Raw genomic sequence first — 61,796 nt, 5'->3', positions numbered from 1 at the left:
TTTGACTATTTTAGGGCTAAAATTTTCGACTATAATTTCCAAAGAATGCCCGTGTTTTACTGGTCGAGTGTAATCAGGTGTCTCTGTAAGTTCTGGAAATTCATTAAGTAAGTTTTTACATTTATCCTCAAAGTGTGAAATAAATTCGTTATCAGTTACTTTTAAATTGTGTGAGGTAACTACAACCGATTTTGGCAATTCGTTAGCCGTATATAATTTAACTACACGATTGGTCTTATTTTGATACAACTTAGAGTTTTCTAACGAAATAGATAGTTTATAAGTTTTCAAAAAGTCAATTCCTATGATGCCGTATTCTCTATTTTCTTGAGTGACCCAAAAATTATGTTCGATATCTTTTAAATTACCAAATTTTAAAATGACCTTAACACTACCTAAGGGATGTATAGGAGTATTACTTATTCCCTGTATGGTCTTACTTTGCGGTCGAAAATAGTGATTAATACCATTTGTTAGATTTTTTGGAAGAATACTGATTTCACAACCCGTATCGACCAAAAATAATGCTTCGGAATTATTATCTACTATAAATGGTAAACGTTGTGGTAATTTTTCAAAGCTAACGTGTGAAGCTTTTTTTATTTCAAATTTCCAAACATCATCACTTTTCAAATTATTCGTAGTAGACGTTTTACTGTTTAATAAATTAGTATTTGCAAGCGGTTTTTCATTATTATTTTGATATGGTTTAGATTTTTTTGTAAGCCTTTTGGCATCATTAAAGTAAGGTTTATATATAGGATTATTATTTTTGTTTGTAAGTTGGTTATGATATTTACGATGAGTTACATTAGCTACTTTAGTTGGGCTATTTATAGTGTTGTTAAGAGGATTATTGTTGTACCCATCGTCTCTTCCTCTTATTGACGGGACGACGGGGACCCGTTTCCCTGTTGTCGATTCTGATTGTTTGTGCGAGTATAAGGACGTGGATACGAATTAGAATCGTTTCGGTCTCTGTTTTCATTATATCGGTAGTTTTGATAAGATTGATTCGAGTTGTTATTGTTCGCATAGTTTCTATTTCGGTTTTGGTGATTGTAGTTATTGTTTGTATTATTATGCCTTTGGTAAGATTCTTGTTGAGGCTCAGCGCGAAATCTACCTTGATAGTTTTTTCTAAAGCTATAATGATTTTGAACGGGTTTGTGTAGCCTATTGTAATTTACTTGACTAGTTTGTAATGCGCTTTCTTTATGGGCATTCCATATAGCTTGACTTTTACGTCTAAAAACATCAAGGTCCGCGTCGTAATACTCTTTAATTTTACTTTTTATTGCGGAGGGCATTAAGTACGCGAGAAAAAACTTTATTCTGTCGTCTTCTGGGCATTTGGCCCATTTTGTGGCCGTTGAAAAGATTTGATTAAATGTAGTTTTGGTTTCCCAGGTCGGAATTTTGTCTAAGATTTCGGTTAATTCGTTATCACGGTGTAAACAGAAGTTTTTAAGTGAGTTATAATTTCTTTCGCCTCTTTCAATAATTTTATAATAATCTGAAATATCTTCTCTTGGCCAAAACCCTATTAGATAATTGTATTTTTCTGAGTCGCTTATGACGTTTTCATCGTACAGTTCCTCCTCGAAATAGTTTATGGTGTCTCGCGGGTTTCTTACAACGGTTAATCTTTTAAATTTTTTACTTAGTCTTTGTGCTCTAAGTGTATCGTTAAAATTATTGTTAGTATTATTTTGGCTGTTTTCATAATTATCGAAAAAATGTTCGCTTTTATGTTGCAAATCGCGATCGTAATAATCTGGCATCTGTTGTACTTTGTTTTGATTTAACCTAATATCTAGTTTTTTAATATCATTTTGTAATTTTACTAATTCCTCCTGCGCTTCTAACTTTTGGACCTCTAATAATTTTTGGTTGTACAATGATCGTGTAAGCGCAAGATCTTCCTGGGGATTAGTTGACGAAATAAAATTTTCCCCCTCACTTATAACCTTATGTGAGTCTAAATTATTAGGACTTATGTTAGACTTTGCGCGAGTTTCTTCTGTTACGTTTTCGTTAATACTGCGCTGCGAAAATTCCGGGTTATTATCGGACGGTGCATGGGCGTGGTCTCCATTGAAATTGTAACCTGTATTAGAGTCCTCCATGTTAGACGATTTGTCCTTTTTGTCCTTGGACCGCAAAACTCGTTGAAGGGAAAGTTTCTTCGACTTGGAAGTTTTCCCGCGCGTTTGAGGCATTTATATTATTACTAAACTTCTGCTATTTTATACAACTTCAGTGTGATTAAGTAATTGTGCTTTAATAAGTATAAAGTGCAGTGACAAGATATAAAACACACTAACACGTTACAGATATCCGTTTGAAAGTCGTAGCAGCTTTGATCGTAGTAAACCTTTCCTGCGGCTTATAGTTGAGTTCCGCGCTGTTTCAAGGGCATAACAAAAAGCGAGCCTGTTTCTTAAACAACCGCTTATATATACATTCGGAAAGAACACATATTCTCTCAATATTGGCTTTTTTATGGGAAAATGATTATTGTTATGCAACTTTAAATGATTTTTTATGAGAAAGCTTATCGCAGTTTTATTGTTTACGAAGATTCCGATGAGAAAGCTTAACGCAGTTTTGTTTTTTAATGATATTTTGTTATGCAACTTTAAATGATTTTTATGAGAAAGCTTATCGCACTTTTTATTGTTTACGAAAATTCCGATGAGAAAGCTTATCGCAGTTTTTATTGTTTACGAAAATTTCGATATTAATTCACACGGTTTAAAATTATAAAATAAATGCTTTGGTATTATGACAAGCTTACACTTTGTGGGATATATTTTATACCTTTGTACTAACTTTGCGCTAATAAATGCTATTTCTGAGAACGGTATAATTTATGCGCATAAGTTTTGAAACAATTGTTATAACAGTGTTTATTCTATACTATTATAGTTATTCAGCTAAATTACTACTAATATTTTTTTTTATTTGTAAAGCTGTTTATTTTTCTAGAAGTAGAAATTAAACTTTTCAAAAACTTTTTATTGTACGTTTTCAGGGAACAGGCCAAATATGCACGAAGACATTTTTGCACGAAGACATTTTTGCAAAAAATGTCAATTTTGCCTGAGGGGTTATTTTCAACAGCAATAGTAATTAATAAAATATTAAATAACTAATAAATATTATTTATAGAAAAAAACTAGAAAAAAAAAGATATAAACACAAATTAAACATAAAGAAAAATAAAAAGAAGAAATAAAGTTAGCGACCGAGGGTAAGGGTAGGGGTGACAGTGGTAGTAAAAATAAATAAAAAGTAAAAAATAACAAAAAAAAAAATTCAACCCGTGCAAAAGTAATCCTTTGTGCAAAAGTGTCTTTGGACATAAGTGATCCCTCGCGCAAAATTGCAACTTGCAAAAGTGTCTTCGTGAAAAAGTGTCCCTTTGTGCATATTTGACTCTTACCTTAATCTTGATACTGCTCTGAGTTTCAACTATTCTGTTTAAATACAGAGCTGCTTTTAATTCAAATGTTACGAAATATAATCAAAATTATATATGTTTTTTAATCTTGAAAACGTATTGCGATTTTAAAAATTGTTTAAAGTAATTTAACAAAAAATAAATATACAAGTTGCGCACTAAGCTGTAGCGAATAAAAAAATAAGTTTTTACATATTATTGCTACAAAAATGCTTGTTTAAAAACTTCTTATAAAACATTACTAAATTAAATGTACAATACAGACTTAACTGTAGCACAAGCATAGTAAGTATTGTAGTTACATAACAATTAACATACTAAAAGCAATGTTTTCAACAAAAAATATTAGTAACTATGTAAACTGTAATATTTTAATTGAATTTAGTTTTTAAAGTGTTTTTAGGTTTTGTTAGAAACGAGCTTAAACTTAGCTTCGATTGCTTTTTTTTAATCTAAACTTAAAAATTTGTTTTTCCCATTTCTTTTTAAAGCTAACTATAAGTTTTTACTATTCAAAAGAACGTTAATTTGCCTTTCTTTTCATAACAGTTACAATCGAAATGCAATTTGACTTTAGGGCCCTTAAAAAGTTATGAGTTTTTAGCATGTTTTTACTCTCGGAGTCTTTAGTAATTTATTCTTTTAACACACTTATTTATCTTTGCTTTCAACGCTTCTACGTTTTTTTTAAATTTATCATTTTTATATAAGATATGCCCCATTTAAACCTTCTACAAGACTTAAACTTTTGATCTTTTTTGATGTTTTGGAACTTTAGTGCAAATATAGAATAAATTATATATTATTTTTTATAATAACTATTGCTGTATTCTTTAGTTACTGTAAACTGTTATAATTAGACTTATCAAGTTTGTAAAAACTAATAAATATTTTATACTTATTTCTAGTTTAACCAAAAAAATTTTTTTTTATGGATACAGCTTTATTTTACTATTCTTTTTTGAATATTGCAGCTTTATATATATATTTATTGTTATTTATTTTTATTTGTTTTTAATATTATAGCTTTAATTTGTTTTTGCTTATTTTTAATAAGTTGATATTAGAGTTTTAAATTTTTAAACATATTTAAAAAAACAAATTTCTTTATTAATTTTTTTTCTCTACTTTAATTTATATAAAAGGTTAGATTATTTGCTTAAGTTGCTGATAAATTTTAAATATAAAACGTCTCAGATAGGAACTTTACCTTGTGACGTTGAGTTCAATATATATTTTATGTGTATATAATGTTAGTTATATATGTGTGTATAAAAATTATTTTATTTTCAGAAAAATATTTAAATTTGTAAAGTTTAATAGTTTTTTTTTCATAAAGTTTTTCGTTTTAGAGTTTAAATTTTGTCTGTAAAGTTTTTTTTTCATTTGTAGCCCATAATAATTTTGATTAAGTTGGGTATGCAACTCGATGACCAAGAGGTCTTTATGCTTATCAAGGTCATTGAACCAAAAAATTTTTAAGCAATTTTTCGTTTTTGCTCAATAAATCACTATTTTTTTATATCTGCAAAATAAAACTAGATTACAACTGCTCAAGTGAAATGAAACTCTAAATTTTAATTAATATAGTTTAAAGATCAGATTTTTTTGTTTTAAATAAAAAATAAACGACCTCAATTTAATTTTCAAATACAATACATCAACTTTTGTCAAGAAAAATTATAATAAAATGGGTACAAAATTAAACGTAACAAAAATACTACATAACAATAAAAAAATAACCAATTAATTAAACACAAGTTTAGTCAACAAAAGTACACTTAAAATTAATACAAAATGATTTAAATTAAATAAGTCTAGAGTATTTTTGTTTATTTTTACACAATTTAGGCTTGCTTTTATGTACTGCAATGTTTCAAGTGTGATTAATTCTATGATATTTGAACACTTTGTCAAAAACTAAATATAGAAACTATAAAACTATTTTCTTAAATAGGATCGTTCACTAAAAGCTCAACTATAGACTATCGTTTCATAGCATTTTGAATTGCTACGCTTTTTTTTAAAGTTTTTTATAATAAATAAATAAAAAATCTAATTACATTTTTTTTAATATTTAGTACATTTATAAAACAACACAAAGTACAACAAAATAAAACGCAATTTTTTGGTTACTATAACAATTGACTTTGTCCCTAAAAACCAATTGATAATGTCACAACTTTATGCCCTGCTTATCAATTAAAAATCAAACAGTTAATTTTTTTGCTATAAAGTCATAAATAATTTCTTTACAACAAATTAAATTTATTTTATTTGCTAAAAAATTTTAGAAGTTAAAGAAAATTTAAATACTTTCTTGCAGAATTTTGATATTTGTTTTGTGTTACATTTACAGAAGTTTATTCAAAACCAGTATTCAGTGTTCAAAATACTTTATATGTGGCAAACTGATGTGAGATTTTAAACATATTTTTTAATTACTTTGACGAAAATAAAGCCGTTAATTGCAAATTTGAAATATAAATTTTTCTAGCTTGATTTAGGTAAAACAATCAATTTTCTTCTTTTTATTCATCTGTTACTTTAAGATTTTATTATATTTCAAAGAACACACCTTTACTTTTATAGGTAAAACAAACATTTACTGAAGTTTGTTTTTAAATAGGGCTTTGTATAAAAGAAGGGTTAGTAAAAGAATACTATACAAAAGTCTTTTTAAATAACTTAATTAATCCATTTTATCTCGTGTTTAAGAATTTTTTTCTCTCAATTTAAACTTTGGTTTTATGATGTGTGTAATTCAAGTTTTCTTAGTTTTTACTACACTGTTGACTATACAACTTTATGGATGGAGCATAAAAGTAAATATTTTTTTTTTGTTTTTTCATTGCGGTACTTATTGAATATCATAAATAAAAAGTTTGTTTACTAGAGACTAGACCAGGGGTCGGCAGGCAGTTGGTGCTTGCGGGCCAAATTTCAAGTTTCCAAAATAATCGCGAGCCGCAGTTTTAGTTTTAGTGGCATTAAAATAATCGTTTGGTTTTAGTTTTAGTCAAACTGAGGAAAATTTTACTTTTATTAAGTTTACTATTTTAAATGACTTTTAGCTACACAAAAAATGCTTATTTAATTATACATATTTATTGGAATTTAATTTGCATTCACTAGTACAGTTAAGTCTTAAAATACTTTGTACTATCTTAATCACTTAATTAAGTTGATTATTATTTTACTTGGAACCTAAATCTCTATAAAAACCTAGCTTGAAAAACATTTGTTGGTCACTTTATAGACTTTTTATAGTATGAACTACTTTTTTATATTTTTAAAAAGCATTACCTTTTGAAAACAGTTTTTGCGTCTTAAATATTTCGCACTCTTTAAAAATTTCGGTAACTGGTTATATAAATAAAGCGGGTGCACGACTATTCAAATTCAGACAATTCAAATTCTTAAAATAAATTAAAAGGGCCACAACTAAAAAAGCAATGTATATTTTCAAGTATAAAAAAAAATGTATAGGTCCTATTAATATCTAGAAGCCATTTTTTTATTTTTTAAAATATTAGATAATTTTTTAGATATGGTTTAAATCAAGTAAAAAACATAGTTATTTGAGTAATATTAAATTATCTTAAAAAATATTAAAGATTTTTAAAAAAATAAAAATTGGCTTGTAGATATTAATAACATATACATGTGCATTTTTAATTTTTTTCAAATTTATATTTATTTTTGAGACATACTCTTTTAAATATTTTTTTAAGAATTTGAATTGTCGGAATTTGAGTTGTCCGAGTTTGAATTGTCATGTAAGCAAATAAAGCTAATACCAATTAGTATCGTAAAAAAACTAAAAAGTATTTTATAACATAATTAATGCTCAAATACTTTAGTAAAATAGTTTATTAGTAGTTTATTTTACATGATAGTCTTTTACATGGCTGCAATTTTAAAAGCGAAAATTTCTGAGTTATATCAAAGCAGCCTAAGTTTACTAAAATTTGAAAATGCTAAAAGTTTGATGTTAATCAAGCTTAAATATATAACTAAAATATCATCATTATAAAGAAGTACATTATATTTAAGTAAACTAGAATAAATTACAATTAATAAACTACACTACGGTCAGAAAAACTATTCTGAGAATTCGAAGATTTATCAAAAGTGTTTGAAATAAAAGTTTCACACACCTGAGCTTTTAATAATGTCTTAAACAGGTCTAACCTAGTCTGATTTTTTCAGTTTTTTAAACTAGCCTGTTTGTTTAAAAACCTTTTTAAAATTAGTTTTACAAAATAAAGAAATAACGAAGTTTATTAACAGTGAATTAATTATATAGCAAAAAAAAAATTGTTATAGTTTAGCTTGAATGGACAATTAAGTTTCTTAAATACTTTTAACAAAAGTATAAACGTTTATTATACCATTAATGAAGCATAAAAACTTATCCTTATAGAGTATCATAGCAATTCTTTATCTGAAATTAGTATATTGTATTTAAAAAGAGTAAATGTAAACGTAAAAAACGTTAGTTAGAAGTTATTCCAAGAAACGAAAAAAGAAATTGCTTAAGTCAGTTTCAACAAAGCACATGATTATGTTCAGTAACTACAGACTGATCAGAAAATATTCTTAAGGAAACTTATAATGTAGCAAAAGTAATTACCGTGTATTACAATAATTCCTATGATAATTTCTGTGTAAGGTTTTACATACAATAAAAGAACATTTTACTACGAAACCATATAAATTTTGTTACCTACAAGGGATGTTAAAGATAGGAAAATTAAACTACTTAGTCATTATACTTAAAACTTCTATTATAACCTATGTAATAAAAATGTTTTTTTTGTGTCATATAAACATAACTTATGTCAAAAAAAAGTGTACTATCTTCTACCCTTAGAAAGAATTTAAACCGTTCTAATGTTGCCAAAGGTTTTTTAGAGGTTTTTTCTAGGTTTTTAAAATTACAAATTTTTGGATCTATTTTAGTATAAAATTAAGTTTAAGAAAATAACTGTCTTGAAGAGTATAGCAAAATTAAAAAGAGACTCTTAAGGTGCTTTAAACGTTTTAAATAAAAACAATGATGATAAAAAAAAGTATATTTATATGATCTTTTTATGTAAAATCGAAATTTTATTACTTTATATGTAAAATTTGTTTGAAATTTTAAGTTTTTTAAAAATTTCCGAAATTTAAGGTTTTTCCTGATTTTTTAGCATATATTGTCTAACTCCAAGCTTTTTAAGAATTCAAGGTTTTTTGGCAACACTGACTGTTCACACTTATATGTACACAATTAATATAATAATATTTTAAATTAGCAGCTGCAAGACTTAAAATTCAACTTATATTATAGTTCAAACCAATAATACTGTGGATTGAATAAATGATATATCATAAGTTTATTTTGCCTCTCTTGAAAGCAAAAAAGCCAGAGCGAGTGATCAAAAATTAGTCGAGAGTTTTAGAATAAAAAAAAGAAATTCAAACCAAAAACTTAAAAATGCCTAAATTGGCATGATGTTTGAAAAGTATTCAAACTGCCTGACTTAGTCTGAGTGTGTGGAAACGTTTACTTGTTTATCTGCTTAAATTTGAATTAATTTGTTTAATTATACATATTGTTTTTTTAACGATAAAAAAACGCTCAAAAAGTTTGGTCTAAGGACCTGGTGTACAGGGGAACCTTGCGGTAATCGAGTCGTACACCACGACTATACAAACTTAATAAATTAATCATCCTTAAATCTAGTTTGTATTAAATAGGCAGAAAACAACACCTGTGTATATTAGTATGTGAAGTATAGACACGTGTTTATTTTAACAAAATATGTTGTTTGAAAAATGAAAATGTATACCTATCTACAACTGTTTAAATTAGTTATATATATTGTTTTAAACGTGTCTGTATACACTAAGATATTACATATATAAACAATAATAATAATAGAAAAATGTTCTTAATCTAACTAAGTGTTAAATAAAATAATGGTTCAAAAAATGAGCATCTTTGTACACTGGTGTGCCTAAGAAATAGTTTAAAGTGCACAGAAAACTTCTGAAAAATCAAAATATGCCGAAACCAAAATAAAATAAACTTTATATTCTTATTATTATGTTATTTCAAATGTTTTCTGCACACTCAAATTGAACTTATAGTGATAAAACATCTTAAAAAAATTAATGTTTTAATTATATGTTAAACAAAATACCAAAATTGTAAAGAAACTACATTTCAATTAATAGTTGTGCAGTACTTTTTTTACAAAACTGAAATATTTGCATTTATTTTATTTATTAAGTAAGTATTTTATCAATATCTTACTAAATCCAAGCAATCTTTAAACTTTAATTAAACTATAATTATTTAATTACATTTGTTGTAATTCACATTCTTATTAACTGTTTTTTTTCCTTTTATCAATTTTTTATCTAGGAAATGGCCAAGGCAAATGATAGTGTAATATACATAATTTTGTTTTGGGGCCAAATCGTAAAACATATTAACATTATTTATAAAATAACTATTTAAGAGTTTAAATAACATGCAAACTAAGGGAAATCAAAAAAAAAAAATAAAAAAAAAATTATTTTTGGTTATAAAGCAATTTTAATAGAAAAAACAAAAAAAAAAACCCTTTATTTTCGGAGGGACCCCATGAAATAATTCAAACCCCAAACCAAAATTTTTTTTTTCTTAAATTAAAGACGAAGGTGCGTTCTCTAAGATAAAAAAAAAATTTAGATAGCTTTTAAGATAAGGAAAATAATTGACATTAAAGTTTTATGTTTTTTGAAAAAATTATAAATTTGCCTATAAAATTAACTTAATGCTCGTAAAATATTACTGGTATTTTTATAATGAATGACTTTTTCCAGAACTGTTTTTAAGACAGGAATAAACATTTTTCCCCAATGGTGTGAGGCAGTCCTTGTTTAGCAACTATGAGAGACATATAATAAGAAGCTAATTGTCCATCTTTAATACTTTGTGTAAATTTCTTGAACATGTTTGTGATTTTACACTGTTTTGTTTTCTTATCTCGACGTTTTCTGAAAAACTCTACATTCTTATCTACATGTTCTGAATTAAATCTATATATACGTAAAAAAAAATAATTTTTTTTGTTTAAGTTTTACCTCAAGGTCAAATATTTAATGGCAAGCTAAAAATAGTAAATAGCAAGATAGAAAGTAAAAATTAAACTGCCCAAAGTTCTAAAATCGCCTCCCTTTCGCCCCTTTACTAAAATTCGCCCCCCCCCCCCCGACTTATTAAAATCGCCCCCAAGAGGGCGATATCGCCCACTTTGAGAAACCCTGTTCTAGACGATCGAAAAGTAGAAAAAAAAAGATTTAGGACTTTTTTACAAAGCTTGTTCTATTAGTGTGAAGCTAAAGAACTTGTTCTTATCTATATTTGAAACAAGAGTAACTTTTGACTGTCTAAAGCTCAATTTAGCTATGTATTTATCTTTCAAGCATTAAGAATAAGTGAAGTATTACAGTTTAAACGCATAATTTTCAATGTATCTAAAATGCATACTGTGTAAGAGTTCTGGATAGCATCAACAAACTAACAGGTGCTAGTAACATTTTCCACACAAACAGTCAACTCTGTTTACGTATGTAGTGAAATATCATATACTTACATTTAAAATAACGGATAAATGAGCTTAATTTTTTTGTTATATTGGTCGGAAAAAGTATCAAAAGTTTTTGCGCGTATAGAATTTCAAAATTACTTATAAAATTCTATCTACAATAAAAGTTATGTTAGTTGGGTAGAAGCAGTTTTACACTATTTTGCATGGATTGTTGTACTATAATGTGTTTAAAAAAAAATAATAAGTTGAATAAAAACCTGTAAAACCATTGAGTCAACTTAAGAACATTTTATTTTAGATAATTCACAAAACAAGATACAAAGTTTTGTTTATAAGCTTGAATTAAAAAAAAATTATGAAAGCAAAACCGGTTGATTTAAAGTTTAAATCAAAATGTCTATCTATTTAATAAGTTATATCTTTACAGCTTTGACCAAAACTCCAATTTAAAGGACGGTTAAACTTATTTTTTGAAGCTATTTTATTTACAACCGCAAAGTTTACAGAAAATAAAACTATGGCCATTTTAAAATATGTTCTACTCGACTAAAATAGTTTTGTCTTTAGCTGGTAACCTAAAGGCTGAAGATAAAAATTAATTTAAATCTAGGGGGGGGGGACAAGTTTTTTGAAAATTTAAAATTATTTAAAGTTTTTCTTTAGCTTTAAGCATATTGTTATGGTAAAAATGATAAGGTTATATATATAAAATATATGCAGTTTAAACTATCTTAAGTTTTTTATAACAATTTCGTCTTCTATTTTATATGAAATTAATATTTGCTACAATGTAATTTGAAAACATTTTTAAACATCTTTGTTGCCTTTTGTTCTTTTAGGACTGACGCTTTTCAAAAGATAAACTTTTTATAGTATACAAACTAATCAACAAAAAAATAACCTAAAACCTTTAATTACTTCTATAAACTTAGTTTAGTATTTAATTATTTTTTTAAGGTTTAAAAATTATGTATAACCAACAATAAACCGAAGTACAAAGATTTATTTTCAAATACGTTCTCAAAAATGATGTTACTTATTACTGGAAAAACTGTTATCAATTGTATATTTGTATGTATAGAATAGACAGTACTGTTTATTGAACGACGAAAAAAGTTCTCAAAAAACTTCGTGTAAGGATTTGGTCTTGAAGTACGAAAAAACTTTTTGGTTATCAAATCATGCTCATTAGATACAGTTTTGTCCAGGGCAGTGTCTAGGACTATGTACGAATATTGTTTTTGTTTCTTACTAGTGCTTTAAAAAATTGAAATTTGTTCTAAATATTTATTTCCTTTTTTGTTTTAAAAAAAAAAAAAACTTTTTGTTATTTTTAATAATTCTGCTTAAGCCACAAGGGTATATTTATATGACTGGTTATGTTTATGCCTTAATTATGTGGTTTTCAAGTACTTATAAACTGATTGGTTTACTTACGAGTAGCTTAGAAGTACTAAATTTCAAATGTTGGTGTTACTTAAGGTAACTTATTTCCTAAGTTATAAATAATACACATTTTATCTCAATGCAGTTATTTCATTTTAAATAATAATAATCAGTTCTGAAGAAAGAAAATATTAATTCACAACACAAATAAAATCTATAAAAGTATTAATAATCGTAAAGTTGTATAAAATACTAACAATGTAGAAATTTTAATGCTCGCCATTTGATATTCTCGATTCACAAAACTAGATGTTGAAACGTCGACGCCAATCGATCACCGTAACTTGTAAACTGCAAGCAGAAACGAGAACTTAACTTGTTGAAACTTCTTGCAGTACATATAACAACTAATGCGTATTTGAAAGACAAACGCCGATATATACGCGTCGGAATGAAACTAACTCTTTTGAATAAACAATGTTGTTTTGGGAAATTGAGAAAATTGTTTTGAGAAAGCTTATCATTGATTTAATTTTTCAAAAAACTCTATATTTATTCACACGCTTTAAAATCATAGAATGAAATGTTGATTTCGTTACACTGCAATTATTTTATTTTATGTAAGTTCTATCAAAAAACTAATTTGATTTTTTTTTTAATTATTTATACTTATTGTTTATTCAACGACAAAAAATCACTCAAAAAGATTGTTCTATAGATATGGTGTACGGTCGAAATCTTTCGGTCATTAAGTCATACATCACGGATACAGTTTAATTTCTTTATATTAGCTTATTGTATTTAAACTTTTGATTGTTATGGAGCTTGCACCATTAATCACTTGAAAAATATAATAAAATATGAGCAAACATTTCAGTTACGTTCTTTTAAAAAACAAAATTCACGTAAAACTTTAAACAATTTATGCTTTAAAGTTATAATTTTAAAAAGTCTGGAAGTGTCTGAAAAAAAAGACTGTAAAGTGCTGTCTTTTATTTAAAATCTTGAAAGGATCTGCTTTTAGTAATTTTCTTAATTACTTTTGTTTAAGTAAAGTCTTAATAGTTTTATTGAAACGCAGTTGTGGGTTTATTGAAACTTAAAGACAAAACACTGATAAAAAGACTCAAAACAAATATTTATGTGATTTTGCACTTGCTTAGAAATTAAAAAAAATGTATCATCTACTAAGCCCTGCAATTAAATATTGACGACAAAATATGACTAACAACAATACAATACAAATAATATATATACATATTATTACACTAAGTATTAATTTACCTTACACTACTACATTTGACTCGAATGGACTTATGCTATGCTGAATAGAATTTAAAAAACTTACCATTAAAATAATCTTTAAATGACAAAAATTGCTGTACAAAATCAGTTTAATATAATCTGCAAGTATCTTATTAAAAATACCAGAATTAAGTTCTAATTAGTAATATAAAAACTATTAAAACAATTAAACTGTATAACTCTATAGCAATAACTAGCTGTTAAAAACATTTTAATCCTATTTTGATTGTGAAGTCTTCAAGATTAATTTAATATTTACATTTACAATATTCAAAATATATGTTTAATATTTTTTGCAGCAGTGTAGATGTTCCATTTTTAGTAAGTGCTTCAAGTATTCTCATAGTTATAAATATTTTATTCTTGATGTTTAATTTAAAACAGACATCCATAAGAAGACTAAAAATAGCTTTACTACTTTTTATTGATATCCTCTTGAATTATATTTAAACATCTTATTTCGAAATTTTATTTTACTTGTATAATCTTAAAAACTTTTTAAAATTGTTTTAAATCCTAACTTTTAAAAAGATACGCATGAAAAGACTAAAAACAGCTTTAATACTTTTTATGAGTATTCTTTTGAATTTGATCAAAATATCTAATTTTGAACTTATATTTTACTTTGAAAACTTAAACTGTTTTAGATGTTAAATTTATAAAGTATACTCGTAAAAATACTAAAGATAACTATAAAATCTTATATGGTAAGTTTTTAGTTGTGATTTAAATGTCTATAATTAAACTCTTTTGTCTTAAAATAAATTTAAAAGTTTTCTAAAAATGTTTTAAAATTTTTTAAAGCTACCCACAAAATAACAAACACAACTTTAGTCTTTTTATAGTACTTGCTAAATTTAAATTCAAAAAGGTTGCTAAAAACATTTATTTTACTATTAAACTTAAAATAATGCTTACACTTTTTTGTGTAAGAATTAAAAAGTCACCCATAAAAAGAATAAAAATTAACATAGGTACATTTAACACTTGACATATTAACCCTAACTTAAATTTCTCTTAATTATTGTAAATATTAACACTTGTTGTATATATATATAATAAGTTTTATTATCAATCAAAAACTAGCTAAGTTTAAAAAAAAGTTTTTAAAATATATTATTATAACTGCAATATATAATTCAAATATTATTTTAAAAACGAGATTAAAAAGGAATAATAACTTTATTTGTTTTATAAGCACAACTTTGTTGACTAAGCTAGGGTGTCCCAGATTATTAAAAAAACATTAAAAATAATATCAATTGAAAACGTTATATGTGATATTTAATTAGCTAAAATAAATTGTTTTTATACAAAGCAAAGTCTTTCAATATTAAAAAGACTGTTAAATTCTTTAGAAATAAAACTTTTATTATCAAAAGCTGTCTTAGACTATAAAAATCAATTTAAATTAATAAAATATGATTGCCTGGTAACAATTGTCCAAAATTGAATTAAATGTTGAGGTAAAAAACTCTACAACTAGAGTTTTATAAAAATTACTTTGTTTATGCAAATCATCGTCTTTTACTTTAAAACTGTTATTATTAATATAATTCAGAGGCTTGAAGTGTAAAAAAATAACGACTTATAATAAAAAAAATAATTCTGAGATTTCCTTAAGACGTAATTTGTTTGCAATAGTTTAAACAAACAGTGCAATTTTACAAAAACTTGTAGTAAAAATTTATTTAAACAATTTTATCTAAAATTACTTAAATAATTCTTGTTACATAAATTCAATTTACAGAAATGTCTAACAGTAAATTAAGTAAACAATTTATAAAAAAAGTATTACTTTTTCTATAAGGTAAATTTAATATTTCTTTTTCTCTCTAAGTTGTTTTGAAATAAAAATAAATGCTTGGTCGAAAAGTGTTACAACTAAAATTACATAAAAAATAACCTTGATTATGCATATACTTTTAACTTTAGAAACTATCAATCTAAAAATGATAACAATTTTTAATAATTAAAAATTTTTCTGTCCTTTTCTTTAGGTGTTTTTTTATTGATGAATAGTAAAAATATCAATAAGTTAAATAGTTAAACAGAAATAGCTCGATTAGTATTTATGTTTTAACAAAAGTACACACTCAATTATTAGTAAAAATAATTAATTGATCAAACGATGCTAGTCTAATTAACAACATGAATTTTGTAAGTTATTTATTTAAGAAAACTTTATTTCAATTTAAACAAAAATTGCATTGAAATTACAGTCAAAGTTCTGAATTTTCAGTTGATTCTTATTTTATCTAAAATACTTAACTACCTGAAAGTGGCAAACTTTCTTCAACTTGATTATCTAATACAAAAAGCAATTTAAAGTTATATTGTATCTTTTAAACTTTTTTTTAGACTTTATACTTTTGTAAGAAAATAGAAAGAAAAATGTTATTAAAAAAATACATTAGATAAGTTGTAAGTATCACATGACCTAATCCGGGTTTATTTTACTATCTAGCATTTAGCTGTTTCTTTTTTTGGCCTATACAAAATATTTTTTGAAGATTAAAAAAGTGATAAAGTATAACTTTTATCATTCAATGTCCTAAAATTTTTTGATGTATTAAATCTACTACTATTTGATACTTCTGACAATTTAACTAACAGTTGTATATATTTATAATAAAACATAAAAAAATTTAAAAGGCCTAGCCAAAATCTTTTGAACGTTGGAAAAGCGTTGTAATAATACTTGAACAACAAGCTATAAAACTTGGCTAACACACAGATGTTTAAACATTTTTTGTCATGTAAATCTAAACAAACTATTTCAAATTTAACTTCTGTTAGAGTTTAGAAGACCTGGTCACAGCTTTTTTAAATTATAACAGCATTGATTAAGTAAAAAAATAGCTTTTATACATATAAAAATTTAAGTTAAGCTAAAAGATATCTTTTTAAACGTTTTTACCGCATTTGAAACAATTAATATACCATAAACAATTTTCTAATAAATATTTTTTATTTAGATTTACGTTGTAAATATTTAAAACTTGATTTGATTGCTTCTACATCAGCGGTCTTTAATCTTTTTTTTATGTTTTACCCCTTTTTAGAAAATTTTTAACAAATTCACCTCTTTTTAAAAAAAAAAAACAAAAATACACCCAGTCTACAAAATAGTATTTAATTTAGAAGAAAAATCTAAATACTTAGAACTTAAGCTTAAAAAGTATAAAAATCGTTAAACTTTATAAGTTTATTCAACTTAAAAAAACTACAATTAAATACCAGCTTATAAGTAATATGAAAATTTATAAACATTAATTTACTTAACTTGTAATAAAGATAATTTACCCCTAAAACAAATTTACCTTAGGTTAAGCACTGCTGTTCTACATTGTTTGCTATAGTTAGAGAACGAAAAAATTATATAAGTATTTTGATAACGTTATCTAAAAAAATAGTTAAACAGTTTAGCAAAATTTTCCAAAAATAAACTACTTCAACTATGACACCCATAAAAAGACCTACCGTTAAAGAACAGTTTAATCTTATGAATCAGTATTACTTGACGTTTCATATGAGTGCTTTATATTATGATTTGTTATTTTATTTTGTATTTTTTAAATCATATTTGTACTTGATAAATACAAATATTGTATAATTTTGTAATGCTATTTGAATTTTCTCCTTTAAGTTATTTTTTTGGCGGCTTTTTGCTGCAGTTATTTTGTCATGGTTTCGATCTTGTTTAAACGAATTTAGTTCGCTTTTATATTACTTTATGAGCTTAGTCTAAACGAACACTTAGTTTTCAGCTTCTTTGATTCATGTATTTTAGTCTTTTAAAAGAACTGATAATTCGATTTATTGGTTTTATGTTGTACAGTATTTTATCATCTTTTAGTTTCGCAATTTCATTGTAAATAAAATTAATCACCACAGACTCGAATTACGTTTAACAGTAGTATAAGACATAATTAACTTATTTAATAAACCTTTAGTAAATGGTAAGTAAATTATATTAGTCTACTTAACAAATATAGTTAGCTAGGGGCATCTCTTATATAAGTTAAAGAGCACGTTGCGTTATAAACAAGGCCTCTTTCAAACAAGATCTTATCAATTATAAACCTTGTATAAGTAGAACACTCCTCGTTAGCATCACTTTTATAACAGTCGGATTTAGTATTATATACTGTATCTATCATTAACCATTATTCTACAATATTATTTTGTATTATTTCTTATTTTTTATAAACACACATAAACATGTACTAGTATAATAAAAAAAGAGTACTGTTTAAATTTGTTACTACCTTACATTATATTCTTAATTTATTTATATATATATAAATACTAGTTATTATTTAAATTTATTAGTCGTTAAAACGAACTGTGCACTGTTTAATTATTCAATTTAACATAACTAATTTATATATAGAACTGAAAGGTGAAATGAACATCGTCAACGTGGTATTTAATCGAGCTCTTCCATTGGTCCAGAGGTATCACCGGCTTCTGTTGATTGTTGGGAACCTGCTTCTAGGCAACAATCTGTTAAATAAAACTCATCATTAACTTACAGATTATTAGATTAAATAAGATATATTAGTATGAAAAATTATCTCAACATTACTGTCAGAAGTAGGTGCACGACAATTCAAATTCCGGCAGTTTAAATTCTTTAAATTTTTCATAAATGGCCATGACTTACAAAAGAAAATTTGTAAAAAAAAAACGTATGTAGGTATAACCAATACCTACTCACTTTTTTTTGTTAAGTTTTGAATGTTTTTAGAGGTATGGTTAATAAGTTTTGAAATATACTTAATTTTAGTGGTTTTTAAATGTCTCTTTTAATAGTTTTTTTAATATCATAATTTTATTTAATAGATGTACAACCACTTTTTTTATTTAAAAAAAATACTTAACAATTTTTTTCTTTTTAGAGATATGGCTTATTAATCATTTTTCAAGAATATGAGTTGTCATGTAATCGTGAGAAGTCGTATCATAATTTATGTCAAAATCATATTATTATAACATATATTAAAGTGATTTTTTTGAATAAAAGCAATGTCAACTGAAGCTGAAATCCGTAATCTGGTTGAATTTACTAAAATAGAGAAAGTGTTTTAAAAATTTTGTAAATTTACCCTGACTTTTCAAGATTTTGACCAATTTAGCTTGTCTTTTACCTTCCTCTTAGGTACGCTTTTTAAGTAGGCGCTTCCAGTTGTCTACGCATTCTGAGTACAAATATTTTGACAAGTACGCATTTTAGTACGCACTTCTTATTCAGTACACATTTTTGAACAAAAATAAAAACTCTCTGTCAGGTTTCTTTTTTATTTAGACTAGTAATTCTTAGCTAAAAAACTTTTATTGAGTAGCTGCTGTGTTCAGAATGTGTACTTCAGCGACAAACAGTATTAATAAATTATTGGAATGTAAATAAAAATAATTTAAAATTAATAACTAAAAAAAAATGCCCTGAACTAGGTATACTTTTTTCTAACTGCTTCCTCTTTGCAAATAATCTCTTAGTGTCGCAAATGTGAAGTAAACTACTGGCAAAGAATTTTCAATTAAAACCCTTAAACTAATTCATAATAAATTCTGCAAAACGAGAAATTTAAACATTTGTAATTAACTTTTTGAAAACTTAAAAAAAATATATACCATGATGTATATTGAAAATTTGGACATGATCTTAAAAAAATACTTAATAAACTTTATAAAAACTAACGAAAATAAAGTAAACAACACATGTAATGAAATAGTAACTAAAATTAATAAACAAGCTTTTGAAAACTTTTTTAATATAAACTTTAAATTAAAGCATAGGGAGGTTAATCACTTTTTTCACAATTTAATCTTACTTTATAGAGTTTTAACTAAGCTACAAGAGGATTTTTAAAGATATAAAAAACTCAAAATAATTTTTGAGATATAACAAGTCAAATTCTGAGGCTATAACAGGCTTATTATGGGAGGCGCAAACTAAAATTGCAAAAAAAAGACTATTCACTATAAATCTATCTTCTTCTACGTTTTTCGAGATAAAAACCTCAAACTTTCAGGAAAGTTTCATTTTAATATTTAGAAAAATCTGTCGACAAAAATTTTTAAGAAACTAAAATAGAAAAATTTCATATAAAAAATAAACAAAAAAACTGTTTTTTTTTTGTCATAAAACTTTTTTTTAATTTTTTTTTTAAATGTTGTTCCGACAGAATTTTCTAAATATTGCAAGGAACATTTCCTGAAAGTTTGATCTAGTTATCTCAAAAAAAGTAGGAGATATATTTTTAGTGATTTCTAGTTATCGGCCGTTTTAGTTGGCGCCTTCCATAAGGAACCTATAATAGTCTCCGACTCTGACCGGGTATACCTCAAAAATTACTTATCTAAATTTATTGTAGCTGAGTTAAAACTAGTGATGTACCGGACTCACTATCCGGGTCCGGATCCGGCTGGATATTGCCATTTTTGTCTGATATCCGGATCCGGCCAGATCCTAACAGAGATCGGGCCGATTCGGATCTAGTTAGTAAAAAAGATCATACAGAAAAGTATTTTTTCAAGAACAAACCCTTTGTAAAAAAAAAAGAGTCATTTTCGTCAGTTAAAATTAAACACTTACCGTGATTGGCTCATTTTGAACACGTGACTAATTTACATTTGTTTACGTTTAAACTATGAAATAAACATTTTAGAAATGCAACTCTTTACCTATGTTGTAAAATAAAAAACTTTACTACCAAATTGTTAGGCTAGTTTTAAGATTTTTTGAAAAACTCAGGCTAGTTTTCTTTTAGATTTTGAATGAGTTTAAGCTGATCCAGTTTTCAATACTTTCTGATTTTCTAGTTAATTTTGTTCAAGAACTTGATTTTAATTGATTTTAGATTGGTAAGGCTATAGGAGGGGTCCTCCTTGATTTTTATAAATTGATCTTATTTAATAGATTTTCATCTTAGCTACCAGATATTGTTTCTGTGATGTACTTTATCTTTCTATCAATTTTCCTTATACTAAATTTAAAGTTATTCATAGTTTTTTAGCTTTTATAGAAATAAAATTTTGAAACTATAAATGTAAGCTCTACTTTTTATGTGGAAACTAGTGATGTACCGGACTCACTATCCGGGTCCGGATCCGGCTGGATATTGCCATTTTTGTCTGTTATCCGGATCCGGCCGGATCTTGATATAAAAAAAAATTCCCGATCCGGTTCCGGCCGGATTCTAATTTGAAAAAAAAGTCCGGATCCGGGTCCGGTACATCTTTAGTTAAAACTCAATAAAATAAAACTAAATTTTGAAAAAGGTGAGTTACCCCCCACACCCTTAAAATGCTATTTATGAAATCATGATGCATAAAAATAAAACTCTAACTAAAATACAATAAAAACAACTACAACAAAGTAAACCATACAACTGTTTTATAAAATACTTCCTCTTTATATTTGTTATGAAATCTTTAAAATACAAAAATAAATAACATTGTCTGCTTTTACTTATTGTTAAAAATTAAATAACAAGGAAAAGTAATATAAATAGGTAAACTATACACATAAACTTGTTACATAAAATACAAACTATGTACTTACAGAGATCTAAATAACTTAATTTAGCAAAAAACAGTCTGATTCTAAAATTATGTAAAAAAGACTTATATGTATATATCAAAGTTATACTATGGAGGTGTCCTAGCCACAGATCATCAATACTAAAAAGATTACATACAACAACTACTTGTTCAAATAGGGTAATACTTGAACATGTTTCTAGAAAATTTTTGCAATTTTAGTCTAATTTTAAAGAATTTTTTTATAAAAATTTACTATCTTAAGACTTTGAAGATTTTAAATTTTGTAAATTAGAACTGAAAAAAAAAACTAACTTAGCCTAACTTTTTCCAATTTTTTCAAAAAAACTTACTTAGCCTGACCCGTGGCGACCCTGTAGAACAGCTTCTTAGAACAGATTCTTATCCTGGGTCAAACTTATCACAACTTATATCAATTGATGCTTATTAATTTTATTATGAGTTTAAGAGTTAATACTTAACTGTATTTTTTTAACTTAAAAAACCCTTTAAACTTAATATTTTTTTATACTCAAATATCCTAAAATTCAAAAAAAAATTTTTTTTTCTCTTAATCACACACTATTTTGGATATTGGGGGTAAATTTGGTAACAATGTTCCAAAACGGGATAAAACATGAAAAAAATGTTAAGAACCGCTGCTGTAGAAGTACTTAGAGAAGATAGAATGAGAAAACATTAGCTAAAAACCTTGTATCATGTTGGTATGATTGCTGAAAACAAAATTAGGCCTTTTATAGTGAAATTAATTGACCAAAATGAAAGACAAAGACTACTAATTTAAAAAATATTATTTAGAGCATGGAATAAAATTAAACGTCTACATAAATCCAGATCGAACTGCTAAAGGGCTTAAAACTTTTTAAAAGTTAAGGGAAAATTAAAAGTAAGCAAGTAATAGAAGAAAAAACAATTTGAATGCGAAACATGTAATAAAAAAAATAAAGTAATTGAAACAACAAGTAAGCCCTTTCGTTACCACACCCAGGAAATCTGGGATCAAGAAAAAAAACTGTAAGTCAACGTTCTAAAATATTTCTAAACATAGTATTTTATTTGGTAACCTTAGTAAACATAATAACAAGTTATTCTACCAATTAACAATTTCTAAAAACTCTAACAATCATTACAGAATTGGATATACAAACATAAAATATGTTTTAAATAAAATTAATTTTATAGAGAATTATTTCAACTTAAAAGATATTATTAACTTACTTTGACTGAAACATGGTTGACTTTCTGACTTGATTTCATTTAATACCAAGGGCATAGGGTAGTAGAAGACTTTTTTTTTAACTTAGTCTATTTTTATTAGGCTATTTGCTTAGTATTTTACATAAGTAAAAAAAAACTACCAGTACTCTATATTTATTTTTAAAATTTGAAGTAATTTTTGAGATATAAGCGATTAAAGTAAAAACATTCAATAAGTCCTTATGTGAGGTGCAAACTTAAAGGGCAAAAATAACTGTTTTACCAAAAATCTATCATTTCCTTCAGTTTTTGAGTAATTACTTGAAAATTGTTTCAAGGTCATCTAAAATGTATTTTTGAAGTTTTTTCTATTTTTCTATATAAACAAAAATACATTTTTTAATAATTTTGGTCATATATTAATTTAATAATTTTTTTCAAAAATCTGCTTCCTACAAGTTGTTTGAAATATTGAAAATTAAATTTTCTGAAAATTTGAACTAAATTACTTTAAAATTAAAAAGGATATAGATTTTTAGTGAAGTTTTCAAAATTTCGAGAAAATTGGCCTTGAAATTTTTGATTCCCTGGGGTTGTATTGCATTTTTTTTTTTACAAAACTGGTTATATCTTAAAAGATAATCGAAGTTTTATTGTTCTTTCCAAAGTATTTTATAGTATATTTTCTAAGATACAAAATATAATTCAATGTTAATATTAAAAAATAATATTTTTAATCCATATATAAATAATCCTACAATAGTAATGTGTATAATATACTTAAGATTATACTAAGAAAGTTTCAGAAATATTTTTAATAAATTTTTTTTTTTTTGCTTTTTTACTTATGGTCCTTCCATGGGGTGCCTATTGAGCTTTATCAGGTGTACCTTGATATCTCAAAAACTAATTTAAATTTTACAAAGCGGTAAAAGCAACTGCTAGCCAAGTTAAAAATCTTTAAATAAGATTATCATGTAAAAAGTTTTTCTTATCCCTCTATGCCCTTAATTCAAACTTCAATTAAACGCTTTATTCTTTTTTTTTTCTAAAAATAGCAAAAGTGATAATATCCATCTCATTAAAAAAAAAACTTTATCTTTACAAAAAATTAAGAAAAATAAATAACTATCTAAAGACTATAAAAACAAGTTAAAAAAATATCAATAAGCCGTACAAAAAATTTTGAACATTAAAAAAGAACCCAAACTTTAAAAATGTTTTATCGTTACATAAACACTTGTTTTATCGTTACATAAAATTTAAACACTTCATTAGCACTTTGACAGAGATATGATGACAATGGTAACATAAAACAGTAAAGTAAGATTTTAAAAGAGCATCACACTAAAAAAGAAATTTTCAAAAAGTAAATACAAAGAATAAAAACCACCAAAGTTTTAAAACAGCCCAAAAAAAATTGGAAGTAAAGTAGATTTTTTTTACAACTTATGATGACATCAACAATTCAATTAACCACCTAAAAGATAAAACTGTTAGTACGCTAAAAAAATTCCACCTTATTTTATTAAGTATGCTAGTCCACCATTTACACTACAATTATCATTGATTCAAGTTGTTTCATAGCATTATCTGATGTACCAAAGAAGTGGAAAAAATCATTTTTGTTATTTCAGAACATAAGAAAGGTATCAAACACAACGCAACAACAAACTATAGGTCAATATCCTTAACTAGTGGTGTTTCTCGAGTTAAAGTGGTAAAGTCGAGTTCCTGACCTTTTACTAAAATTATTCTGACTTTTCTAAATCAAACTCTTAATTTAAACTTATTTTAAAATACATAATGTAATACTTGAAACTATATAAAGCTTTTAATTTAATTTTAATACAGGTTAAAATAAGTTTTTTGCTGATATCAGTCATCAAACTGTGAGCTGCTGTATCTGCCCTGGTATCCATTTTCTTCTTATTCGAGCGCGTGGTGATTTGTTGTAAAGACAACGGTTTATAATTATCCTTATTCTTATTATGATGTTTCGACATATATGATTTTAATAAAGTAGGTTTAAGCTAAAATATATTTCTTTTTTAGTTGTGAAATTTATTTACAAAATTATAAGAGAAATAAGTGCATGCAAAAACTACAACACGTGATTAAAAAATAATACAATAGTCACAAGACTAACAGTTTCTTCGAATTTATACTAACTATCACCCAACAATCGTAGTGAATTTCCGAACTCTTAGTCCCTTATGCGTCGATAGCAACTATTGATTTAATATCTTGAGTGATAGATTCTCTACGACGTTACTTCCCACAGTTTAACAATGTTTAGTGACGGATGGTTTTTAGAACTCACTCTTTTAAGAAAACGCGCTGATTTTATATTAATTCAAAGGAAGTTTTACTCCTTATATAAAAATATGTTTGTTTTTTTATAAAAATATGTTTGTTTTTTTAATACTGGAAGCACGTCACAAAGTCTGCGTAAAACAGTCCACAACATTCGCTTTTTAAATAAATTTATCGAGTGTTCACCACGACAAAACTTCCATTACATAACTTGAACCATCTGTGTATGATTGACGTATTTGCAACAAACAGCTCTATCAGCAAAATACTTGTATTATTACCTTACAAACACAGCTTGTTTGAAAAAGACATAAATTTTTAGCATTTCCTAATATAAATTAACTAAATAAACGAAACGACATACAAAAAATATTTTCGATAAAAACCTTAAATTAATGTGAACTTTACAATTAAAATCTTAAAACAAAAACGAACTTTTACAATTAAAACCTTAAAACAATAATTATCTTAATTAAAGACTGTTGTTTTTTATATCAGGGTTGCCACTCGTTTTTTCAAATTTCTTCCAGGTTTTTATAAGTAAACATTTTTTGGTCTATTTTTAGTTTAAAGTTAAATTTAAGGTAAGAAACTGTGCTAAATAGTATAAAAAGATACTGTAAAGCTACTTGAAATGTGTTTTTAAAAAAAAAAATTTTTGGTAATGAGATAAATTTTTCATCCTCATGATAAATTTTTTGAGTCAAACCGAAACTTTACTTTGAAGATGTTAAAGTTCTTAAAAATTCCAGGTTTTTTGATCAAAATTTCAGGTTTTTTTTCTAAATTCCTTAAATTCTAGTTTTTTCCAGGTGTTTTTGACTAAATTTTGAAATTCCAGGTTTTTCCAGGATTCCAGGTAAAGTGGCAACCCTGTTTATATGTACTAAAATTTATTTTCTCTGTTTGTTTATTAGCACTTTAACCTATTCATCTAATGAAGATATGGTTTCCTTCATCTGGTCACCTCTCTCTTATAACTTATTTCAAAAATTCAAAAAAATTTGAAAAAACTACATAGAGGTAATCTATTCACATCAACTTGTTACATAAAATACTAAACTAACTACTTAATTATAAAGAATTCTTATTATTTACTTTAAATCAAAAAACACTTTCATTCCAAAATTATGCTAGATAAACTTTTTTGTGTATATCACAGTTTCCTTATGGAAGTGTCCTTGCAACAGATCATCAGTACTAAAAAACTTATACAAAACTAGTGATGTACCGGACTCACTATCCGAGTACGTATCCGGCCGGATATTGCCATTTTTGTCTGATATCCGGATTCGGCCGGATCCTAACAGAGATCCGGCCGATTCGGATCTAGTTAGTAAAAAAGAGCATACAGAAATGTATTTTTTCTAAAACAAACCCTGTGTAAATTAAAAAGAGTCATTTTCGTCAGAAAATACGTTCGAAAATTAAACACCTACCGTGATTGGCTCATTTTGTACACGTGACTAACTTAAATTTGTTTAAATTAACAATTTTCGCAACCAGAATATCACCTGATTTTAGCTAATATCAGGGTTGTCACTCTTTCATTTAAAAAAACTAACCTGAGTTATTATAAACTTTTCCGAGTCAGAATGAGGTTTTAAAAACCCAAAAAAATAATTACTTTAAGCTAATAATCAGTAGAACAGCTAGCAAAGAGGTTGAACATTTTAAGTAATGTTTACAACTAAGGCTATAGGGGAGTCCACCTTGATTTTTACAAGTTGATCTTATTTGTTAATCTTAGCTACCAGATACATTTTACAGCTCAACAAAATTCAAAGTAGTTTTCGAGATACAAGGGGTCAAAGCCGGCCAGCTCAATAGCTTCCTTACAGAAGGTGCAAACTAAAAAGGCGAAAAAAAAACATTTTATTAAAAACCTATCTCCTCCTACAGTTTTTAAGTAATCTTATTAAAATTTTCAGTCTACTTTTTACTAAATTTTAAATAATTTAAGTGTAGGAAATTTTTTTATGTTGAGAAAAAGTCCCCTTTTTTCAAAAAAAGGTGTTTTTTTAAATTTTACACCTAAAATTTGTTAATTTCAACTATTTGAAATTCCAACACTCAAAAGCTTTTAAACTATGTAAAGATTTTTTTTTTAATTTGAGGTACATAGCTTAAAAAACCTAGTAAGAAATAAATTTCTAGTTGAATGCTTAATTCCGCGTTTTTAGCTTGCGCCTTCCATTAGGTCCCTATGGAACTCTCCGGCTTTGACCGCTTATATCTCAAAAACTACTTTGAATTTTGTAAAGCTATAAAAAGCATCTAGTATCTAAAATAGTATTCTATTAAATAAGATCAACTTGTAAAAAAAAGTGTTTAACCCCCCTGTAGCCTTAATTGTAAACATTACTTTAAATGTTCAACCTTGTGGCTAGCTGTTCTACTGATTATTAGCTTAAAGTAATTATTTTTTGGTTTTTCAAAACCTCATTCTGACTCAAGAAAGTTTATAATCACTCAGGTTAGTTTTTTGAATCAAAGAGTGGCAACCCTGATATTAGCTAAAATTAGGTGATATTCTGGTTGCGAAAAATCATGGAAAGTTTATTAGTTTAGCAAAAAAGATATTTTAGTGTTTATTATTGTTCTTTTAATTTGAAGGATTTTTACTGTTCTTTCAATTTTAAGTTTTTCTTTTGTTCTTTCAATTTTAATTAAATTTAAATGTAAATATTGTTCAAAAAATTAGCAAACATACCAGCTACTATTTTTAACTGTTAATCTAAACTAGACCTTAATTACATATCATAAACTTTCTTATTATTTAATTATTTTACCAGCACATTAATATTTTTTAGTCTAAATTTTTTTTAAACTTTAAGTTTTCAAAATTCAAAAGTATATAGTTAGATATAAGACATAATAAACAAACTTCACACAATTATACTTAGTTAAAAGTTAGTTATATTAAATTCGCAATCGCACATAGTAGTTTTTATACTACTTACATTACAAATAACTTAGAGTATTATGAATCCGGTTCCGGATCCGGCCGGATTTTAGTTTGAAAAAATATCTGGGTCCGGTTCCGGATCCGGTACATCACTATAAAAAACTGCTTGTTTTTGTAGGGTAGTTGTTCAATATTTTAATAGAAAAGTTTTGCAGTTTTATAAAGGATATTTTATTAATTTATATCAGGTGAAGGCATTAGAAATTAAATAATTTTGTAGATTTCTAGAAAAATTTTGCAATTTTAGTCTGACTTTAAAAGATTTTTAATTAAACTTTTTACATTCGAAGGCTTTGGAATTTAAGGAATTTCGTAAATTTAAACTGACAAAACCTGACTTTTTTTTAAACTTTGTCAAATTTCCTGACATTTTTCAAAAATTCCCATTTTTTCCTGACTTTTGTCATTTTTTTAAGTTTTTCCTGACTTTTCCTGATTTCCTGACCTTGTGGCAAACTTGCTTATGTTCTTGGTTAGTAACTTATTTTAAACACGAATCTATTAAATATTCATCTATACTATTCAAAAACCATTTGACATAGTGTCACACAAAAGATTTTTAAAACTTTTAACTCAGTATTGGTTACATGAAAGCTTAAAGATTTTGCTCAATAAGTTATTAAATAGTAGACTACAAAGAGTACTCATGAATGATACGCTACCAGATCATTTTATGATTTACAATGGAGTACCACAAAGTGATGTAATTGTTCTTTTTTTTTAAATGTGTCTTAATGATATCTAATACAGCATTTTAAGTGAAATACGTCTGCTTGCAGATGATGCAGAAATTTTTAATAAGTTAACATTTCATTACAATTGATTTTATAGATAATAATTACATAAGGCTATAAACTGGAAAGCTTCATTTAAATCCTTACAAATATGATATTCTAACCATTAAACCGAACCTTTTAATCAATAACACTAAGATAACAACTGTCTTTGATAACAACTTTCCTGGGTCTATCATTGCACAATAAACAATATTTGTTGAATATCGTAAGCAAAATTTTCAATAATATGGTTCTGAACCAAGTGTACTCATAAAGTAATCATTTTTTTAAACTTTATCCAAGAATATTCCTAATAATTTACAGTGTTACCAAAAAACTACAAAAAAATTTTAGAAGATATGTATAGACAATTCTAGTACCTTCAATAAAGTATGGCATTCCACCGCCAGCTGCTTCATCCTGGCACAACTTGGTCATGATCGGGTTGGCAACTCCCTCCAGTTCCTTCTTCTGGTGCTCGTACTCATCCTTTTCGGCGGTCTGGTTGTTGTCGAGCCACTCCAACACTTCCTTGGCCTTGTTCACAACGGCGTTCTTGTCCTCGTCGCTGATCTCGTCCTTATCGTCTTCGACGGACTGTTTGACATTCAGGGCGTACAACTCGAGCTCGTTCTTGGCCTGCACGCGCTCTCTCTGTTTGTCGTCCTCGGCCTTGTACTTCTCGCCGTCGTTGATCATCTTTTCGATGTCCTCCTTGCTGAGACGACCTGGAGAAAGACAAACTTTTACCATACTTAACTTTTAATATAAATGAATTATATTTATTGGTCATAAGGTTAAATCATATTTGTTTGTAATAAGTTATGTTTTTCAGGAGAACGAAAGTTGAACTTTAATTAATACATAAAAATTTTGCTTCACCCAAACTACCTTTTTCGTAGGTGATAATGATCTTGTTTTCTTTTCCTGTCGAAATGTTGCAAGCGGTGACATTCAAGATTGCGTTTGCGTCAATGTCGAAGGTGACTTTGATCTGTGGAACACCGCGGGGTGCTGGTGCAATTCCGCTGAGCTCGAATTTACCTAACAACTTATTGTCCTTAGCCATGGCACGTTCACCTTCATAAACCTGGATTAAGAAAAAAAACAAGTTAATTGAAATTATGAAAGTTTAAAAGAATTTTAGCAATTTATTTCTCATTACCATATTGGAAATTGTCAACAACAACATGTTTCTGAACCCTTTGCATCCATGATAGTAATATATTTTAAGACTTTACTATTAATAAAAATATTTATTCAAAAAATCACTTGAATAAGGACTCCAGTTTGGTTTTCGACGTAGGTAGTAAATATCCTTGATATTTTAGTCGGTACACAGTTGTTCTTGTAGATCAAAGTGTTCATGACACCTCCGGCGGTCTCAATACCGAGAGAGAGCGGTGTGGGGTCCAAAAAAGGTACATCTTGACTTTCTTCATTCTCATAAATAAATGTTTCATCAGTGTGGATTTCCTTTTTGATAATTAATTTTAACAATAACTAATAAAGAACACTTTGTTGATACCTAATATGATTTTTTTCTATATAAAATATCTTTTTTTTTTTTAATTTTTAATATACATTAAAATTTTTGTTTAAAAAAACAAATATAAATTACACGATAAAGTTGGCAGCTATCACACAAAAAATTTAGGTTATGATCTACGTCTAGGACAATCCTCGAATTTCTTCCTTTGCACTCCTTACAAGTGGTATATTTTTCTATGAACAAAACAAGAAAAAAAAGAATTTTTTAAAATTCATATAAGTTACTTAAGAAAAGTTAAACTAAAATACAGATAAATAATACAATTTATATTAACTAATATTAGTCAAATCCAAACTTAAATCCTCAAATTACCAAAACCACCAAAACAAAAAGAAACCAACACGAACAAGAAAAACAACTTACTTCAACCCACCCTACTGCCAGTCAGTAGGATCCAATATAGCTAAAGCTTTGCTGCAACTAATAGATAAACATTTTAAAGAATCTCACAAATTAAACAAAATGTTAATAGAAATAACTGTAAAATTCCATATTGCTGCATGAGCATTATTAAGAAATTAATCTAAAAACATAATTGAAAATACCTAAACACAAAAAACTTAAAAAAAAAGAAAAACTTTGCAACTGTCGAACAAAATATAAATTTCTTTTAAATAACAAATGCTTAGTTGAAAATGTCATATATAAAGCATCAATAAGATCAGAAAACAGTACAAAAAACTATTTGGGATCAACGGGTTGAACTTTTTAAAAAAAGATGTTACAACCATATCAGTAATTTTAAAAACTACAAAAAAACGGCACAGAAATATCGAAATACATCTGGAAATTTAAAAATAACAACATTGATTATAAAATAGACTTGGAAATAATCCACCATATTGGCAAAGCCAAAAAGCCACAAAGTATTTGCAGTACTTGCATACTAGAAAAGGTCGCGATTACCAAAACCAACTGAAGGGATAATTTAAATAAACGGTACGAACTCTTTTATTCCTGCCCGCACTTACAAAAAATCCACTTCAAAACTTAAGTCGTAAGTTGTTTGTAATATAGGTTTTATGCATGCTCTTAAAAAGTTTCAATGTAGCTACTTTTTTCTTAAAAATATTTTTTTTATAAAAACCATTCAAGAAAAAATTCAAATTTTCATAGCTAACACAAGTATTAAACTACTCAACTTTCGGATAGTTACGTCACAATAAAATTTAGCTACATTAAAATACTGCTAATTACTTATTTTTTTAAGCAATGTTTATTTTGAAAACTAACCAGAAGAAAAAAGAAGCCTACATAAAGGTTCTTATTATTATTTTTATTTCGATTTTCAAACTTAACTAAAAATTAAACTTTACCATAAATTCAATCATATTTTTTTTTTAAGTAAAAGTTTGAAGTAAAACTCTGTTTTTACTCAATTGTTTAATAACTATGTACTTTCTATGACTGTTACATATCTTTTTAGATTAATTTATTTAAGCACTGACGAGGTCTTTGACCAAAACTTAATTTTCATAATACAGTTTAAAAGAATATATTTATTAATTAATTTTAGTTCAGTTCATATTAGCACTTACTTAAGTACTTCCTTGTGATTCGCTGAACATCATCTATTTCGTATCTTCCATGGAGACCAAGCGATCCGCACAAGAACACACCTGTAGTGTTCATCGTTTTTGTAAGGTATGTCAATATTTCCGAACTTCCTAGGGCCTTAAGAATTGTTTCAAAGCCATTGAAGAAAGTTTGGATGGTTGTATTTGTTTCCAACTCTTCAACACAGATACTCGATTTGATACTAACTTCTGTTTAAGAAAGAAAAAATATTTTAAACCCCCATTTCTCCTGTCTTTTTTTATTTTTTTAGTTTTCCTGATTTCCTGACCATGTTGCAACCCTGTTAATATCCTCTGTTTTGAATATTTAGGTATAGATGTGATTAATAAAAAGACTAAACTAAGATTTTTGTATATCTACCTTCCTCCACTGGCTGCAAAATGCGCCCCAACTGTTAAAATGTAATTAAACTGATTAAGTTGTTTTTGCCGAATAGCTATTTTTTTGTTCTTGGAGATTTCAATCTGCCAACATAAATTGGAAAAGTCCTAGTACAAACTTTAATCCCATAAATTGTTTCTTGATTTCTGCACAGATAATTTTTCAACTCGTAAAGTAATTGAAAAACCTACAAATAAAAATATAAACATACTCGATCTATTAATTTGCAACCATTTTGGTTTAGATAAAATAACATCTCTATAAACTAATTTCCCATTAACAACCACGTGTGACAACAACTTGATCTCATTTAACATTAAAACTGGAAGTAAAAAAATACTTAATTCTAAAGTAGTTTCGTATAATTTTTAGAAGGATGATTTTAAAAATATTAACAAATACTTGTAAAACATTGATTGGACTTTATTATTCAATAAATAAAAAAAGCTCCAACACTTTTATGACCAAATTATCGACTTAATTCAAACTTCATTTAAACTCTTTATTCCACCTTATCCTAAAAATAACAATTGCAAAAAATACTTATCTAACATTAAAAAATTATTAAAAAAAAACTTATTCTTTACAAAAAAATAAGAAAAATAAATCATTCTCCGAAGATTATAAAAGTAAATCAAAAGAATATGAATTAGCTCTTAAAAATTACAATTTATAATATGAAAAAAACTTCTGCACTAACCCAAATTTAAAAAAGTTTTATAGCTACGTTTAATCTAAAGTTAAATTAAATACTTCATTGCCTACCCTATTTGATGACCATAAAGACAAAACAGTAAATTCAGATTTTGAAAGAGCCTCACTTTTCAATAAAAATTTTCAAAATGTATTTAAACAAGATCAAAACCATCAAAGTTTCAAACAACTCCGAAAAATGCAGTAAAATAAAAAGTTTTTTTATAAGTTATAAAGACATTAACGCATCGACTAAGCACTCAAAAAATAAAATCATCAGAACGCCAGAAAAAACTCAACCTTATCTTATTAAGCATTCTATTCTATCATTAGTTTTTCCTTTATTATTAATTTTTAATTGCTCACTAGCATTATCAGAAGTACCAAAACAATAGAAAACATCTTATGTAATTCCAGTATATAAAAAAGGTAACAAACACGACGCAGCAAGATATAGACCAATATCCTTAACAAGTACGTTTTCCCGAATTTTTGAACACATTATTTCTTAAAAAATATTTAATCACCTCTTCGACTTTAATTTATTAACACCAAAACAATTTGGCTTTGTTCCCCACCGATCATCAGGAATTCAACTATTGACATGTTTATATACATGGTTAATAACTACTTGAACAATGAATCAGTCACAGTGGTCTATGCTGACATCAAAAAAGCTTTTGACTCTGTGTCACACAATAAATTTTAAAAAAATTTGACTTAATATGGTTTTGTTGATAACTTAGTGAATTGGTTAAACGAATTTTTAAATAATAGGTCACAAAGTGTACTCATTAACAACACATTATCAGATCCTCTGAAAATTCACAGTGGAGTACCACAAGGTGGATTCATTGGTCTTCTTCTTTTTTTTTGAAATACATCAACGATATTATTTTAAATACTCACATTTAAAGCGAAATAAGTCTATTTGCAGATGACGCAAAAGTAAGCAAGTCAGAAACTTCTTTACAATTAACATTAGATAATATTTACGAATGGCTAAAAACAAGAAAACTTGATTTAAATACAAAAAAATACCAAGTTCTATCTATCAATAAAAATAAAGCCTTCTCTATAAGCCTTTTAATTAATAAAACTAAAATACCAGCAGTAAATTTTTTTTAAATACTTAGGAATATATATATCTGAAAATCTAAAATGGACTAAATATGTAAAATATTTATATAAAATTGCTCAAAATTCATCTTATCAAATACAAAAGTTTTAAGACCAGTTCTGCTAGTATTCTTACTAAGTTACTTAAAATCTACGTTCGCCCTAAACTCGAATACAATACCCCAATATGGTCCCCCTATTTAAAAAAAGATTTTATTATTATTGAGTCTGTGCAGAAAAACTTTACCCGTTTTGTTTGTAACAGATGCAACATTTCAAATACCTCATACAAAGATAGATTGGTAAAGCTCGGATTGGAGTCTCTAAAAAATAGAAGATGGCAGTTTGATTTGATGACACTTTTTTTAAATGTTAATGGTAAATATAAAGAATTTTTCAATCAGTTTTTTTGTTTTTTCTCTGACCAATTATAATTTTAGAGGAAATGATAAAAAATAAAATGCAAATATAATTTCAATAACAGTCAGTGGCAAAATTCTTTTTTCTACAGAACAACAAATATGTGGAACAAGTTAGCACAGGATGTGGTTTCGTGTGGAAGGGTGGAACATTTTCGATTAAAACTAAAAAAACTAGATTTAAATATTATAAACACCAGTAAATACAGTGATTATCAATTGAAAATTCATTTAATGAAGGCTTGAAGTAAATTTTACTTTCTTATTTTAAATTAATAGTATCTTTAAGAATAATTTTTCTTCCCTACGCCTTTCCCCTACATATTATAAATTGTTATATATAATTTTTGTAAGTGTGTAATCTTTTATAGTCAACACATAAGTTTTTATATGGAGATTTTTTTGTTTTGTTTTTTGTGCATACTAAGTTGTATTTGATCATACAAGACTATTTGTTTGTAATTTTTTACTATGTTATGTTTAGTTTTTTATCTTTCATTGAATGTAATTTGTTTGTTTCTTTTTTCATGTGTATTGTTTAAGCAGCTCAGGTTTTAAAACTTTAATAATATTAATAAAACTCACTAAAAAGTTCATTCATCAGATCTTCTAATTCTTTTAACTTTAGTCTTCTGTTGATTATTAAGTCTGGGCCACAGCAAAGTCCATTGGATGCCAATTTATCAAGAACAATTCCACAAATTTTCCAATACGGCTGGGAAATTTTTGTTTTCAAATTTTCAAAGTTTTTTATTTTTGTTATAAATTCACTACGATGAATTTCATAGTGCCAACATGTCATCTGGCTAAGAATATCATTGTAGTGATTCAATCCAAAGTGTTTATAATTTTCAACCCTTTGTTGTAAGGATTGAATCTGTTCCTTCACTATGACGCAATCTTTAATGTAGAGGATGCCTGCTTCATCCTGGCACAACTTGATCATGATCGGGTTGGCAACTCCCTCCAGCTCCTTCTTCTGGTGCTCGTACTCATCCTTTTCGGCGGTCTGGTTGTTGTCGAGCCACTCCAACACTTCCTTGGCCTTGTTCACAACGGCGTTCTTGTCCTCGTCGCTGATCTTGTCCTTATCGTCTTCGACGGACTGTTTGACATTCAGGGCGTACAACTCGAGCTCGTTCTTGGCCTGCACGCGCTCTCTCTGTTTGTCGTCCTCGGCCTTGTACTTCTCGCCGTCGTTGATCATCTTTTCGATGTCCTCCTTGCTGAGACGACCTGGAGAAAGACAAACTTTTACCATACTTAACTTTTAATATAAATGAATTATATTTATTAGTCATAAGGTTAAATCATATTTGTTTGTAATAAGTTATGTTTTTCAGGAGAACGAAAGTTAAACTTCGATTAATACATTAAAAAAAACATCAAATATTAGTTTAAACCACCTTTGTAGGATACGTTGTACAATCCAATTCTTATCCTGTTCGTATTTTCTGATGCTAATTCGCGGGTTGTGATTATAAGGTCACCTATTGCACTAAAGTCGAAGATTATTTCGATCTGTGCTCTTGTGCCAGGGGTTGTTTCTAGTCCAAAACACCTGAACGAGCACAATAAGTTATTGTCCTTGGCCATGGCACGTTCACCTTCAAAAACCTAGAAAAATTTGGTTGAAAATAAATGGTTATTTAGACTAAAATTTCAATACTTAATAACAATAAAATATTTTAACTCGGCACTTTTAATGGTAGTTATTAAATTTTAAAATTAATTTAATCAAAACTTTATAATAAATATGTCACCTTTAGTTGCACTCCTTTTTGATTGTCCAAAAAACTTTTGCAAATTGTTGAATTTTTACATGGTATGGAGGAACTTCGCTTTATGATGGTTTTCATTAAACCTCCAGCAGTTTCAATTCCAAGTGAGAGCGGAGCGACGTGCAATGGAGGTATACCCTGCACTTCCTCGCTGGTGTCTCCGCTGAGGATGGCGGCCTGGACAGCAGCACCGTAGGCAACGGCCTCGTCGGGGTTGATGGACTTGTTGAGCTCCATGTCGTTAAAGAATTCTTTCAATAGCTTCTGGATCTTCGGGATGCGGGTGGAGCCTCCAACAAGTACAATATCGTCTATCTCGTTCTTTTTAATTTTAGCTTTATCCAATGCCTGCTTGACTGGGTCAAGGGTGGCTCGGAAGAGGTCTCGGCAGAGTTCTTCAAAACGAGCTCGAGTGATGTTGGTTTTGAAGTCCACTCCCTCGTAGAGAGATTCAATCTCGATTCTGGCCTGGGCGGACGAGGAAATTGCTCTCTTGGCCTGTTCGCAGGCGGTGCGAAGACGAAGAAGAGCCCTCTTGTTGGAGGTGATGTCCTTGTTGTTTCGGCGTTTGAACTCCTGGATGAAGTGGTCGACGAGCCTGTTGTCGAAATCTTCACCTGGTTTTATGAATAATTTTGGTTAAATTACATAAGGAAGTTTAAAAAGGTATAGATTTCTTAAGCTACAGTTATAATGGGAATTGTTAACAAAACTTTTGTTTTGCATCCATGTTAATAATCATACTTTAACTCAAAACAAAGTTTAAAGTTTAATAATTAATTGAAGTATATACTCATAATTAGTATCTTATACTTATAATACAAAACAAATATATTCAGTTACTTACCTCCAAGATGTTTATTTCCAGCAGTATACTTATCTTCAAAAATACCATCTTTAATTGATAAGATGGTAACATTTAAGGAGCCTCCACCCAGATTGAAGATGAGCATGTTTTCTCTGTCATTGTATGTCTTTTTACAACATGCTGCAATAGCTGCTGCCTGATTACCGTGTAATACTTGTTTGACATTCAATCCGCATTCTTTTCCGCATAAAGAAATCCCTTCGCGCTGGTGGTTATTATAGTAATCAGGGACAGTGACGACTGCGTCGGTCACGGTCTTACCTAAGTAAGCTTCGGCGGTCTGCTTCATCTTGAGAAGAATCTTTGAGCTAAGCTCTAGAGGGAAGAATTTTTTTTCCGCATTCTGTAGAGAAAACAATTTAGAATAACAAGATATTTAATTAACATTTTAAAATGTTTGAATTTTTCTTGCGCAGAAAGATATTTTGGTGTAAAGATATAATGAAAATATTGATTTTTTCATGATACTTCACTATAGATATACATACAGTCACGTCTCGCGAATCTAAACACATTGTGTTCACAGCAAAAGTGCGTAACTAATCGAGAAAACGTAACTAAACGAGAGGTAGCAGCTATACCTACTATATTGGCTGTTTTATTATATTTGATTTAAAAATACTATTTTGTAAATTTGTCAATTGCTTTAGACTTTTTTTTTTTGTTTTTTGCAGTGTGAGGTCACGACTTGGTCAAGTTTATAATACTTGAATCAATTGTGTATGTTATTCCTAAAGGGTAAATTTAAAAATATTTTAACTTCTGATTTTTTTGTTTAGAGTATATATATACTTACTATTAAAGGTTTTATAAAAAGTTCTGGTCGATAGTGCTCGACAAACTAAATTTGAGCTAATTTTCTAATAGCTTAAAACATTTTTCTAAAATGCATAAATTAACAACTACAGCGTATTATTTCAAATTCAGCAAACTGTACAATAAACTGTATTATTACTACGTCACAATTATTATAAAAATTTTCAAAATCTAAATTTCTGTTTACTATTATAATAAACTGTAGCTTACTGAGGAGTACATGAAACTTTATATTTCATATATGAAACAGCTGTATAAATTATAGTTTTTATATAGTTAGATAAATATATACTTACTATCTTTTATTTTACTAATGCATAGTTAATTGTTTTGTGCTTATAAAATAAGATAATCACTTAAAATATAAAATCGATTTAACAAAATATCAGTTTTATTGTTAAGTGCGTCCATTAAAACTAATTTTAACAAATACTTGAACTATAAAGTTATGTATACAAGCTAAAATTTTCTTCAAAAATTGCATACCTTATATGAAACTCTTAAGTTGTGGTTTTTAGAAAACTTTTGCTGATTTTGCATCAAAACTACAATAATAAAGTTTTTTCTGTATTTTTGAGAATTCTAAAATGCGTAACTAAACGAGAGTGTGTAACAAACAAGTGCGTAGATTCGCGAGAGGTGACTTTACATAAGTTGAAAAGCTATATGAGCTAAAATGATCTATACTAAATAGCTTAATTACTAAAAATTTATTTACCAATTGTTACTCAACTAACACTGTTTTACCTTTAAGGACCTTCAGATTTTAAAGTAAAACTAAAAAAAGGAGATATACATAAAACCTTACTTACTTTGTGTCTCACTTGAACTTTAGGATTTGAATTGGCATTCACCACCTTGAATGTCCATTGTTTCATGTCAGCTTGAACATCAAGGTCACTGAATTTGCGACCGACTAAACGATTGGTACCTAGAATGTTAAAATTGTGTAACTACCAAGTCTTATATTTAAACAGTTAAAAGTATATATTAATTTCAGTAGGTGATATATATTTTCACATATTGTTTCTCAAAGTAAACAATATTTATATATTGAAAACAACGCTCAAATCTATCTACGACACAGTCAACATTTGTTTGTGATTTTTCTACGCATCATCAAGTAATTAAAATAATCAAATGATTGTTTATAAAATTTTACTTACTTTTAATGCACATAAAATTTTAAACACTTTCAGGTTCAAAACTCTTTGTCAATAAGCTTTTAGAACTAAAACACATTTCTGCAACTTAACTAAAATTAGAGAAAAAAATTATTCTGAAGTAGTAAATCAAAACTTGATTTACTAAAGTAGTAAAGAATTAATTTATTAAAAGGTAGAAGGTTTTTAGTATAATATATTAATTATTTTGTATGTAAAAGGAAATTTAAACAAATGAAATCGAAAGTAAAAGTTTTTTCGATATAGACCTTAAAATAAAAACTATTTTTAGTAAGCAACTATTTGATGTAAATTGTTGTAAATAAACATTTGTTCTTATCGATGAAATACAGGTAAAAAACCTTTCTAAAACAAAACTTTAAAAAAGTTTAAATTCCTATCTTAATAAGAAACTGTTCGTTACAAACTTCTTATCTTAAAGTAATAGTATTTTCGATGAATATTAAATATATTTTTTGAAACAAAATTCAAAATAAAATAAGCTTAAACATTTTAACAAAAAACATTTTTTGTAAACTGTTAGATATAAAGAGAAAATATCAAATTAACAAACGATAAAAATCTTTAATTGTAACAAAATTAATTTATTTTTTTTTCAACACATTTCAAAAGAAACAGCACTTTATATCAAACTTAAAGAACTAAACATATTTTTGCAACAAACTATTAAAACAAATGTAATACTACAATCAAATTTCAAAAAAGGTAGAGCAAGACTTACTTCTAATTAAACAAAAAAACTTAAAGACTAAAATACAACAAGTTGTTATTAAGAACTATGAATCGCAATTCAAAAAGAAAACAAACTACCAGAAGGTACAGTAGGTAAATTAAGTTATGCACATTTACAAAACAAACATAAGAAAAGCTATAAAATTTAACTTTTTATTCAACAAACAAAAAATTCAAATCATTAACTTAAATATAAAATTAAACAAGCAGCTAAAAACCAAAAAAGTTAGGAAAGATATAAATATCTAAAAGAAAAATCAAATAAATTTTAAATAAAGTATTTTAGAACAAACAATATCAATAAGTGTTAAAAATCATAGAAAAATAACCAATAAGTGTTAAGTTTTACTAACACATGGTTTAAACTTTGTACCTACTGTTTAGTGGTATACAAATCTAAAAGATAATGACTGGTTAAGACTTATGGTTAATATTGATGGCAAACATCTTAAACAGTAATGATAACGAAACAACTTCAAAGAGCAGATTAATTAACCAACAAAATTAAAAACACAATTGACCTTTAAATGTCTTAGTTGACAATAAAATTTCAATCCAAAACTTAGAACTGCATTATATGATTTTAATAGAAACGTGCAAAATATCTAAATCAGGGATTCCCAAAGTGGGCAATTTTAGTAAGTCGGGAGAAATAACTATAAAAGCGATTTTAAATTTTGGGCAGTCATAAAATTTAGAAACTTTCACTAGATATTCTTAAGTATCAGATGAAGAGCAAAAAAAGTCTTAGGTGTTTTTAAATAGAAGTTTTTTGAGTAGTCTTGTTGGAGGGAGCAATAGCATTTTTTATTTTTTTACGGGGGGCAATTTGAAAAATATTAAGAAACCCTGATCTAAATAGTGAATGGTAAATCAGACAAAGACGGAAAGCTGATTGTTTTAAATTATGATGGTTATAAAATTATAATAAATCACAAACTTGAAACATTTAGATATCGCTGGATTAAACTCCAATAACAAATAAATTTTAATTAAAAAGACACTTTATGATTAATTTACACGAACTCAATTGAATAGATGAGAATATTCTAGAACACACAGTCGGGATAACAATTAAAAACGGAATCTACACTGAACCAATACGAGGGATATGGTTGGTTATATATACGCGGGCCTGGCGATTACTGACTAAAACGCGTTATTATAATGATATCCCTGGATAGTTATACTGTAATGCTATTGGCATTTTCGCAGTCGAAAGTAGCTTTCTTTCTTTTCTCTCAAAGTATTTACCTTAAAAGAGCTCGAGTTACGCTCGAATGGCTGGTTAGTCGTTTGCTTTAGTCGCGTAAGCTTGAGTTGCTTGGAGTTGTGTTGCGCTAACAGCCGCCGTGATGTATTTATGATATGTTTTTTCATGGAGCTATGTATTTCCGACTGTTTTAGTACAGTTGTTGGATTTTTGTCGTATTATTATTCATTTTAAATACATAGCTGTTTGTTCTGATATTCGATTTATTTATGCTAGTAGTTTAAGCATTCCAACAATCTTACTACTTAATTAAGCTAAGTTTAAATACTAGTATAAGTTTAATTTGCGTTTGACAAATCGTCTTAGCTAAATAACTTAGCTAAGTCAATTCTAAACATTAACTTAAGTAACCGTCACCGATATTGTTATAAGCGCGTTAAGTCAGTTAAGAGCCAGGCCCACGTATAACTGAGTAACAACATTGTGTGACCGGTTCATGGTGACACGGGCACTGCGCACGCAACCGTAATTAAGTCCGTAACGTTCTTTTTAATTTCTACGTTTTGTAGATAGTGACCGAAAATTAGTTGATCATTTTATTAAGACTTTAAAGTTAGGATACATCAGAGTCTGATTAGTTATTATGGACATAGATTATTCTAGGTCTAGTAGCAGCCAATTTGTTATTGACTGGAATGAATTTAAAATAGATAAATATAAGCTATTTATTTCTGATTTACCCGCGTATCGTCCTCTCAAACCAGTAGCCTACAGAAAACTTAATTGTAAGTACTACAAATTACTGCAAACTCTAGATACAGACATCTACCAACTGGTATATGGGAAGAGCGCGTAGCTAACCGCTTAATGGCTATCGAACGGGGACGTGACCAAGCCTTCCTAGCAGGCTCGAGAGATTTCCATTGGAAAGGATATAGGCGAATAAGAGTAGTCGAATCAGCCCACAGACATCTCAAAAATATTATAGAATACTGTAACAAAATTATGATTTTAATCTTAAAATTGATTTGTAAAGAGCTGAGATTAACAAAGACAAAGTAGGCACGATGTACTTGAGAAAACACAGTACGAGTCAGGGTTCGTGCGCGATTTTTTTTTTCATTTAGCCTGACTGAGACCAATTTAGCCTGACACTTTTTCAAAGTAAGGAAAATCCCCTTTAGAAGTCAATTTAGGTATTGGGGGTCTTGATTAGTACGTTTATAGTTACTGACTTCAACCAGCTTTATCTCAAAAATATTTTTAGCTATAAAAATCTGCAAAAAGCAACTCATAGCTTAGTTACCACTCAATAAAATAAGACAAATTGTGAAAAGGGTGATTTACCCCCGTATGCCCTTAACATAACAAAATCAGTGATAAGTCTTAAAATAGTTGTTATATCTAATCTATTACCAGTGTAAAAATTTAATATTACTAATACAATTAATTGGTCAATTTAAATAACACTAATTGGAAACATTATAATCAGAAGATTTATAATAAAACGACGTGCATTGTTGTGTTTTATTAAAATTTAAAATGAAACGCTTATATGAGTATTAAATAAGTAAAAAATGTTTTTTCTAGTATTTTGACTAATACTTAAAAGTGATACATAAATATAAATCCTAAACTCTAAATAAATACAGTGATTGTTGATGTCATATCAGATATAAAAAGCTTAAACTTAAATAAAAAATCTTTAACATTTGTTCTTGTAAAGAAAAATGAGTTGTACCTAAAATTTGTACTCCCACAAAACTTAGTACTTATATCTTAAAGCTAAGTTTTAGTGTTGTGTATATCTCTAATAACTTTAAACAAACAGTAAAATATATGAATAAACTGCTAACAGTTTTAGTTTAAAAAGTATTTGGTATAAAGCCTTTAAATTATAAATTCACATCTCAATGTGATCTTAAAAAGACTTCTCAATTTTTTTTAATCAAAAATTTTCAAGCATTTAAACTGAGAAAAACTGATATTCTCAAATTTTTAAATAAAAAACTGATTTAGCCTGACGTTTTTCAACTTATTTCAAAAAAACTGTTTTAGTCTGACTTAGCCTGACGCGCACGAACCCTGCGAGTTTAAGGTATGGTTCGAGTATCTAGTTTTAAGCAATACACAGTACTATGACGTATTAAGGGAAACCTTTAGGGAGCTTGAAATAATAGAGAGTGTCTTGAAATTCCTCTCCTCATTAAGTCTTATCGAAGAATTCTCGCATATGGAAGTTGCAATTAGCGCATTCAAAAATTTTTGTAGGTACAACTGCATCAACAAGCTAAACCATAGTGCGAAAATCAAATTCGTCTTATTTTCTAGTATATTACCTTCTAAAGAGATGTGTATATTTTTTAGTATAATTACAATTGAGTACAGAAATCCAAGTATCTTAAAGTTATTTTGACGTGACACCGATAGAAGAATTTGTGAGAAGTGTAGGCGCGAAACAGAGAAAAAAATACGCGAATTAGAAGTCGAATTAGCCGCACTCGAATGTAAGCACACTGTCAGAATAGCTGGTAGGAAAGCAAAACGCAATCACGCAATACTGAGTTATGATGTCACAAGTACGGCGTATAAAAATCAGAAGTCGGTTAGTTTTGGTCGTAAACAAAACAGCAAGCGAGATGCCGCTACGGCAGGACAAAACTACTTTAGTCAAACGAAAAACACATACGTCTATTGTGGAAATTGACAAGAGTTCTTCTTCAGTTAGATCGACAAGACTACAAACATAAGCACAAGATCAGAGACTCACGTGAGGCCAGGAGAAGGATCAGAGGATGCCGTAGGGCCAATAGATGGATCAGAGACTGAGGTGAGGCCAGGAGACGGATCAGAGACTGACTTGAGGCTAGGAGACGGATCAGAGGATGCCGTAGGACCAACAGACAGATCAGAGGATGCCGAAGGTATCAACAGACAGATCACAGACTGAGTTGAGGTCAGGAGACGGATCAGAGGATGTTGTAGGGCCAAAAGACAGATCAGAGACTATCATAGGGTCAGGAGCCAGTGCACCCTAAAATAGTTGTGCACCCTACACCATCATAAGTACATACAATCAGTAAAATAAACCGTAACAACCAAAGAAAACTAACTAAAAACAGTGTTGGTGGGGTCCATTTCAACCTGGATCTTGGCCGCATCACCGTAAAGAACTTCAGGGTATGTGAAGCTGATGAAAGATGGAGTTTTGTAGTGTCCTTCATCATTTTCAACGATGCTAACCTGTGTATTTATAATGAGAGTTGTAAATATACAAGTTAATATTTAACTAGGGAGGGTACTAATAATGATTTTGCAAATCTAACCTCAAAAAACTTAATTTTTTTAATGTTAAATATAAAATACTCACTTTTCCATGTTGGAATACACCAATGCATGAGTATGATGTACCTAAATCAATTCCTACAGCAGGCGAATTAGACATGTTTTATTTAATTTCTGCCAAATTTTTATTAGATAATTAATAGGCACAATGTCTAAAAACAAGAAGAGCTATCTTGATGAGTATTCATTACAAGTTTTCTCAATAAAATAATTCATTTATCATATAAATTTTCTTTAATAAATTTATACTCTTAAAGATCTATTAATTAGGGTAAGTAAGTAAATAAGCAGTAACATAAAACCTTAAATTTTTGTCAAAAAAACATTGTTTAAAGCTTTGATCTTATATCATATTGTTTTTACTAAGCTACAAAATGCTTTTTACAGTTTTAAAAAATTCAAAAAAACTTTTGAGATATAGCCCGTAGAGGCAACAATAGGTTTCTTATGGGAGGCGCAAACTAAATTGGCAAAAATAGACTATTTCACTAAAATCTATCTTCTACTACGTTTTTTGAGATAACTACCTCAAAATTTCAGGAAATGTTCCTTGATATATTTAGAAAATTTTTTTGGAAAGAATTTTAAAAAATAAAATTAAAAACTTTAGATAAAAAATAAACAAAAAAAAAATTTTTTGTTTTTTTTTGTTATAAAATTTAGATTTTTTATTTTTTTTAAATTTATTTCTGGCAGAATTTTTTAAATATTGCAAGAACAATTCCTGAAAACTTGAGGTATTTATCTCAAAAAACTTAGGAGGAGATAGATTTTTAGTAATTTCTGGTTATTTGCCGTTTTAGTTTGCGCCTCCCATAAGGATCTTATTGTTACCTCCAACTTTGACACACTGTATCTCAGAAATTATATTGAATTTTTAAAATCTGTAAAAAGCATATTGTAGCTTAGTTAAAACTCTATAAAATAAGATCAAATTTAAATAAATGTTTTTACCTCCCTCCATGCCCTTAATACTTAAAAGAATTCTTTTTTTTTTACTGTATTAAGCATTTTAATGTCTATTGACTAAAATATACATACATTTAAAAGACAGAGTTGGATTTTATAAGTATAAAAAACCTTAAGCAACAAAAAACTATCCTGAGTCATCTAGAATTTTTTTAAAGCCATAAATTCAATCTTTGAATCATAACAAAATACAAAATCAATAAAAATTAGGTTATTCAACAAAACTGGTAAAATACTAACAGCAAGGTTGCCTAATATCTTATTAAAAAAAATCAAGGTTTTCTAAAATTTACTAGGCTTTTGAAAGAAAAATAAATAGTGTATTATTAGTATAAAATTAAGGTCATAGGGGAGGTAGCCATATTTTTTACAAGTTGATCTAATAACTCTTAAATAATAAGAAAGTTTTTTCTAGGCTTCAAGATGTTTTTTATTGTTTAAAAAACCAAATTATTTTTTGAGATATGACCAGTCAAAGTCGAGCCGCATAATAGGTGCCCTATGGGAAGGGAAAACAAAAACAGCAAAAAAATGCTATTTTATTTAAAAGCTATCTCCTCCTACATTTTTCAAGCAATCTTCTTCAAACTTTCACAGTCTAATCTTTATACAATAAAAAAAAAAGTTAACGTAAATGTAACCAACAAAAATGTAATTAACAATAACTTTAAAAATCAACACAAATTGTAGTCAAATTCTTTCTTTTTACATAAATTAGGTTTATTTAAATTTAAAGAAAATTTAAAAAAAATACAAAGAGAGTGTTGCAGTTAAAAATGCAATTAAAAAATCTGCAATAGCAGAACACCTTGTGAATAATCCAAGTTGTAGAAAAAAGTTTACATTACCTAATTTCAGTGTAATGCAAGAATGTTCAAATACATTGGAACTAATTAGACTTGAAACCATTTTAATACATTTAAATAAACCAAATTTATGTAAAAAGAAAGAATTTGACTACACCTTAGCCTTATTTAGTTAAGACCATTTTGTGTTGGTTTTTTAAGTTTTTGTTGATTACATTTTTGTTGATTACATTTACATTTACTTAATCGATTGGTTAACTAATTTGTAAAATTTTTGTATATTTACTTGTTGTGTTTTATTGCATTGTTTCAATTGTAATTTCCCTAATTTGACGAAATATATTGGAAATAAAAAATTGAGTGTTCATTTATTTATTATAAAATATAGTCTGATGTTTAATATACTAAAAAGAGTTACTTTGGACAATTTTTTGAATTTTTTTTTTTGATAATTTATTTATATCAAGATATTAAAATTCATAAATAATGTTTTTATCTTTTAAAATAAGGAACATTTCCTGAAAATTTAGAGAAGATTGCTTGAAAAATGAAGGAGGAGATAGATTTTTAGTGAATTTTAAAATTTAAGAGTTTTAAATGTTTTAAAACTATTTAAAGCAGGGTTTCCCAAAGTGGACCATGACAGATACTCAGGGGGCCATGATCAGTAAAGGAGCCACCAGGAGGTCCATGAGGTCATAATTTGAAACTTGCCCTAGATATTGTGGAGTTGCTGATAGAAAGCAAAAAAAGAGGTCTTTAGTTTTTATTATGGTAGTTTTTAAGTAATATTGGTACAAGAGGGTCATAGCTTTTCTAATTTATTCAAAGGGGGCCATTTGAAAAAAGTTTGGGAAACTCTGATTTAGAGGTTCTACCTACATTTTTACATATTGATTTTATTTGTAGATTTTTATAAGTTATTAGCATCTGTTTAAATCTTAACAAAATTACTAATCATTCAGGAATAAATACTAGCATTAGTTACTATAAAGTAGTCTGAGTTCATCCTGAGATTATTAAACCATTATACCTTTACCTTAGGTTTCTATATATTTATATTCAAACATATTTTTACCTCAAAATAACTCAGAGCATGAATGTTAAGTATACTCTTGCAAACTATATTTAAAACCTTTCTCAAAAGATTTGTAAATCTTAAAAAGTTTTAATCAAAAGAGATTTATAAATGTTAATTATAGATAAAAGATTAGCAGAATTGAAAGTGGCAAGTTTATTGCATATCTATAAGCTTATGTTTTTTAAAACAGTATAAAAAGATTTGATAAATTTGTTAACTTATGAAGCAAAATCAAAATTTCTAAACATAGCAATTTTCATACAATTTATTTTTTAATGATTTTCAAAAAACTTTTCTTCAGCTGTATCTTCATTAACATCAAATGTCAATTCATTTAATCACTTTTATTAACAAAAATAAGATTATTGAAAAAGATATATATAGTTGTTTGTACAATTTTTTTACTAAGTTTAATGTCCTTAACACTTTCTAGTTTGGATTCAGAGAGGGCCATTCAACTACCCTAGCTTTATCAGAGTTTGTAGAAAGTACACTGTCCTCTTTTAATAAAGGTAATGCTGTTTGTGCAGTTTTGTTAGACCTGAGTAAGGCATTTCACTGTGTAGACAGAAAAATATTGTTAAACAAATTAGAGTATTATGGAATAAGAAGAAAAATGCTCAAGTTATTAGAATCATACCTATCTGAAAGAAAACAGTTAGTAGATGTTGATGGGTATGTATTGACTTGTAAAAGTAAAGACATGGAGTGCCACAAGGCTCAGTTATGGGTCCATTATTGCTTTTAGTTTATATCAACATTTTACAAAAGAAAACAACTGTAAAAGTCTTGAATTTTGCAGATGACACCCAGTTATACACTACCCTAAAATTAAACACCTATCATTGAGAATATATATATATAAATTCAGTTAGATTTTATCAAAATGGTTAATCAGCAATAGGCTTAAACTTCATTTTAATAAAACAAGGTACATGCTCTTTCACTCTTGTAAAACAGAAGAATTGAAAAACACAAATTTACACATAAAAATAGGTAACTTGTCTATATTAAAGGTAGAAAACCATAAGTATCTTAGTGTTAAAATTTATAGTAACCTCAATTGGTCTGATAATATTGAAGCAGTAAAAACCAAGTTATTGGAGACAATAGGTATTTTATAGAAAATTAAGTACTTTCTAAAGCAAAACTATTTGTATTATATCTTTAATCAACTTCTGATGAGTCATGTAAGTTATGGTCTGTTGTGTTGGGGTAGGGTGAGTAAAACTAAAATTGCTGAGATTGATAAACTTATAAACAGAGCATTAAGGTGCATTCATTTTAAAGGTGGGAAAGAAGGTGTTAACAGTATAAAAATTAAATGTTGAAAATATGTTTAAGTATGAGTTAGGAGTTTTTATACACAAGTTTAAATAAGATACTTTGCTAGTTTTCTTTAAGCCTTACTTTACAAGAGTAAATAAAACTCAATCATTCAACAAAATTTTCAGAGACCAATTATTATATCCCTAGATAAATAGTCATTATGGTTCTTAAACCTTATCCTATCTTGAATGTGAAGAACGGGAGGAAATTTCAAGAAATCTAAAAGATCATAGCTACCTTGGAGCTTTTCAATCTGGACTAAAAATTGTTTTACTTAAAAATCAATCACATAGACATGGTTGCCACTGATCAAGCTGAGAAAAATTTCCTGACTTTTTATTAAAATTTTCCTGACTTTTCTAAATCAAACTTATTCTAAAATACATAATCTAACACTTGAAACTAAATAAAGTTTTAAATCTAATTTTAATACAGGTTAAAAACAACAGTTTTTTGCTGAATTCTATCATCAAACTTCCAGTACATCACTTAAACCATCTGTGTATGATTGATGTTTGTAATAAACAGCTCTATCAGCAAAATACTTGTTTTATTACCTTATAAACACAGCTTGCCTGAAAAAAGACACAATTTTTTTGCATTTCCTAGCATGAATGTATCTAGATAAACTAACGACATATAAGGAACTTTTACAATTAAAACCTTGAACTAATAACGAACTTTCACAAATAAAATCTTAAAACAATAACAATCTTTTAAAGTTGAACCTTAAAACAATAAAGAACACAAATTTTTTGAATATATAAACTTTGGAATAATTAAAATATAAAAAAAAATTAGATACTGATCTGAAAAAAAAACAATGATTAGTCTGAGTTTGAAAACCCAATACATAAAGTAATAGTTTTCTGTACAAATAATTCTAATCTAACACCTTAATACAAAAGATAAATTTACTCTTTACCAGTAAAAAGCTATTTATCTAACTAAAAAAGTAAACTTGAGTCAGACTTAGCATATAAGTTGTAAAACAACCTAGAAGTTTTAAATATCTAGTAAAAAAAAGTATTTACTTAAAACATGTTTTACTTATATAAATTGTTTACTTAGTTTAATAAAATACTACCCAAACTATTTAATATAGAATACTTAAATTAAAAATCAATTTAAAAAAATATACTTAAGTAACTGTAAAAAAAAAGACATAAAAAAGTAAACTATATATTTGTTGTATAAAATATTTCCTCTTATTATTTAGTATAAAATTTGTAACAAATAAATATACTCTTATTTACTTTAAAAACTTAAGTTACTCTACAAAAAATACAAATAATAAGTAAACTTAATCTTAGCATATACCTCTCTTATAACTTTTTTTATAAATTTAAACAACTTTGAAAAAAGTATAAAGAGGCAAAGTATACACATTAAATTGTTACATAAAATATTAAACTAACTGATTAGTTATAAAGAACTCAATTACTTACGTAAACAAAAAACACTTTGATTCTAAAATTATGCTAGATAAACTTTTGTGTATATATCACAGTTTCACTATGGAAAACTCCTTGCTACAATTCATCAATACTAAAAAGCTTATACAAAACTGCTTGTTCAACTAGGGTACTTGTTCAATATTCTAATAAAAAACTATTGCAGTTGTATAAGGCATATTTTACTGATTTATACTAGATAAAGGCATTAGAAATATTAAACATTTTTGTAAATTTCTAGGAAAATTTTGGAATTTTTTCCGACTTTTAATTATTTTTACCATTTGAAGGCTTTGGAAAACAAGGAATTTTGTAAATTTAAACTGACAAAACCTGACTTTTTTATTATTTTATCAAATTTCCTGACTTTTCCTTAATTTTTTTCAAAACCCCCCATTTTTTCCTGACTTTTGTCATTTTTTTTATTTTTCCTGACTTTTCCTGATTTCCTGACTTTTCCTGACCGAGTGGCAACCCTGCATAGAAGTTGAACTTAATTTTCTCTATATTTTTCATGGTTGCCACTGATCAAGCTAAGAAAAATTTCCTGACTTTTCCTGACTTTTTACCAAAATTTTCCTGACTTTTCTAAATCAAACTAATAAATTAAACTTATTCTAAAATACATAATCAAACACTTGAAACTATATAAAGCTTTCAATCTTATTTTAATACAGGTAAAAAACAACAGTTTTTTGCTGAATTCTATCATCAAACTTCCAGCACATCACTTAAACCATCTGTGTATGATTGATATTTGTAAGAAACAGCTCTATCAGCAAAATACTTGTATTATTACCTTATAAACACAGCTTGTCTGAAAAAAGACACAATTTTTAAGCATTTCCTAGCATAAAAGTATCTAGATAAACAAACGACATATAAGGAACTTTTACAATTAAAACCTTAAATTAATAACAAACTTTCACAACTAAAATTTTAAAACATTAACAAATTTTTATAGTTGAAACTTTAAAATAATAAGGAACACAATTTTTTAGCATTTCCTAGCATAAATGTATCTAGATAAACAAACGACATATAGAAATTTTACTATTAAAACCTTAAATCAATAAGGAACTGTCACAACTCAAACCTTAAAACAATAACGAACTTTTACAGTTAAAACATTAAAACAATAAAGAACTTAACTAAATGCTGTTTTTTTAAATGTATGTACTAAAATTTATTTTCTCTGTTTTTTTATTAGCACTTCAGCCTCTTCATCTAATGAAGAAACGGTTTCCTTCATCTGAACTGCTTTCCGCTTCATTTTCTTGGCAGTTAAAATAATTTGCCTCATGTTTTTATATCGCTCTCATCTGCTGCCCCTACACTTGTTGAAGAGAATCTTTTCTCTAAATCAAGCCACAACTTGTGGGCTTCATTTCTTTTCTTTTGGCACTTTTACTTTCATTTATAAAATATTTCCTCTTATCATTTAGTATAAAACTTGTAACAAATAAATATACTCTTATATACTTTAAAAACTTAAGTTACTCTACAAAAAATACAAATAATAAGTAAACTTAATCTTGGCATATACCTGTCTTATAACTTATTTTATAAATTTAAACAACTTTGAAAAAATTATAAAGAGGTAAAGTATACACATTAACTTGTTACATAAAATACTAAACTAACTGCTTAGTTATAAAGAACTCAATTATTTACTTTAACAAAAAACACTTTGATTCTAAAATTATGCTAGATTAACTTTTGTATATATTACAGTTTCACTATGAAAGTGTCCTTGCTACAGATCATCAATACTAAAGAGCTTACAAAATCTGCTTGTTTAAGTAGGGTACTTGTTCAATATGTTAATAGAAAATTTTTGCAGTTTTGTAAAGGATATTTTAATAATTTATACCAAATGAAGGCAATGGAAATAAAATTAAATATTTTTGTAAATTTCTAGGAAAATTTTGGAATTTTTTTCTGACTTTTAAGGACTTTTAATTAATTTTTACTATTTGAAGGCTTTGGAAAACGAAGAATTTTGTAAGTTTAAACTGACAAAATCTGACTTTTTTTAATAAAATTTCCTGACTTTTCCTGACTTTTTTTCAAAACCCCCCATTTTTTCCTGACTTTTCCTGACTTTTGTAATTTTTGTAAATTTTTACTGACTTTTCCTGATTTCCTGACTTTTCCTGACCGAGTGGCAACCCTGATTTTTTAACAATTAAGTTAAATTTTTGGTATTGGTATATATGTAATCCATTTTTGGGCTCATTGGTGGTGGTTTGACTGGGTGTGGGCCAAGATGACTTGGTTTTTGTTTTTTAAGTTTAGGATTTAGTGTTACTTTTTTGTCTCCATTGACTATATGGCTAAAAATAGGTTTATATAGTTTCAATTTTACATAACTAAACTCTATTATCAATTAATGAGTTAGATGAATAGATTTTTTTTTATTTTTACAAAGGTACAATACTGCATTTAATTATCTTTAATAATTTGAAAAGTTCATTTACTTAGTAGATTATTAACATTATTATTCATAAAAAGACAGCTGATGAGTCCATTATACAAGTAATAAAAGTTTTCAAGTATGTACAGTATTATTTTTTTTTTAACTTATACAAAAAATGTTTCTCTTGATCCATTATCAAGTTTACTATATAATTTAAGTTTTACTTTCAAACTTGTTTTTATTAAATTTGTTAGATATTTGTTAAGGGCATAGGGGGGGGGGGGTAAACACCCTTTTTTGGTTTTTGATCTTATTTTATATAGTTTTTACTAAGTTACAAGATGCTTTTTACAGATTTTAAAAATTTAAAATAATTTTTAAGATATAGCCGGTCAAAGTCGGAGGCAACAATAGGTTTCTTATGGGAGGCGCAAACTAAAACGGGCAAAAATAGACTGTTTCACTAAAAATCTATCTTCTCCTACGTTTTTTGAGATAACTACCTCAAACTTTCAGGAAACGTTCCTTAATATATTTAGAAAATTCTGTCGGAAGGAATTTAAAAAAAGTTGAAAAAAAAAAAATTATAAAAAAAATAAACAAAAAAAACAGTTTTTTTTTAGTTTTTATATTATAAAGTTTTTATTTTTTAAGTTTTTTAAATTCTGTTCCGACAGAATTTTCTAAATATTGCAAGGATAATTTCCTGAAAGTTTGAGGTAGTTATCTCAAAAAATGTAGGAGGAGATAGATTTTTAGTGATTTCTAGTTATTTGCTGTTTTAGTTTGCGCCTCCCATAAGGATCCTATTGTAGCCTCCGACTTTGACCGGCTATATCTAAAAAATTATTTTGAATCTTTAAAATCTGTAAAAAGCATCTTGTAGCTTAGTAACAACTATATAAAATAAGATCAAAAACCAAAAAAGGGTGTTTACCCCCCCTATGCCCTTAAGTTATTTTTATGTCAAGTTTATTAGGTATTCGTTAAGTTTTCTTTAAAACATATTTATTAAAAAGAATGATTTCTTCTTAGGTGGATATATCATTGCCTTAAGTCTTTACAACAATTATAGTTATGAGAATTAGCAATCATAATTGAGTAATAAAATATAAGAAGTACTTTTTTTTTAATAACTTTAAGCACATACAAAGAAAATTTACAGATATTATTTAAGTATAGTATGATTTACAGTTATTGTTTTATACTTGTGTTTACTCTTATTTGTATATTTAAAGATGAGAAATGTTTTTCTTTTTCACTGCAATTCTAAGACTTCTCCCTTTTTATGTCATTATAGAACTTTATATTGCATTTTTTGTGGTTGCTCTTAAAAGAGCAACAAGAAAGATGTAAACGTACGATAGTCGTTTTTTCACTGGTCAATTTCACCGGTCAAAAAAAGTTTAAGCTTCTTTTCAGGGTAAAATTTTTAAGGTAAAATTTTTCAAATTGATATCTGAGTAGCTTAGCTACAGTAGCAATATAAATTAAGTACACGCTTTTAAAGGTGACGCAACCGCGTAAGGTACGCACCCGCAGAGACAGAAATTAAATAGCAGTAAACACACGCGTAAGGTACGCACTAAACCTTAAAAACAAATAGGTTTATATAAAAATCCATCTAACAAGAATTTGTATAATGAATGTTAGTTTTATATTTAAAAAAACACATACAATAACAAACCAAGAAATAAACGCTAATTATAAACAAACAAAACTGACCAGTGAAAAAACGACTATGTAAACGTACATGATAGTAAAAATTGATATCTAGGGGAGGAGATGTGTATCATTGTGGCATATAGTAAAAATGAAAATAGACCAACTTTAAAAGCTTTTAATATGCTTGTACTTCTATATTTTTTTATAATTTTTTTTTTAAAGTGATCTACAAACATTAAAGATTTGATGAAAACCTATTTTAATCATTGGAATCGTTTTAAAATTTTTAGGATATCGAATTAAAAACTCAACTGAAATATGTCTGAAACGCATCAAATAACCATGCTGTGAAAAGAATAGTTAATTTTGTCGGGTTTTTTGAATTTGTATTTAATTTTTTTGTTAGTATTTATCATTTTTTAAGCTAAATATGATAAAAAAAAAAAAAAAAAAACGACACCACTTGGATTTGAACCCGCGACCTTCTGATCATTAACAAAGAAAAACTAAGTCAAAAAAAAAAAAGTTTTACAACCGCTAGATTTAATAGAACTTTATTTACTACCACCACTGATGAATTTCAATAAACTTAAATCGACCTAAGCAGTTAGCTAAATTATGAAAAAATTTATAAATAAATCATTTTGCGTCAAGTCTGACTAACTACTATCGAAAAATAAGAAGTTTACAACCGCTAGATTTAATAGAACCTTATTTACTACCACCACAGACGAATTTCAATAAACTTAAAACGACCTAAACAGTTAGCTAAACTATCAAACAATTTATAAATAAATCATTTTGCGTAAGTCTGACTAACTACTATCAAAAAATAAGAAGTTTTACAACCGCTAGATTTAGTGGAACCTTATTTACTACCACCACAGACGAATTTCAATAAACTTAAAACGACCTAAACAGTTAGCTAAATTATCAAACAATTTATAAATAAATCATTTTGCGTAAGTCTGACTAACTACTATCAAAAAATAAGAAGTTTACAACCGCTAGATTTAATGGAACTTTATTTACGGTTTGAACAAAAACATATTCAAAGAAAATATTCAAAGAAAAATATAAAAAAAATTTGGAACGTAGAAAAAAAAGCAGATTATCAAGTTTATACGTAAATGAACATAAGATATGAAATTAAAATGTTGAAACAAGTCTAAGTGCTTTGAAAATGGTTATTAGTTATTATTAGTGACAGTATTACTAGCTTACTTTCTTTGATTTAGCAAACATATTTAACTATAATTATAGTTAAAATAATACAAGCATTTGTCTGGTTTGAACGAAATCATATTCAAAGAAAAATTTACAAAACAATTGGAACGTAGAAAAAAAAACAGAACATCAACTTTATACGCAAATAAACATAAGATATGAAATGAAAAGTTGAAATAAGTCTAATTGCTTTGAAAATGCTTATTAGTTATTATTAGTGACAGTATTACTAGCTTACATTCATTGATTTAGCAAACATATTTAACTATAGTTATAGTTTAACATTATACGAGCATTTGTCTGGTTTGAACGAAAACATATTCAAAGAAAAATTTACAAAACAATTTGAACGTAGAAAAAAAACAGAACATCAACTTTATACGTAAATGAACATAAGATATGAAATAAAATGTTGAAATAAGTTAATAGTGTTTTGAAATTTTATTTAACGAAAAATTTACAGTTTTTATTAAATCTTTAAAAAGGATAAATGTGAATAAAAACGCTTATTATCTTTGCGAAAATGATATTTAGCTACATAGTTTGCATCTAAATGTTGAATTACTTTCTTTGTGCGAACAACAATTTGGATAGTGATACCAACGTAAACAAACTTCACATTGAACCCAATTCTGGTGGGAATCATTCGATCCGCAAAAAGAACAATAATCTTCTGATTTATCTGCAAAAGTCGAAAATAACATGAGGTCATGCAAAAGTTGTTAAATAAACTAAAGTTTAACTATAACTTACTATATTCAAAAGCAACTTGTTTGCCTAACTCAATTCTTAAGTTCTTTAAATTAAGCTTTGAGTTGTTTACTTCCAACTTCATGCTACGAAGATCTCCACCCTTGTCTAGTTGTAAAACAGCATTTCGACAGAACTAAAATTTTTTTAAATAAATTTATAAATATGTCGATTTTTTGGTATTCTTTTGTAAAATTTTTAATACGAAACTACTTGTAGCTAATAAAGATACTTTTAATCATCTCATAGTTTTTTGAAATAAAACCTAAAAATAAAAGTTTTTATTCTAATGTAACATTGAAAAAACAAACAGTTTTAAAATATTCTTAATGGAAACTAAGAATACAGAAATATAGTAACTAACCTCAATAACAAATATACCGCAATTGTTTCCATCATTCTGCTTACTACATTCACATTCAAAACCTATCCAACTACTTGCGTTATCTTTTTTTGAAGATGAACAACCTAAATTGTCATCTCTGAACTTCAAGTAATTTTCAATATTACGAGCTAGACCATCTATTTTTACATTGCTAACACCTGCACTCGAGTCAAAAATAGAAAATTGACGCTTAGTGAAGTCTAAAACAATAAAAACCCAATGATCACCGTTTACATTAATAAATGAAAAATACAAATCTTTTAACGCTTCTTTTTTCAACAAGATTTTTTCCCATTCCGACTGTTTGTTGTCATATATTTCTTGAAGAGAAGTCGAAAAAAAGTATCTGTAACATCTTTCATGTAAAATGCAATAAAAGAGAAAATCCAGCTCCTGTTTATATAAAAATCATATAAATACATCAAATAGTATTTTTATTTTGTTTTTTGCAAACATATTTTTTAACAAACGGTGTTTGAAAGTTAAGCTTATCAAAGTAGTGAATAATATAATATATATCATTTAAATCGTTAATATGATTTCATAGTTAAAGAAAAATACTAAAAATTTATATACTCTCTTAAATTGGAAAAATATATATAACATTAGCTACAATTATTAAAAAAAAATATGCTTTAAAAATTTTGTACAAAAATAACTTACATTATATCCAATCCAATTAAATGGTTTAAACCTTTTAAAATCTTCAAGTTTAAGAAAAATTTCTCTACAGTTATAGCTTTTCGACAACGTTTTTTTCCCAATAACGATTGGCATTACTTCTGTTGATGACTTGTTCCATGATTGCAGAACCCTCATTTTCCGCCAGTCCTATTATTAAGAAGTTGTTAATTATATGAAATACAAATTTATATTTTCATTGTAGAAATAAACTTAATAAAAAACTCACTTGATCATTTTGAAACCTTGTGGTTTGGTCAAAATACGTCTTATCATTTTTTTTGACAGTCTTCTTCCATTCTGCCTTACTAGCGTCTAACCGGTGTTTTTGTTTTTCTTTTTCCTTGTCAATATCTTTTCTAATACTCTTTGTAAGTCTTCTGGTACTTGAAAGAGTATTGAACTCCATTATTTTCCCGTTCAATTGTTTAGACATTTCATTAATAAACTCAGTTATTCTGAGTTTCCTTTGATTGGGAAAAATGTTGTGTTTTACCACCTTAAACCATGATTCAACGATTGAATTTGTTGATCTATTTCTATCAATGTTTGAGTTCAATATGTTTGACCACAACGCACTAATACCCATAAAGTAGTCATTCAAGTAAACAATAAATTCAGGAAGATGATATTTGTTAGGTTCACCGGTCTTATCGGCGTTTAATTCTTCTTTAACACTTTCAAGTTCTTCAAGAAAGTATTGTTTAAAACTATTATTTAATACGTTTTGAAAGTTCCTATATAACAAATAGAAATCCATGTTGTTTACGTGATCTTCCCTTTCTTGCTCGTCGTTTATCGTGTTTAGACCTTGAAATCTTTCGATTAAATTTTCGTAAGCCTCTTTAGTTTTACGATTAGATCTTTCAGGAAAAAGTACAAAACATAAATTTCTATAATAAAATAATAGTTCTTTAAGTGAAGACGCTATTTGCATTTTTGCAAACCCATGTTGACACAATATTTTTACCTCAGATTTTTTTGAAATTGTCTTCAGTTTTTTACTTATTTAGTGTGCAACATGGGCTGCACATATGTAAATAATCGTATGTTTAAACTCACTTTCTCCATTGTAAAAAAAAAGCCACACTTTTTCTAAATAAAATTTTAGATGCATATCGTTGATACTTTTTGACAAGGCTAGCAATTCAGCCCAGCAGTAATCACTCTGGACTCTAAAAATTCGTTGTTTGGTTAAATCACTGAACGTTCTTTTGAACTTATTTAACCAAGTCTGAAGCGATTCAGTGGTTTGATCGTCAGTGAAGTACTCAGTCACTGGGAGAGGTCCAAACTGAGTTTGAATAACTCCAACATGATAAAATATTTGTTGTTGGTATTTATCAAATTTTGCAACAGTACTCCCTGTAGCATCAAAGCTTAACGTTAAAAACTTATCGACTTTCATAATTGACAGCAAAATTTTCATTGCCTCACTCTTCTGGCCAACAATACTAAAAGGAAGCTTACTGAGAAGGCAGATGTAATCTTTATGTACGTCTTCTTGTAATAGACAAAGCTCCCTAAAGGGATCTTTATCTAGCTGAGCAAACAGTTTTTTCTCATATTTAATTTGTCGAAGAGTACCAGCTTTAGGTACTCTTGTTAAATTTCCCGCACTAATCTCTTTACTATTAGCTTTATCAGCCCAGTTTGTCATATATTCTTTGTATGAATTGTTTACTTCATATTTTTTTCTTAAATTTCCGGTTATTGGACGTCTTTGTATTTCATTTGTTAAATGCTTTAATGTACCAATTTGACTGACCAGAAATGTAATACTGTTTTCATTTTCATTACTTACTAAAATTTGTACGCACAACAAGTTGAAAACAGACATCTTGCCTTAAAGTATGTGTTTTTACAATAACCTTGTTTTTTAATCTTTTTTTCTATAAATGCAAGAGGGCAAGCATAGTTAATCTTATTAAATTCTTCGTATAATAAGTTTTGAATCGAGCTAGAAAAATTTCCCAACGAATCATACGCTTGGCTATTTCTAACTATAATCTCAAAAATTTCAGGAAAGTTTTCAATTATTCTATAAACCTCCTCTGCAGCTTCAGTTTGAGTTTCTTCTGTGGTTTCAATCTGTGTTTCTTCTGCAGCTACATTTTGCATTTCTTCTATGGCTTCAATCTGTGTTTCCTCTGCAGCTTTAGTTTGAGTTTCTTCTGTGGCTTCAATCTGTGTTTCTTCTGCAGCTACATTTTGCATTTCTTCTATGGCTTCAATCTCTGTTTCTTCTGCAGCTACATTTTGCATTTCTTCTATGGCTTCAATCTGTGTTTCCTTTGCAGCTTTAGTTTGAGCTTCTTCTATGGCTTCAACCTGTCTTCCTCAGTGGTTTCGTGTTCATTACCCCCACATAAAGATCTCAAATTCAAAAGATTAGAAATTTTCTCAAAGTTTTTTTCCAATATATATTTCACATTATAAACCTGATTTTTAGTTTTACTTGTTTTTCTAAATGTAGCATTAACATATTTTTTAGCAATATCATATACTTTTTTTTCATCTAACTCTAAACTATTGCTCTCAATGAACTTGACCAATATTTCAGGAGTGATGTCTTTTACTTTCATTTTGTCTTTTTTATCAAAGTTATTAGAAGTTACCTAAACAAATAATAAAATCAGATGTTTAAAATAACATACTTAAAGAGAAATATTGTTAGACAAACGTGTGTTTACAAATATTTCGATTATATTTATGTTATAGTATAAAAGTATTGTATATAATAGATATTTTGTATCTAATTTCATTTTTATGCCTTTTCAGGTAAAACTTTATGGTATTTTTTTTAATATACTAAATAGAAAACTAATTAGTAATTAAAAAACTAATAGGAAAACTTTTAATAATATTTAGAATTTTTTTAGGCACATATAAGAAATATTTCTAATTTTTGAAATCAAGAAAGGTATGTTTAAATTATCAAACTGCTATATAAAATTATATTTACATAACATATTTATTGATAGAGAAAAATACCAATAATTAATAGTTGTCAAACTTTGGATGGACAGAGAATAAATTCTTTACATTTCGTGAAACTTGCAACCATTAAATTCTAAATTAATTCTAATTATTAAATAGCCTTAGTGTATCACACCACAATCTTATTTCAAATTCCAAACAACAGGGTTGCCAAATGTGTTTGGCATGTTTTCACAGGATTTTCAAAGCTTACTTTTAAGACTATTTTTAGTTTAAAGTTTAGAAACTGTATTAAATAGTATATAAACATCAAAAAGATGCTGTAAAGCTACTTTAAATGCGGTTATTAATAAAAGAATAATAATATAAAGTTTTAAAGTATTTATTTAAAAATAAAAGTTTATTTGTTATAGATTTTGGTGTCGAATCGAAATTTTTCTAATAATAAGTTAAAATTGTTAAAATTCCAGGTTTTTCCAGGTTCATTTCCAAAACTTCATAAATTTAAAAAATGCCTTAAGTATCAAAATCAAGGTTTATAAGTTTTTAGGCAACACTGAAACTATTAATTAAATAATTTTGAAATTATTTAAAAACTAATTTATTAATTAAATTAATTTAGAGTTTGGCATGATATCTTATATAAAAGTATAGTTTTTAAAAATTGAGAAGTTTTGGAAATAAACCTAGAAAAACCAGGAATTTTAAATTTTAAAATTTATAAGGCTTTTTATCCTAAAGTAACAAAATCCAGGTCCTTCCAGGTTTTTTAGTGGTTTTGGTTCAAAATTCCAGGTTTTTCCAGGTTTGTTTCAACAACTTCTCAAGTTTCCAAAATTTTCAGGTTTTTTAGCCTAAAGTATCAAAATGTGGGTCCTTCCAGGTTTTTTAGTGGTTTTGATTCAAAATTCCAGGTTTTTCCAGGATTGTTTCAACAAGATCTCAAGTTTCCAAAATTTTCAGGTTTTTTAGCCTAAAGTATCAAATTGTGGGTCCTTCCAGGTTTTTTATTGGTTTTGTTTCAAAATTCCAGGTTTTTCCAGGTTTGTTTCAACAACTTCTCAAGTTTCCAAATTTTCAGGTTTTTTAGCCTAAAGTATCAAAATGTGGGTCCTTCCAGGTTTTTTAGTGGTTTTGTTTCAAAATTCCAGGTTTTTCCAGGTTTGTTTCAAAAACTTCTCAAATTTCCAAAATTTTCAGGTTTTTTAGCCTTAAGTCTCAAAATCAAGGTTTATAAGATTTTTGGCAACACTGAAACAATTAATTAAATAATTATGAAATTTTTAAAAAACTAATTTATTAATTTAATTAATTTAGAGTTGAACATGATATCTTATATAAAAGTATAATTTTTTGAAATTTGAGAAATTTTAGATATAAATCTGGAAAAACCTGGAATTTTGAACTTCAATTTATGGTATGTCATAAAATAAAAATAGTTTATAACTTATTTTACGACTTGCTTTATTTTTCATACGATTTATTACAATATTAATCAGTGTAAATATTATAATTAATGTATACAAATGTTTTTTTTATTGTTTGTTTATAGTTTTCATTTTCTTAAAATTTCTCAGTTTAGCGATTTATTTTTAAAAAGGCTGTTTACATTATTTTTACCAATATTTAATGATGAAATAAAAACGGCCATAAAAGTAAAATTGATCTATCGAATTAAATGAAATTGCTAAAAGACACACCAGGGCAGAACGTAGCTTTAATCTTTAACTTTATGACTTGAATTTAATAAACAAAGTTATAATTTAACAATTTGTTTCAATGTTTCATAAAAATATTAGTAAAAGTTTGTTTGTTTCTTTTCTCATTCAATTTAAATTTG

General features: G+C 27.2%; 1 protein-coding gene across 1 annotated transcript; it reads right to left on the bottom strand.

The window, feature by feature from the left end:
- Nucleotides 1-18,141: 18,141 nt before the first annotated feature.
- Nucleotides 18,142-59,601, bottom strand: LOC145836597 (uncharacterized). Its single transcript, XM_082944392.1, has 17 exons — nt 59,524-59,601; nt 59,066-59,299; nt 58,079-58,310; nt 57,246-57,703; nt 57,104-57,166; nt 56,315-56,728; nt 44,019-44,148; nt 38,589-38,707; nt 36,940-37,303; nt 36,075-36,709; nt 35,718-35,928; nt 34,897-35,547; nt 31,660-31,887; nt 29,842-30,005; nt 29,461-29,659; nt 28,950-29,297; nt 18,142-18,252 (listed from the first exon to the last, which is right to left on the bottom strand). Exons 1-17 carry the CDS (start codon nt 59,599-59,601, stop codon nt 18,176-18,178), a joined length of 4,605 nt encoding a protein of 1,534 aa, XP_082800518.1. The 3' UTR covers nt 18,142-18,175.
- Between the last annotated feature and the right edge of the window lie 2,195 nt (nt 59,602-61,796).

Source organism: Thalia democratica, chromosome 1 (genome assembly GCF_965202585.1).
Source record: "Thalia democratica chromosome 1, ktThaDemo2.hap1.1, whole genome shotgun sequence".
Lineage (NCBI taxonomy): Eukaryota > Metazoa > Chordata > Thaliacea > Salpida > Salpidae > Thalia > Thalia democratica.
This window is presented reverse-complemented; position numbering and strand designations above follow the sequence as displayed.

Coding starts and splice junctions, on each gene's coding strand:
- LOC145836597 (XM_082944392.1), bottom strand. CDS start 59,601: ATGAAAGTAAAAGACATCACTCCTGAAATATTGGTCAAGTTCATTGAG. Junction 58,311..59,065: donor AAACTGAAGCTGCAGAGGAG/GTTTATAGAATA, acceptor ATTCAAACTCAG/TTTGGACCTCTCCCAGTGAC. Junction 56,729..57,103: donor CAACAGAAGTAATGCCAATC/GTTATTGGGAAA, acceptor TTATATAAACAG/GAGCTGGATTTTCTCTTTTA.